At 35.3% G+C, this 60,032-nt stretch overlaps 1 protein-coding gene, 1 long non-coding RNA gene, 1 other non-coding gene and 3 pseudogenes across 3 annotated transcripts; 4 read left to right on the top strand and 2 right to left on the bottom strand.

The window, feature by feature from the left end:
• Positions 1-5,376: 5,376 nt before the first annotated feature.
• LOC112769615 (anthocyanidin 3-O-glucosyltransferase 4-like) lies at positions 5,377-27,994 on the top strand (annotated as a pseudogene).
• LOC112773732 (small nucleolar RNA R71) lies at positions 17,337-17,444 on the bottom strand. The gene has a single exon (XR_003188267.1). It is a non-coding gene; the product is annotated as a small nucleolar RNA R71 (small nucleolar RNA).
• A 10,896-nt stretch (positions 27,995-38,890) lies between the features above and the next one.
• Positions 38,891-40,644, top strand: LOC112772080 (UDP-glycosyltransferase 73C6-like; annotated as a pseudogene).
• Positions 40,645-49,236: 8,592 nt separating this feature from the next.
• LOC112769613 (uncharacterized) lies at positions 49,237-51,440 on the bottom strand. Its single transcript, XM_025814108.3, has 4 exons — positions 51,417-51,440; positions 50,761-50,935; positions 50,560-50,665; positions 49,237-50,461 (listed from the first exon to the last, which is right to left on the bottom strand). The coding sequence occupies exons 1-4, from the start codon at positions 51,438-51,440 to the stop codon at positions 50,344-50,346; spliced, it is 423 nt and encodes a 140-aa protein (XP_025669893.1). The 3' UTR covers positions 49,237-50,343.
• A 191-nt stretch (positions 51,441-51,631) lies between these two features.
• LOC140173005 (UDP-glycosyltransferase 73C6-like) lies at positions 51,632-53,289 on the top strand (annotated as a pseudogene).
• A 2,340-nt stretch (positions 53,290-55,629) lies between these two features.
• LOC112769612 (uncharacterized) lies at positions 55,630-58,328 on the top strand. Its single transcript, XR_011876458.1, has 3 exons — positions 55,630-55,713; positions 57,631-57,935; positions 58,138-58,328. It is a non-coding gene; the product is annotated as an uncharacterized lncRNA (long non-coding RNA).
• The last annotated feature ends 1,704 nt before the right edge of the window (positions 58,329-60,032 follow it).

The raw sequence follows: 60,032 nt of genomic DNA, 5'->3' as shown, positions 1-60,032 counted from the left end.
TAATAAAGCTAATGTAATTTTTGAATTATTGCATTTTGATATATGGGGACCGTTTCGACAAAATTCAATCCATAATCATAAATATTTTTTAACTATTGTTGATGATTTCAGCCGTTTCACTTGGGTAGTTTTATTGCAATCAAAAAGCGAAATACAAAATCATGTCAAGAATTTTATTGCATTGGTTGAAACGCAATTTAACTTCAAAGTTAAGTATATACGTTCCGACAATGGACCGGAATTTCTCTTACATAATTTCTTTTTTTCAAAGGGCATAATTCATCAACGTAGTTGTGTTGAAACACCCGAACAAAATGGGAGAGTGGAACGTAAGCACCAACATATTTTAAATGTGGCCCGTGCTCTCATGTTTCAATCTAATTTACCTCTATCATTTTGGTCATATGCTATCAATAATAATTTTAAAACTTCTTTTGAAATTTTATTTAATAAATCTCCTAATTATAATGATATAAAGGTTTTTGGTTGCTTATGCTATGTATCAACTCTCATGACTAATCGTTCTAAATTTGATCCAAGGGCAAAGAAAGCTGTTTTTCTTGGTTTTAAAAATGGGATTAAAGGGTACGTTGTTTATATTTTAGAAAATAAAAGGTTTGAAATGTCCAGAAACGTTGTTTTCTATGAAATGGTAATACCTTTTGCCACTAGTACTAAATCTGTTTTAAACATACCAAACCCCACACATGTCCGAAACAAAACAATTCCATGAAACACCAACCGAACAACCCATTTCCCTTCCCATTAGGCCTGAACTATTACCTATTGACCCACCCATACTTCATCATCAATCTAATACACCTCAGTTCATCTCTTCTCCTCCTTCACAATCCTTAACCTCGTCTCCTGCTTCCCAATCAGACATAATCTCTCCTACACCGTCTTCAACCATTTATCCTACCATCCGTCACAGTCTCCGTCAAAGACATTCCCCAAATCGTCTCGCTGACTATATTTGCGGCTCTTCTCTCACTACTCCAACTCCATCATCTTCAACTTGTAAGTATCCTTTTTCTTCTGTTCTGTCTCTGACCTCTCTTTCCCCTTCTTATCAAAAATTCATTTTATCCTTGCACTCTGAAATTGAGCCAAAGTCTTTTCAAGACGCCAATAAATATTATCATTGGTGCAGTGCTATGAAAGATGAACTTGTTGCTCTGGATTTGAACCAAACTTGGTCTGTTGTGGATTGTCCTCCTGGTGTAAAACCCATTGGCTGTAGATAGCTGTATCGGATCAAGCGTCGCCCTGATGGTTCTATGGAACGCTATAAGGCTCGTCTTGTAGCAAAAGGATTCACACAAACAGAAGGGGTGGATTTCTTGGAGACTTTTTCTCCGGTAGTAAAACCAGTTACAATCCGACTTGTATTAGCTCTGGCTTCCATGAAGAGGTGGCCTATCCATCAACTAGATGTTAACAATACTTTTTTGCATGGAGATTTATCTGAAGATGTATACATGACCTTGCCTCCTGGAATCAGTTCTAGTCACCCAAATCAGTGTTGTAAACTGCTGAAATCACTGTATGGTTTGCGCCAATCAAGCCGTATGTGGTATGAAAAATTATCCAAACTTTTAATTTCTTGTGGGTACCAGCAGACTCTATCTGATTACAGTCTTTTTGTCAAATTTATTAGTGCTGAAGTTTCTGTCTTATTGGTGTATGTTGATGATATTGTTCTCATTGGCAATTCTATTTCTGAGATGGCTACCATTAAATCTATTTTAAATCAGCATTTCAAAATCAAAGATTTGGGTACTCTTAAATATTTTTTGGGTATTGAAGTTGCTCATTCTGCTCAAGGAATTTCTTTGTCTCAAAGAAAGTATTGTGTTGATTTATTGGAAGATTCTGACTTGTTGGGTGCTAAACCAGCATCTATTCCCATGACAGTTCTACAACGTTACATCAGGACAATAGCCCTTTGCTTCCCGATCCTTTAATTTATCGTCGTCTTGTTGGCCGCCTCCTCTACCTTACTACTACCCGGCCTGACATTACATACGCAACACAGCAGCTTAGCCAATTCATGCCTTCTCCTACTGAATCCCATTTTCGTGCAGCAAATCGGGTTTTGAGATACTTGAAGTCTAATCCAAGCAGAGGTCTTTTCTTTTCCCGTGACTCTTCTGTTCATATATGTGGATTCAGTGATTCTGACTGGGCGGGTTGTCCGGATACTCGTCGTTCTTTAATTGGTTATTGTTTCTTTTTGGGAAAGTCTTTGATCTCTTGGAAAACAAAGAAGCAATCCACTGTTGCCAGGTCTTCAACAGAAGCAGAATATAGGGCTCTTGCAAACACCACCTGTGAGCTCCAATGGTTGATCAATATGCTGCATTTTCTTCAAATTTCAACTGATCGCACTCCTATTCTTTTTTGTGATAATCAGAGCGCTCTACACATTGCAGCAAATCCTGTTTTTCATGAGCGACTTGGAAGTTGATTGTCATGTGGTCCGTCAAAAGGCTCAAGCCGGAATGATGAAACTTCTTCCTGTCTCTTCTTCAAAACAATTGGCTAACATCTTTACTAAGCCATTGTTCCCTCATCTCTTTCATCTTAATCTCTCAAAACTAGGAGTTCTTGATATTTTTCATCCTCCAGCTTGTGGGGGCGTATTAGAACAATAATAAATAGTTGTGTTAGAGTAATAATAAGTAGTTGAGAGTTAGTAGTTGGTAGCTAAATATTTATGAGGTTAGTTTGAAAAATGCTTATAAATAGCATGACTCTTTATAATGTAAACAACAATTTTAATACATATCTTTTATTTTCTTATCTTTATTTTCTTGTTAGCCTGATTCCTTGATCCGGACACTGTTTTAAAATATCGTCCTCCTAACGGGTCATTGAAAAATGGGAGTTGAGGCAGTGAATGAAGATTAAAGCATTGTTCTAAGTTCAAATATGCTAGCCTGGAAAGCCTCCCAATCGTATAAGGTAAACTAGTGAAGCTGTTTCCCTGTAAATTTAGTCTTTCTAACCCCTTTAATTCCCCAATATCATCAGGAACCTTTGATAGATTGCAAAAGCCAAGATCCAGAAATGATAAAGCTTCCAGAACCTGTGAAGGGATAGACTTGCCAAGAGTTGTGTAACGTCTGCTAATAACAAGCCGAAGTTCTGAAAGGTTTGAGGAGCCTTGAAAATCTAGAGTATGAAGAGATGTCATACAAGCGATGCCATTAGGTCCCCCCTTAAGATTTATATTATCTCTCAAACTCAAAGATCTAAGTTTTTCAAGGGCCCAAATAGAGTTATGCATATGAACCAAACTTGTACATTGTTCAAGATCAAGATATTCTAGATTTAAGAGCCCCAAAAAATCTGGTGTACTTTCCAATTTTGTGCAGCCTGAGAGGTGTAGAACTATCAGAGAGCTTAACTTGCATTTATTATCACCAAATTTGAGTCTAACCAAACTACTACAGTCCCTCAAATTCAAGTAACAAGTCTTGTAAGAAATCCAATTGAAGGGTGGATCTGCTGTAGTTTTGTACATCCTGAAAGATCTAATCTCTTGAGATTTTTGCAACATTCAAAATTTGGCATTTCCGTAAGCTCTTTCGAGTTGCTCAAATCAATTCTTGTCAGGTAGACCAAATTCTATAAAACAGAATTCAGCGATCTGTAAGTGAATTTGTTATACTAGAACTTTAAAAAAATCTCGACAGAAAGTCAGTTTTCTACCAAAACTTTATTTCTGATATACGAAAGAAAATAAAAAGAAAGAAAATAAGAAAAAAAATGAGAAGAAAGAAAATAGAAAAAAAAGTAAAAGGATAAATATGTAATTTCATTCATGTTTGCTACATTTCTCTTCATTTTCATCTCATCTTTGGGATAAAAATATTTTAGTGGATCTCATATTATTTTTTTTCTTTCCACCCTATTTTCTCTTCTCATCCAAACAACAAAAAATTTACTTTTTCATTCATTTTTTCTCCTCCCATTTTCTTTCTCTGCAAATTCCCTCTATCCAAGCAATGTGTAAGGAAAAACATTTCGACCATTATTATGCAATAAGGCATTAGCTTAAATCATATTAAAGAAATGAATTAAGATATCCTAAAATGAGGAAGTTGCACTTTATTATTTTACCAATTTTCTATCTAAATTCTAAAGAAATTGTACATAACTTTAGTGTGTGCTTAGAAAAATTGTATTGCTTATAATATAAAGTCATTAGTCCTCAAATTCATACATTTAAAAATATTAATAATTTTAAATATATAAAATAAAAAATAAGAGAAATTATTTTAGAAATTAATTTGATTGACTTTCATCAATTTTTGGGACTAAAAAATCACTTGCAAGTTGCAATAATAACATAAAGTGACATAACTAACAAATTATATTGTGACATGGGACACTAAATTGGCATGTAGACAAATCATATTTTAACATGTGGCACAATTTTATATTCTTGATTCTGTTTAGTGGTAAATTAAAACAAACTATGAAAATCTAATTTATTCTCATTTTTTTTATTCAAAAAATTTGAAACGAAAAATATAATAATAAAAAATATAAGTATGAAAAATTAACAAGAATAATAAAAAAATAAAAAATAAGTCATGTCCCTTGTTAATGTTTCTGGACACAATGTTTCTGTTTATGTCTCTTCTGTCAAACATAATTTTGTGTTTTTATGTCCCTATCTTAATGTTTTATCTCTATAAATAAACGCAATCTATGTTCCCATTAATGGCACAAGTTTGGTAAAGGTCTGTAGAAGAAGATGGATCTTCTCATAGAAACTATTGAACATTGTCTTTTAAGATGTCAATGTACAAGAGCTGTTAGGTTTGATCTCTTAAAGAATTTATTATTAAAACTCAATTCAAGGAATGATTGACTTCATTCAAGGAATGATTGACTTGGACAAAGTGTGAGAGGAGGTTTTGATTTCGATGGCAGCAAATATTATTTGGAAAATTTGGAAATCTACAAATGAATTTGTTTATACAAGCGCACAATTTTTTATCCACAAAATACAATTATCAAATCAAACATACTTTAAAAAGGTAGCTGAAGTTTTAATTCAAAGAATAAATAATATGCCTCTTAATATGCTGCACCTAAGTTTAAAACTTTTAAAACTTGGCGAAGACCAAGTAATAAATAGGAACCGAAGTGTTGAGTGTGAGTGAGTTTGTCTAAAATTGAAGGCTATCCAATCTATTTGACAAAAATAAATAAAAATAAAAAAAATAAAAACATACTTTAAAGAGAAGGAATAAAGAATCCAAACAATTCAATATCAAGATCAAAATTAAAGAAGAGAGGCATATACCATTTGGAGGCCTCCAATGCAGAATATGGTGTGTACAAGATCTATTCTATTACATGGAGCTGACGTAACATGCTTTTGAGAGTGTTTTTCGATTTATTTCTTTTAATTTTGTAAAGCAAAGACACTTATGGAATAATCATGAATTTGTTCCAAGAATTGGAGCCTGAGTATCAAAGAATGTACAAGAGGGTTAGAAAGGATAAAGCGTGGTGCATCGGTCCGGTGTCACTAAGCAACAAGGATCAGTTGGACAAGGCTCAAAGAGGCAACAAGGTTTCAACTGAAGGGTGGATGTATCAAAAATGGCTTGATTCTCAAAAGTCTAAGAGTGTAATTTATGTATGCCTTGGAAGTTTATGTAATCTAACTGCAATTCAGTTGATTGAGATTGGTTTAGCCTTAAAAGAATCAAAGAGACCTTTCATTTGGGTCATAAGGGAAGGGAGTTAATTAAAAAGGCTAAAAAAGTGGATTAAGGAAGATGGGTTAGAAGAAAGAATCAAAGATCAGAGCCTTATAATTCGAGGTTGGGCTCCTCAGCTACTAATACTATCACATCCTTCAATTGGAGGGTTCTTAACACACTGTGGCTGGAACTCTAACTTAAAAGCTATCTGCGCTGGTGTGCCAATGCTAACGTGGCCGTTATTTGCAGACCAGTTTCTGAATGAAAACTAGTTGTCAAAGTACTAAAAGTTAGAGTGATGGTTGGTGTGAGAAGTCCTATGGTGTGGGGAAAGGAAGAGGAGATTGGTATATTGGTTAAGAAAGAAGATATTAAATAGGACCAGAAAAGTTAATGGATGAGAATAATGGTGAATGTGAAGAGAGAAGAAAAAGAGTAAGAGAGTTAGCAGAAATGGCAAAAATATCTGTAGCACAAGGTAGATCTTCTCATAGTAACTTGACTATGTTCATCGAAGATATTTTGCATAAAAGCATGGGAAGTAAATGATAATCTAATTGTCAAAAACTAATGGCACAAAATCATGATTATTTTGTTCCATAGTACTATTATATGGAGTAAAAATCAATGGTGAAGTGTTAGGTAAACAATGATTATCTTGAATAATATGAACAATCACCAATCAAATAAAAATACACTACACCCTAATTTAATGCTACTAATTAAATTTACTCTTTTAACCCTATTAATTCACATTGTTTACACATTGTTTAAAAATATTGTTGGTTACCTATACTTTTCCAAATCAATATGGAGGCTCCAATAAGAATTTTATGTTTTTTTTTTGTAAAGCATGTCATCAATTAGTATTGGTATTAGCAAATTTATGTAAGAAAATTTTTTTCCTCCATTTTATTAAGTGTTTTTTTTTCATTTTTATTTTTGCTGTAAATTATGTGTCATTTTCTATTTTTAAAAAGTCATTAATTAAATTTTACTTATTATGCCTTTTATTATTAAATAAAAGAAGAAAGTTATAAGATTATTGAATTAATAAAGAGAAAAAATAGTAGTAAGAATATATTTTTTTTATGGCTTATATTTCTAATAAAATTTAATAATTATCTTAATACTTGTACAAATAATCCTATATAGTCAAATTGCAATTACAAATAGGGGTGGCAACATGCATTTCACCTACGGGTATCTAATCCGAACTAATCCGGTCATGTAGGGTTGCGAACCCGATCCGCAGCAACTCAATCCACAACGGGTAGAGTAGGGTGCGGGTAGGATTCTTGTGAGTCGGGTAGGGTGCAGACTTATTTGCGACCAACCCGCATCCTATATATGTGATGTTATATATTTATATAAAAATATGTTTTAAGTAGATGTTGAACCAAAGATCTCTCAAAAAATGCAAAAGATCCTTAACTACTAAGAGAAGATCATTAATTTATAATTTAATACATTTTTTTTTACATAAAAGTCAGTTCTATTTTAAATTACCATCAAGTTATATAATAATGTTGCATTTTTTCTAACCCGCATGTAGAGTTGGGTACCTGTGGATTAAGAACAGGTAGGATTAGAATTGGGTATTCTCAACCCACAGGTAAAATAGAATTGAGTTTATATAAAAATCGCAACCTAGGAATAGAGTTAGAGTAAAATCCAAACTCTATCCTACCCTACTCTATCCATTGCCACTCCTCATTACAAAGGCATCCATAGAACACGATCACCAAACAAACATACTTCAAAGAGAGGGAGTTGCCGTATGGGGGCCTCCACCGCGATGCTGTGTTTGAGTTAGATTGTTGCAACTAGTGGAAGCATGCCGAACAGGCCAATTGATTTGGGCAGTTCAGCCTATTTTGGATTATATGAAGCATCTCCAAGATAGAATAGAATGACAAATTCAGTTTGCCAATTGCATCTGAAACAGTGCCTTCCATTGACTTGAGGATGGTTAAGGGAGAAGATAAATAGCTTGCATGCTTTCATTTGGGTGCCTTGTCTTTGATGAATAGAGAGGGCTTTGATCTTCTCTTTCTCTGGTTTGGTTATATCTATAGCCATGAACAAAAGAAAGGGAAAATAAAATTATGGAGGAGTACCCTCCAATTTGAATATAAACAAATTATATGAACCATATAAATGATGTAAGGGCATCTTGGCCAGTTTCACTACCTTTTCTTTATTGTTTTAAGGTAGTTTCATGCATTTTCTTAGTAAATAAGCAAGTTTTGGGTGGATATTCACTTACATCTTGATTTAGGCAAATATTGTGAATTTTACATGATTTCATGAGAATTATGCATGGATTGAATGACAATTGGGATAATGCATGATCTCATAACTTGGACTAAAGCTTTGATGCACTTTATTTGCTTGATTTCAGGACAAAGGAAGCAAGGAAGAGCCACGTTAGTAGCCGCGTTAGTCTAACTAACGTGACCACTAACGTGGAATGGGAGATAGCTTGCAACGTTAATAAGAAAAGTAATCGCCAATAACGTCCTCGAAGCCATCATAGCCCACGTTAGTTGCTACGTTAACTACACTAACGTGGTAGTTAACGTGGAAGAAAAGGGAGCTCTAGCGTTAGTGGTAAAAGTGAATACCACTAACGCTCCAAAGTGGCAATTGTCCACGTTAAGAGTCACGTTAACTCAGTTAACGTGAACTCTAACGTGGAAGAAGAAGATGAAACCAACGTTAGTGACATGCACCTTTGTCACTAACGTTGGACTAAGCCCATATTGGCCACGTTAAGAGCCACGTTAACTCAGTTAACGTGGACTCTAACGTGGAGGAGCAAGGAATAGCCAATGTTAGTGACACTCACCTTTGTCACTAACGTTGGACTAAGCCAATATGAGCCACATTAGTTGCCACGTTAACTCAGTTAACGTGGAAGCTAACGTGGAGGAAAAGAATGATGAGCCAACGTTAGTGACACTCACCTTTGTCACTAACGTTGGAGATGGCAACCAATACCACGTTAGTGGCCACGTTAACGCAATTAACATGAACTCTAACGTGGGAAAGGGGCGTTTTGGAGCGTTAGTGACAAAGGTAAGTGTCACTAACGCTCTCGAGGCTAAGGCATGCTCATGTTAAGAGCCACGCTAGTTATACTAACGTGAACTCTAACGTGAGAAAGGGGGGACTCTCAACATTATTGAAAAAGGTGAACCCCAATAACATGTGTGAAGGACCAAGAGGCAACGTTAGTGGTCACGTTGGTGCCACTAACGTTGAAGTTAACGTGGACCATCCTTGGGTTAGGAACGTTAGTGAAAAAGGTGATTGTCACTAACGTTCTCGAACCCACATTTTCACTTAACGTTAACGCCACTAACGTCCTAAGCTAAAGTCCATGCCTACTTCACACTCTCTCTGCAAGTAAAGCTAAGCCCACTGAAGATGATAACTACTTCAACTCAAGATCCAAAAGCCCATATCCAAGACTTGAAGAGCCAACTAGAATATCAAAAGAGTAGTATATATAGGGGTAGTTTTGAATTAGAGAGGAGCTTTTTGGCATTAGGAGAACTACACTCTGTATAATTTTACTTTCTCTGCAACTTCTAGTCTTAATTCCAAAATGTATTCTCCATCTCTGCTTTCCATTCCCAGAGCTATGAACAACTAAACCCCTTTCATTGGGTTAAGGAGCTCTGTCGTAATTTGATGGATCAATAATAGTTTTCATTATTTTTCTTCTTTCTTTTCTCTTGATTTTACTAGAAAGCTTTCAATCTTCATCCAATTGAATAGTTGTCTTGGAAAAGAAGCTATTCATACTTGGATCTCTTCAGAACCTTGGAAGAAGAATGAAGAGATCATGCTAAAAATGCTTTCTCATGTTGGACCAAATTGGGGTTTGGATGGGTATAGTGACATATAATCCTACCAACACTTTGATTTGGGAATACATGTGGTATAATCAGTGACCATACTTCATCTCTTCTCATGAGCAATTAGACCAAGGAATTGGCTATTGATCAAGATTTGAGAGATTGAATTACCAAGGAATTGGAATTCAATCACTTAAGATTGCCAAGGAGATCAATGAATGCATTGATTGAGGAAGAGATGAGAATGAACTTGATCTGGAGAATGCAACATCTCCTAAGCCCAATGAATTCCCCATTTCTGATCTTACCCATTCACTTTAATTCTTGCTAATTACTTTGATGTCCATCTTCCCCATTCCCCATTTAAGATTCTGCAATTTACTTTCCGCCATTTACATTCAGCTCTTTATTTCTAGCATTTATATTTCTGCTATTTACTTTCCCGCCATTTAATTTCCTAAAATTCTCAAATCAATTTCTGCTTAGCTCAACTAGAACATTCCTCTAATTAAAGTTGCTTGATCAATCAATCCCTGTGGGATTCGACCTCACTCTATTGTGAGTTTTTACTTGACGACAATTCGGTGTATTTGCCGAGGGAAAATTGTTGAGAGACAAGTTTCCGTGCATCAATAAATCATTAGATTTGGATCCTCTAAATTTTGAATTTCACTTTAGAGAGTAAAGTTTGATCTCTCACCATTTATATAAATATGAAAGAGAAATCATTCAAGGGTAGAAAAATCACACTTTACTCTCTAAAGTAAAATTCAAACTTTAGAAGATCCAAATCCAAATCAATTATTGTGTATTAGCACACATTTTATGTATACATGTTTTATTAATAAAAAATACTATATGTATATTAAAAATTAACTAATAAATTAATTATTATGTATTTATATATATTTATATATTGATTCACATAGTTTTTTCAATTAAATAATCAGTTACTAAAATAATCAAACTTATCATAATAGAATAATTAAATTTGTAATAGACCAATGGGTTTAGCTAATATGCAATTGTTAAGATTATTATTAATAGAATTAATAAATAAACAAAAAAATGCACTGAAAATGTAAACTTCATATTTTTACTACACAAATTTTCTTACTTGGTAATATTAACATGGATATTTAGTACACATATTAACTAAATCTAAACTAATAATCAAACATATTTACAGAATATTTTTGATAAAATGTCAAATAGATATTTCTATATGTTTATTACTGGTAGCATGATTGTTTATTAATAGAATAATCAATCATCAAAATAATCAAAAAAATTTTTACCGAATAATCAAATTTTCTAATAGAATAATCAAACTTTTATTAACACTAAAAAAATGTCATTGCTGTATTTTTGTATTTTTATTATATTTTGATAATAGATGTGAATTTGATTTTTAAATATATTATTTATAAATTTTGATTATAAATGTAATTATGATGACATTCATTTTTCTATGCAAATGGTTGATTAGTCATGTACCCATGTTCATAAGATGATAGTTTGAATATGATGAGTTTGAAAAATTTGAAATTATTGTGATGATCAAATATTGTTAAAAATATTAATTACAAAAATTATTAATTTGATTTTTGATTCCAATTATTTGTTTAATGGATTTGTGAGTGTGCAGAAAAACTAAAACAAACTTTTCAGTTGGGCTAAAAGGAAATTAAAGCCCAAAGTGATAAGAAAATATTAAGCTTTTGTGTAAAAATAATTCCAAGCAAAGTGGCTGAATTATTTTAATACATAATCATATGTTAATTGGGTCAGAAAACCAATGTGCAACCCAAAACAAATTGTTGAGGGACCAAAAATCTCTTGGTCCGAAATTGAAAGGAGAAGGAATGGAAAGAGAAGTGGTTCGGTTACCTACTCCCCATTATGGAATGGAATTCAAAATTCAATTGGATCAATGGCTTGCATTGAGTATTGAAACAAAAGATTCAATTTGACTAATTACTTCCCTTGGTAACCGAAGTCCACATTTCAATTTCATTTAATTTCACATTAAATGCTTCATTTCTTCTCTCTCTTCTCTCTCTTTGTTGTTTCATTTGTCACATCCATCAGAAAAGAAGATGGAAGTAAGAAGTTATCAGAAGAAAAAGTAGAGAACACAGTGAAGCTATGAAGAAGCAAAAGGCTAGGATGAAGAAAGCCAGTAAAGAAAAAAGGAGATCCAAAGCATGGCGTGGCTGAGATCTTTGCCATTGAAGGCAAGATTTCAAGAAGAAGCTTCAAGATCTCCATGCAAAAAATGTAAAGGATCAGTCTCGGTCAGAGAGAAAGATCTCTGTGGCTAAAGCTCTGTTCCATTTTTGTTCATCCAAGAGAGAAGGTAGCTATTGGAGCTACGAAGAGGAAGAAGCAAATTTGGAAATGTCAGAGCTGTCAAGGATCAGAGAATCATCAAGGGTTGAAATTCATTCTTGGGGCCAAAGTCAAGATGGAAGGCTTAGATTGAAGAAGTTTGATGAGAAGGGTTGAGAGAGGTACATGCATGTTGATTTTTGGCTTTGGTTTCCCTCTCTCTCTTCTCTGTCCGAACCGGCTATATTTTGGAGAAAAAGATGGTGGCTTGGTTGAACCAGTTTCAACCTTAGAAACTTCTCCTTCTATAATAAAGGTGAACGGCCAAGGGTTGAGATCAAGGAGAGAAAGCACAGAGTTCTCATAGCTACCCTAAGCTAACAGAGTTCTTCTCCTTCAATGAGTTTTATTTTGTTTTCTTTTCTTTAGTTTTGTCTGTCTGAGTCTCATGGTAAAAGGCAAACATAGTGAGGTTTGTAAGAAAAAATCAGTGAGAAGAAAAAGGCAGAGAGTGCAAAATTAAAGAAAAAGCCATAGATGTGTTAGAGGTCCTTTGTACATCTGTGTTGTGTTTCATGATCCTGTGGGGATTCCCTTACAAGTTGGGTTAGCACTTTGCGGTTGAAAGCTTGGTAGTTGTCCAAGTCAAGTTTAGTTTTGGGGATAGATTCTGGACTTGTCCCAGATAGGAATGGGTAGTTCCTACGGAAGAATTGGTGTATGTAATCTGTTGTTTATAGTGAAATTCCGTCACTGTTGTGATGGAGACTGGATGTAGGCTGCATTGCACTTAGCAGCTGAACCAGGATACTTCTGGGTGTGATTCTCTCTTTCCCTTCTAATCTATTTCTGTTTCTGTTGCGTAGGAGACAAAATTGAAAAATATCTCCTAACCGGTTACGAGACAAAAAGAAAATGTCTCTTGACTTGTTATGAGACAAAAAGCAGAAATATCTCCTGAAGCTATCTTAAAAGGCATAAAGTAATATTAAAAAAGGGGCTAAGATTCAACCCCCGTTTCTCTTAGCCACTGATTACCATCAATTGGTATTAGAGCTTGGTCTCAAAGAGATCAAGCTTTGCAGCTTGGAGAAAAGATCTTGATGGCGGATAACAGTGGCTCAAATCTGGTGGCCTATACTCTGACAGAAGTGCAGTCAAGCAACAGACCTCCATTCTTTAATGGAAAGAAATACAGTTACTAGAAAGAAAGAATGAAGATATTTGTTGAATCAGTAACGCCATTGTAAATCAACAAGAAAAGGAGGGAGGTAGTGACAAATCTGCTTCCTCTATTGCTGCATTTACTGAATTTATTGATGGAAATGCACTCATTGGTTTAGGAGACCATTTACCTGGACAAATAGAAGAAGGGGTCAAGAGCTTATCAAAGAACGTATTAACAGGGGGCTGGCGAAAGAAGAGTGGCTGAATTCTTATCCTTCGGCAACAATTCATAGACTCTCTAAGAATGGCTCTGATTATGTCCCCTCTTTTTAGACACTAATCCAGTTAGGAGAACTCTAAAAGGAGGTTTAAATTTCAAGAGAGATGGTGTAGTTGATGAGCGGATAATTTATACGCTTTTTGGCATTGTTTTTAGTATGTTTTTGGTATGTTTTAGTTAATTTTTATTATATTTTTATTAGTTTTTATTTAAAATTCACTTTTCTGGACTTTACTATGAGTTTGTGTGTTTTTCTGTGATTTCAGGTATTTTCTGGCTGAAATTGAGGGACCTGAGCAAAAATCTGATTTAGAGGCTGAAAAAGGATTGCAGATGCTATTGGATTCTGACCTTTCTGCACTTGAAGTGGATTTTTTGGAGCTATAGAAGCCCAATTGGCGCGCTCTCAATTGTGTTGGAAAGTAGATATTCTGGGCTTTCCAGCGATATATAATAATCCATACTTTGCCCAAGATTTGATGGCCCAAACAGGCGTTCCAAGTCAGCTCAAGAATTCAGGCGTTTAACGCCGGAACTGGCACAAAAGCTGGAGTTAAACACCCAAACTGGCACAAAAGCTGGCGTTTAACTCCAAGAAAAGTCTCTACACGAAAATGCTTCAATGCTCAGCCCAAGCACACACCAAGTGGGCCCGGAAGTAGATTTTTACGTCATTTACTCATTTCTGTAAACCCTAGGCTACTAGTTCTCTATAAATAGGACCATTTGCTATTGTATTTTCATCTTGGGATCTTGAATCTTTGAGTAGTCTTATGCTATCTTAGATCACGTTTTAGGGGCTGGCCTCTCGGCCATGCCTAAACCCTGTTCTTGTGTATTTTCAACGGTGGAGTTTCTACACACCATAGATTAAGGTGTGGAGCTCTGCTGTACCTCGAGTATCAATGCAATTACTATTGTTCTTCTATTCAATTCAGCTTATTCTTGTTCTAAGCTATTACTTGTTCTTCAACTTGGTGAATGTGATGATCCGTGACACTCATCATCATTCTCACCTATGAACGTGTGCCTGACAACCACCTCCATTCTACCTTCAATTGAGTGTGTATCTCTTGGATTCCTTAATCAGAATCTTCGTGGTATAAGCTAGAATCCATTGGCGGCCATTCTTGAGAATCCAGAAATTCTAAACCTTGTCTGTGGTATTCCGAGTAGGATTCAGGGATTGAATGACTGTGACGAGCTTCAAACTCGCGAGTGTGGGGCGTGTGACAGACACAAAAGGATCAATGGATCCTATTCCGACATGATCGAAAACCGACAGCTGATTAGCCGTGCTGTGATAGAGCGCATTGAACATTTTTACTGAGAGGATGGGAGGTAGCCATTGACAACGGTAAAACCCAACATACAGCTTGCCATGGAAAGGAGTAAGAAGGATTGGATGAAGACAGTAGGAAAGCAGAGAGACAGAAGGGACAAAGCACCTCCATACGCTTATCTAAAATTCTCACCAATGAATTACATAAGTATCTCTATCTTTATTTTATGTTTTATTCATATTAATTCTCCATAACCATTTGAATCTTCCTGACTGAGATCTACAAGATGACCATAGCTTGCTTCATACCAACAATCTCCGTGGGATCGACCCTTACTCGCGTAATGTTTATTACTTGGACGACCCAGTGCACTTGCTGGTTAGTTGTGCGAAGTTGTGATAAAGAGTTGAGATTACAATTGTGCGTACCATGTTGATGGCGCCATTGATGATCACAATTTCGTGCACCAAGTTTTTGGCACCGTTGCCGGGGATAAATGAACAATAATTTCACATTTGTTTCCAGCAACAACAGTGCCAAGTTTGGTCCGGTAACAACACCAAGTTTTTGGCGCCGTTGCCGGGGATTGTTCGAGTTTGGACAACTGATGGTTCATCTTGTTGCTTAAATTAGGTAATTTTATTTTATTTTGTTCTTCAGAGTTCTTAAGAATGAATTCTAGAGTTTCAGATGATGTTTTCATCATCACCAAAGCTGATTGATTCTCATCAATATAGCTGTTGAATGTAATGTCCTGCTGAAACTTGGCTAGCCATGTCTAATCTTTTTAGACTGAAGCTTTAGACTAACATTGCATGATTCGTGGAAATTCTCATTAAGAATTTTGATATCCTTAATTTCCTTTTCCATATAATTTTCGAAAAATCCAAAAAAATTTTATAAAATCATAAAAACCAAAAATAATTTTATGTTTCTTGTTTGAGTCTTGTGTCTAATTTTAACTTTGGTGTCAATTGCATGTCTTTATTCTTATAATTTTCGAAAATTACATGCAGTATGTTCTTCATTGATCTTCAAGGTGTTCTTGATGATTTCCTTGCTTTGATCTTTAAATTCTCTTGTTTTGTGTGTTTTGTTGTTTCTCATATGCATTCTCAATTTGTTAGTGTCAGTAGTATACAAACTTCTAAGTTTGGTGTCTTGCATGCATTGATTTAATCTTAGTTTTCATGATTAGTTGCATTTTGATTGTTTCTCACCATTAAAAATTCAAAAAAATATTTTTGTTTTGTGTCTTTTCAAGTTAATAATACAGAGAATTGAAGATTTAGAACATACAGCAGAGGAATCACACAGAAAAAGCTGGGCGTTCAAAACGCCAAGTGAAGAAGGAAAACTGGCGTTTAAACGCCAGCCAGGGTACCTGGCTGGGCGTTTAACGCCCAAAAAGGTAGTGTTTTGGGCGTTAAACGCCAGAATGGATACCATTCTGGGCGTTTAACGCCAGGATGGCACAAGAGGGAAGATTTTGTTTTTAATTCAAATTTTTTTCAAGTTTTCATAATTTTTCAAAATCAAATCTTTTTCAAATCATATCTTTTCAAAATCAATTTCTTTCCCTTTTCAAAAATACTTGCTAACAATTAATGATTTGATTCAAAAATTTCAAGTATGTTGCCTTTTCTGTTAAGAAAGGTTTAATGTCTGAATCATATCTTTTAAATTTCTTGTTAGCCAAGTCATTAATTTTAAAAATCAAATCCTTTTAAATTGTTTTCAATCATAACTTTTCAATCATATCTTCTTAATCACATCTTTTTCAAAATAGTTTTCAATCATATCTTTTTTATTTCTAATTTCAAAATCTTTTTCAAAATCACTTTATTTCTTTCTCAACTTTAATTTTCGAAAATCATCAATCAAGTTTTCAAAATTTCTTTTAATTATTTCAAAATCTTTTACTTTATTTTCGAAAATTCTTCCCCTCTTCTCACATCCTTCTATTTAAGGACTAACACTCCTCCACTATCAATAATTCGAACTCTATCCCTCTTGATAAGTTTGAATTCTTCTCTTTCTACCTCCTCCTTCTATTCTTCTTTTCCTCTGACACCTCAAAGAATCTCTATACTGTGACATAGAGGATTTCATACTTTCTTGTTTTCTTCTCTTTCATATGAACAGGAGCAAAGAAAAAAGCATTATTGTTGAGGCTGATCCTGAACCCGAAAGGACCTTGAAGCGAAAGCTGAGAGAAGCAAAAGCACAACTCTCTGGAGAGGACCTAACAGAAATCTTCAAGCTAGAAGAAGACATGGCAGCCGAAAACAACAACAATGCCAACAATGCAAGGAAGGTGCTTGGTGACTTTACTGCACCTACTCCCGACTTCTATGGGAGAAGCATCTCTATCCTTGCCATTGGAGCAAACAACTTTGAGCTTAAGTCTCAATTAGTTTCTCTGATGCAACAGAATTGCAAGTTTCATGGACTTCCATTGGAAGATCCTCATCAGTTCTTAGCTGAATTCTTGCAGATCTGTGACACTGTCAAGACCAATGGGGTTGACCCTGAGGTCTACAGACTTATGCTCTTTCCCTTTGCTGTAAGAGACAGAGTTAGAACATGGTTGGATTCACAACCTAAAGAAAGCCTGAACTCTTGGGAAAAGCTAGTCAATGCCTTCTTGGCAAAATTCTTTCCACCTCAAAAATTGAGCAAGCTTAGAGTGGAAGTCCAAACCTTCAGACAGAAGGAAGGTGAATCCCTCTATGAAGCTTGGGAAAGATACAAGAAATTGATCAGAAGGTGTCCTTCTGACATGCTTTCTGAATGGAGCATCATAAGAATCTTCTATGATGGTCTGTCTGAACTGTCCAAGATGTCACTGGACAGCTCTGCTGGAGGATCTCTTCATCTGAAGAAGACACCTACAGAAGCTCAGGAACTCATTGAAATGGTTGCAAATAACCAATTCATGTACACTTCTGAAAGGAATCCTGTGAATAATGGGAAAAATCAGAAGAAAGGAGTTCTTGAGATTGATACTCTGAATGCCATACTGGCTCAGAACAAAATATTGACTCAGCAAGTCAATATGATTTCTCAAAGTCTGTCTGGAATGCAAGCTGCACCAGGCAGTACTAAGGACGCTTCATCTGAAGAAGAAGCTTATGATCCTGAGAACCCATCAATGGAAGAGGTGAATTACATGGGAGAACCCTATGGAAACACCTATAATCCTTCATGGAGAAATCATTCAAATCTCTCATGGAAGGACCAACAGAGGCCTCAACAAGGCTTCAACAACAATAATGGTGGAAGAAACAGGTTTAGCAATGGCAAGCCTTTTCCATCATCTTCTCAGCAGTAGATAGAGAATTCTAAGCAGAGCCACTCTGACTTAGCAACCATAGTCTCTGATCTAATTAAAATCACTCAAAGTTTCATGACTGAAACAAGGTCCTCCATTAGAAATTTGGAGGCACAAGTGGGTCAGCTGAGCAAGAAAATCACTGAACTCCCTCCTAGTACTCTTCCAAGCAATACAGAAGAGAATCCAAAAGGAGAGTGAAAGGCCATCAACATGGCCGAATTTGGAGAGGAGGAAGAGGCAGTGATCGCCACCGAGGAAGACCTCAATGGACGTCCACTGGCCTCCAATGAGTTCCCTAATGAGGAACCATGGGAATCTGAGGCTCATAATGAGACCATAGAGATTCCATTGGATTTACTTCTGCCATTCATGAGCTCTGATGAGTATTCCTCCTCTGAAGAGGATGAAGATGTCACTGAAGAGCAAGTTGCTAAGTACCTTGGAGCAATCATGAAGCTAAATGCCAAGTTATTTGGTAATGAGACTTGGGAGGATGAACCCCCTTTGCTCACCAAAGAACTGGATGACTTGACTAAGCAGAGATTACCTCAAAAGAGACAGGATCCTGGGAAGTTCTCAATACCTTGTGCCATAGGCACCATGACCTTTTTCAAAGGCTCTGTGTGACCTAGGATCAAGTATAAACCTCATGCTTCTCTCTTTAATGGAGAAGCTAGGAATCTTTGAGGTACAAGATGCAAGAATCTCACTGGAGATGGCAGACAATTCAAGAAAACAGGCTTATGGACTTGTAGAGGATGTCTTGGTAAAGGTTGAAGACCACTACATCCCTGCTGATTTCATAGTCCTAGAGACTGGGAAGTGTATGGATGAATCTATCATCCTTGGCAGACCCTTCCTTGCCACAGCAAAAGCTGTGATTGATGTTGACAGAGGAGAATTGGTCCTTCAAGTGAATGAGGACTCCCTTGTGTTTAAGGCTCAAGGATATCTCCCTGTAACCATGGAGAGGAAGCATGAAGAGCTTCTCTCAAAACAGAGTCAAACAGAGCCCCCACAGTCAAACTCTAAGTTTGGTGTTGGGAGGTTCCAACATTGCTCTAAGTATCTGTGAGGCTCCATGAGAGCCCACTGTCAAGCTATTGACATTAAAGAAGCGCTTGTTGGGAGGCAACCCAATGTTTTATTTATCTATTTTCCATTATTATTTTATGTTTTTTGTAGGTTGATGATCATGTAAAGTCACAAAAACAACTGAAAAAGCAAAAATAGAATGAAAAACAGAAAGAAAAACAGCACACCCTAGAGGAAAATCTTGCTGGCGTTTAAACGCCAGTTAGGGCAGCAGAATGGGCGTTTAACGCCCAGTCTGGCACCATTCTGGGCGTTTAACGCCAGAAATGGGCACCAGACTGGCGTTTAACGCCAGGAATGGGCAAGAAGCTGGCGTTAAACGCCAGAAATGGGTAGCAGCCTGGCGTTTAACACCAGGATTGGCAGAAAAGGGCGTTTTTGCATGCCACTTGGTGCAGGGATGAGATATCCTTGACACCTCAGGATCTGTGGACCCCACAGGATCCCCACCTACCCCACCTCTCTCTCTCTTCTTCACCTATTCACCAATCACCCTCAATACCTCTTCCCCAAAAACCCCTCACCTATCAAATTCCACCATTCTCTTCACCACTCACATCCATCCTTCATAAAACCCAACCTACCTCACCATCCAAATTCAAACCACTTTCCCTCCCAAACCCACCCATAATGGCCGAACCATACCCCCCTCTCCCCTCCTATATAAACCCATCTTCACTCCTTCATTTTCACACAATCTAAACACTACTTCTCCCCCTTGGCCGAATCACTCCCACTCCTCCATCTCCATTTTCTTCTTCTTCTACTCTCTTCTTTCTTCTTTTGCTTGAGGACGAGCAAACCTTCTAAGTTTGGTGTGGTAAAAGCGTTCCTTTTTGTCTTTTCATAACCATTTATGGCACCTAAGGTCGGAGAAACCTCTAGAAAGAAGAAAGGGAAGGCAAAAGCTTCCACCTCCGAGTCATGGGAGATGGAGAGATTCATCTCAAGGGTGCATCAAGACCACTTCTATGAAGTTGTGGCCAAGAAGAAGGTGATCCCCGAGGTCCCTTTCAAACTCAAAAAGGGTCAACTTTGATCAAAGGTTGGACCAAGTCCTCATGGATATCTGTGTGGAAGGAGCTCAATGCAAATGAGAGATCCCACTCATGGACATGAGCATGAGGAAATTCCTCATCATGAAATCCCTGAGATGCCTCAAGGGATGCATTTTCCTCCACAAAATTATTGGGAGCAAATTAACACCTCCCTAGGAAAATTAAGTTCCAACATGGGACAACTAAGGGTGGAGCACCAAGAACATTTCATCCTCCTCCATGAAATTAGAGAAGACCAAAGAGTCATGAGAGAGGAGCAACAAAGGCAAAGAAGAGACATTGAGGAGCTCAAGCACTCCATAAGATCTTCAAGAGGAAGAACAAGCCGCCATCACTAAGGTGGACCCGTTCTTTAATCTCCTTGTTCTTTATTTTTCTGTTTTTCGAATTTTTATGCTTATGTTTATCTATGTTTGTGTCTTATTACATGATCATTAGTGTCTTAGTGTCTATGCCTTAAAGTTATGAATGTCCTGTGAATCCATCACCTTTCTTAAATGAAAAATGTTCTCAATTGAAAAAGAAAAAGAAGTGCATGAATTTCGAATTTTATAACAGATTAATTATTTTGATGTGGTGGCAATACTTTTGTTTTCTGAATGTATGCTTGAACAGTGCATATGTATTTTGAATTTTTTGTTCATAAATGTTAAAATTGTTGGCTCTTGAAAGAATGATGGAAAAGGAGAAATGCTACTGAGGATCTGAAAAATCATAAAAATGATTCTTGAAGCAAGAAAAAGCAGTGAATTCAAAAAAAAAAAAAAGAGAAGCAGAAAAAGCCAATAGCCCTTTAAACCAAAAGGCAAGGGTAATAAAAAGGATCCAAGGCTTTGAGCATCAGTGGATAGGAGGGCCCACAGGAAGAAAATCCTGGCCTAAGCGGTTAAACCAAGCTGTCCCTAACCATGTGCTTGTGGCGTGAAGGTGTCAAGTGAAAACTTGAGACTGAGCGGTTAAAGTCGTGATCCAAAGCAAAAAGAGTGTGCTTAAGAACCCTGGACACCTCTAATTGAGGACTCTAGTAAAGCTGAGTCACAATCTGAAAAGGTTCACCCAGTTATGTGTCTGTGGCATGTATGTATCCGGTGGTAATACTGGAAAACAGAGTGCTTTGGGCCACGGCCAAGACTCATAAAGTAACTGTGTTCAAGAATTAACATACTATACTAGGAGAATCAATAACACTATATGGATTCTGAGTTCCTATAGAAGCCAATCATTCTGAACTTCAAAGGATAAAGTGAGATGCCAAAACTGTTCAGAGGCAAAAAGCTAAAAGCCCCGCTCATCTAATTAATACTGATCTTCATAGATGTTTTTGGAATTCATTGTATATTCTATTCTTTTTATCCTATTTGATTTTCAGTTGCTTGGGGACAAGCAACAATTTAAGTTTGGTGTTGTGATGAGCGGATAATTTATACGCTTTTTGGCATTGTTTTTAGTATGTTTTTGGTATGTTTTAGTTAATTTTTATTATATTTTTATTAGTTTTTATTTAAAATTCACTTTTCTGGAATTTACTATGAGTTTGTGTGTTTTTCTGTGATTTTAGGTATTTTCTGGCTGAAATTGAGGGACCTGAGCAAAAATCTGATTCAGAGGCTGAAAAAGGACTGCAGATGCTGTTGGATTCTGACCTCCCTGCACTTGAAGTGGATTTTTTGGAGCTATAGAAGCCCAATTGACACGCTCTCAATTTCGTTGGAAAGTAGACATCCTGGGATTTCTAGCAATATATAATAGTCCATACTTTGCTTGAGATTTGATGACCCAAACAGGCGTTCCAAGTCAGCTCAAGAATTCTGGCGTTTAACGCCGGAACTGGCACAAAAGCTGGAGTTAAACGCCCAAACTGGCACAAAAGCTGACATTTAACTCCAAGAAAAGTCTCTACACAAAAATGCTTCAATGCTCAGCCCAAGAACACACCAAGTGGGCCCGGAAGTAGATTTTTACGTCATTTACTCATTTCTGTAAACCCTAGGCTACTAGTTCTCTATAAATAGGACCTTTTGCTATTGTATTTTCATCTTGGGATCTTGAATCTTTGAGTAGTCTTATGCTATCTTAGATCACGTTTTAGGGGCTGGCCTCTCGGCCATGCCTAAACCCTGTTCTTGTGTATTTTCAACGGTGGAGTTTCTACACACCATAGATTAAGTGTGGAGCTCTGCTGTACCTCGAGTATCAATGCAATTACTATTGTTCTTCTATTCAATTCAGCTTATTCTTGTTCTAAGATATCACTTGTTCTTCAACTTGATGAATGTGATGATCCGTGACACTCATCATCATTCTCACCTATGAACATGTGCCTGACAACCACCTCCGTTCTACATTCGATTGAGTGTGTATCTTTTGGATTCCTTAATCAGAATCTTCGTGGTATAAGCTAGAATCCATTGGCGGCCATTCTTGAGAATCCGGAAAGTCTAAACCTTGTCTGTGGTATTCCGAGTAGGATTCAGGGATTGAATGACTGTGACGAGTTTCAAACTCGTGAGTGTGGGGCGTGTGACAGACGCAAAAGGATCAATGGATCTTATTCCGACATGATCGAGAACCGACAGCTGATTAGCCGTTCTGTGATAGAGCGCGTTGAAAATTTTCACTGAGAGGATGGAAGGTAGCCATTGACAACGGTGAAACCCAACATACAGCTTGCCATGGAAAGGAGTAAGAAGGATTGGATGAAGACAGTAGGAAAGCAGAGAGACAGAAGGGACAAAGCACCTCCATACGCTTATCTGAAATTCTCACCAATGAATTACATAAGTATCTCTATATTTATTTTATGTTTTATTCATATTAATTCTCCATAACCATTTGAATCTTCTTGACTGAGATCTACAAGATGACCATAGCTTGCTTCATACCAACAATCTCCGTGGGATCGACCCTTACTCGCGTAAGGTTTATTACTTGGACGACCCAGTGCACTTGCTGGTTAATTGTGCGAAATTGTGATAAAGAGTTGAGATTACAATTGTGCGTACCATGTTGATGGCGCCATTGATGATCACAATTTTGTGCACCAGTAGTCAAGTGGATGTTAAAGACATTAGTACAAAGGCTTGGAGGACGAAAGTGGAGGGTTTGGCTATGTTTATTTTGGCACAAAAACTAAAAATTTGTAGGCATAAACTAGTGCAGTGGCAGTAACAATGCAAGTCAAACTCAAGAAAAGAAATTGAAGATCTTTTAAGAGAAATTGAAGTGCTGCGGGAGGCAGGAGTCAATGGCGGGGAAGTGATTGATGAGCTAGAGAGGAAAGTCGAGTCGGCTTACGATAAAGAAGAAAGTTATTAGAGAGAAAAATCTTGTATTAAGTGGCTACAAGCAGGTGACAGAAATACTAAGTTCTTTCATCGAAGTGTCCAATCTAAAAACCGGAATAATAAAATATGGAGACTAGAAAGGACTAATGGTGGAGTAACTACAACTCTTGAAGGGATTGCTTCAGTGGCTAAAGAGTATTTCAAGAAGATTTTGCTTCGAACACTACTGATCCGAATCAGGTGTTTGAAGATTTTGTGCCTAAAGTGACGAACTCTCTGAATAGAAGATTATTAAGGCAAGTGTCGAGGGAGGAAATTATAAGGGAAACCTTTAGCGTTCACCCACAAAGTGCACCAGGAGAAGACGGACTTACAGAAAAAAAATTTCAATTCTATTCGAATATTGTGGGAGAAGATGTCACTCAGGCAGTTAGGAGTTTTTTTTATAAGTGGAAGAATTCTCAAGAGTTTCAACCACACCCATATTTACTTGATTCCAAAAGTCCCAAATGCCAGTAATATGACTCAGGTGAGACCTATCAGCCTTTCTTTAGTTGTTTACAAGATTATTTCTAAAGTCTTAGTTCATCGGCTACAAGGTATTATGAACAAATTAATCATCCCTAATTAGAGTGCTTTTTTAAGAGGAAGGTTAATTTCTAATAATATCCTAATAGCCCATCAATGCATGCATTACTTAAAAAACAAGAAGAAAGGCTTGGAGATTGAGATGGCTATTAAATTGGATATGAGTAAGGCATATGATAGAGTTGAATGGCATTTCTTGTGGTTTATGATGGATAAGTTGGGCTTTCATTCTAGTTGGATTGACTGGGTTCGCGAGGTGGTGACTACAGTTTCTTACTCTGTTGTTGTGGAAGGTCAACCCTTTGGCTTTTTTAAGCCAAATAGAGGCATCCAACAAGGTGACTCTCTATCTCCATATCTATTCTTATTTTGTGCAGAATGATTATCCTTTTTGCTACACAAGACAGAGCAAAACAGTCTCATTCAAGGTATTTAGATCAATCGAAGTAGCCCTACTATTAATCATCTTTTATTCGCTGATGACTCTATTCTTTTTTGCAAGGCTAACCCCCAATCTTGTGATCATATTTTAGAACTTCTAGAGACTTATGATGAGTTTAGCGGTCAAAAAGTTAATTTAGATAAATCAGCTATTTTTTTAGTAATAATACTTCTACGGATATCCGAATCTCTCTTGCTAACCAGCTACACATTAGGCACATAGGAGCTCAAGAAAAGTATCTAGGAGTACCTTCTGTTGTCCAACGCTCTAAAAAGGCTACTTTTGGGCTGATTAAAGAGAAAGTTAGGAAGAAAGTGCAAGGGTGGAAAAGACGCCTTTTGTCATCAGCTGGAAGGCATGTACTTATCAAGGCAGTGGGAGAAGCAGTGCTTATTTATTCTTTATGTTGCGTCAAGCTCCCAAATACTCTTATTAAAGCGATTCACAGTATTTTAGCTTAGTTTTGGTGCGGTCAGAGGGGTTCAGAATGAAAAATAGCTTGGGTCAGCTGGGATACTATGACGAGAGCTAAGAAAGAAGGTGGTTTGGGGTTTAAAGATTTAAGAGTTCAGAACCTAGCTCTATTGGCAAAACAATGCTGGAGAATAGTCAAACAACCTCAATCTTTACTATCCAAAATACTCAGAGGAAAATATTTTAGATACAGTACTGTAATGCAAACTAAGATCGGAATTTTACCTTCTTGGGGGTGGCAGAGTATTCTTGAGGGTCGAAAAGTAATAGAGAAGGGTCTCCGCTGAAAAGTTGGAATCGGTGATAACATCAAAATTTTTGGAGATCCTTGCGTTTCTCCTCCATATCCATACTATGTTTTCCCTTCTGATGCTAATTTTTACCAACTCAGCCTCTATTTCGGGTTTGTGATTTGATGCTACCTGGCAAAATATGGAACCAAAATCTAATTGAACATAATTTCTCAGAAGCGATGAGCTGAAGAATTTTTGCAACCAATATTGGTGATGGAGAAGATGAGATCATGTGGTCTTTTAATAAGAATGGGAAATATGATGTGTCTTCAGGATACCAAATAGCTTACCTTTTTCAGCATTTACCCATAAACCTATGCCTTGAAATAATGAGGAATAAGGAATTATGGTGTGACCTATGGAAGATGGGTCTTCCCCCTAAAATTCATTTCTTTTTATGGAGATCCCTTCATAGCTCAATTTCGGTAATGCAAGCCCTCCACCATCGTATAAATTCTACCCATCCTATGTGCCAGCGCTGCAACAGAAAAGAAGATTCCATAAATCATTGCTTTTTTTTATGCCCAACTTCAATTCCTTTTCTTTCTTTTTTTGGTCTTATACATTACACAACACACACCCCTCTCACACACACTACTACTACTAAAATAAGTTCTATATTCCTCATGGAAGATTCGAACTTAGATGCAGCTCCCAGTGAGGTAGGTGATGCTGCCATTGATCCAAGGCCTTAGCTGCAATAATTCCTTTTCTAAATTAAGTCTTTGTTACTCTTTTGAGTTTATTTGGAAGAACTCCAATTTTAAATGTAATAGCCCAATAGTTGGGCTTTTTTGTAATTCTATTCCTAATGAATGAAATTCTGTCTTTTGAAAAAAAAAAGCTAATATTTTTCTTTTCTTAGTAGAAACAATGGAATAATCAAAATCAGGTCACGAAAATCACCATAGAGCACTCAATCCCCAACAAATAAGACCATTAAACATTTACTCTAATTTAACTTAACAATGTGTATTTATTAAAAAAAAAGGTAATGCAACTACATGGTAGTATCAAAACCAATAATATGATCCCAGAATAAGTACAAAATTTTGATTAAAAAAACCCAAATTACATGATGTTAAGATTATCTAACTTGAAGTCCTTTAATTTAATTATTCACATTTCTTCTTTATCAAAATGCAACATTTGTACTACATAGTCATTTTATATAAAAATGTTTCAAGCAATTCAAATGGACATTCAGTAACAAAAAACATTTCACCAAGTTAATATATTCTAAGATGAGGAAAATCTGTATGACTTTATGCTTGGCGACATTTCACCAAGTGGTTAAGAGACTAACAGAGAAATGAATATACATAGAAACAAATTGAAACGTAGAAATAATTTCTGAGGAAGACACATGATGTATATAGGTTGTGTGCTAACAGACGTACTGAAGCGCCAAAATACTTAAAAATCAGTGGTAGATTAGTGATGTGAGACACACAGAAAAATAAATAAAATAAAATAGAATAAAAATTTATACAACGATATATAACTGGCTGATGTAGACACTGACATTACCAAGAAAGGAATGCAGTTTATAAATAACAAGTCCAAGTGAAATGATTCCGTACACTAAATCATATCCAGAGAAATAATAATGGCTTCCCAAACACCTCAGCTCCACTTCGTTATCTTCCCATTCATGGCACAAGGCCACATGATTCCCATAATGGACTTAGCAAAGTTATTGCTTTAGCGCAATAATGTTATCATCACGGTAGTCACAACCCTGCAAAACGCAGCAAGATTCGACTGGGTTCTTTCCTTAGCTCATAAGAATGATGCGTTTCATGCTTTTTCCACTCTTTGTAAAAAAATTCAAAATGAAAAAGATTTGAAAATTGCTCACTTGAGAAGTGATCATGGAAAGGAGTTTGAAAATCAAGATTTTGAAAAATTTTGTGATGAATTTGTTATTACTCATAACTTTTCATGTCCTAAAACTCCTCAACAAAATGGGGTAGTTGAAAGAAGGAATAGAAGCCTTCAAGAAATGACTAGGGCAATGCTTTGTGAAAATGATGTACCAAAATTTTTATGGGCTGAAGTTGTAAACACAGCTTGCTATATTCTTAATAGAACCATCATTAGAAAAGGTTTAAAGAAAACTCCATATGAGCTTTGGAAAGGAACCCCACCTAATCTTAAGTACTTTCACATTTTTGGATGCAAATGTTTTGTGCTTAATAATAAAGAAAATCTTGGAAAGTTTGATCCAAAATCTTATGAAGGAATGTTTGTTGGATACTCCACCATTAGCAAAGCTTTTAGGGTTTATCTTAAAGAACATAGAACAATAGAGGAATCCATACATGTGTCTTTTTGTGACTCTAACTCTATTCCAAGTGTTGTGTTAGATGATGATGCAGGTTATGAAACTGATGTGAACCAAGAAGCCAGTCAAGAAAATCCCAAGTCTGTCCTAACCGTTAAATTTGTCTTCCCAGAAACGTCTCGTCAGAATGAAGGAGACATTTCTGTTTTGTCTCCTGAACAAGCTAGAGAATTCAGAACAGAGTTGTCTACTGAAACTCGTCAAGGCAGAACCTTTCCTCAAAGGCCACGAGAATGGAAGTTTTTGAAGGGTTACCCTCATGAATTCATCATTGGTGATCCTTTCCAAGGCATAACCACTAGATCCTCAAGAAAGAAGCAAGTGGAACCAAGCAATGTTGCCTTCTTGTTCCAATTGGAGCCTCTCAATGTGAGGCAAACTCTTGAAGACCCCTCATGGGTTAAAGTCATGGAAGAATAGCTAGCACAATTTGAAAAGAATGAAGTTTGGACACTTGTACCAAATCCATATGGTAAAAAGGTAATCGATACAAAATGGATTTTCAAAAATAAATTAGGTGAGGATGGTAGTGTTGTTCGTAACAAGGCTAGATTAGTGACCCAAGGTTATGATCAAGAGAAAGGAATTGATTTTGATGAGTCATTTGCTTCGGTAGCAAGAATGGAAGCAATTAGGTTGCTTCTTGCCTATGCTGCCCATAAGGGTTTTAAAATATTTCAAATGGATGTCAAATGTACTTTTCTTAATAGTTTTATAGATAGGGAAGTATTTGTGGCTCAACCCCCCGGTTTTGAAAGCAAAGAGTTTCCAAATCATGTTTTTAAACTCTCTAAGGCCCTTTATGGCCTTAGGCAAGCTCCAAGAGCTTGGTATGAAAGGCTTAGTGCCTTCTTGTTGGAAAATAATTTTCAAAGGGGTATTACCGATACTACTTTGTTTATAAAAGAATCTAATGATGATATCTTAATTGTTCAAGTTTATGTGGATGACATTGTGTTTGGTTCGGCTAATGAAGCCTTGTGTGAAGAGTTTGGAAAACTTATAACTAGTGAGTTTGAAATGAGTTTAATGGGAGAATTAACCTTCTTTCTTGGTCTTCAAATCAAACAAACTCCTAGTGGTATTTTTATTCACCAAGGTAAATATGCCAAAGAGTTAATCAAGAAATTTGGTCTTGAAAATTCTAAACCAATGGGAACTCCTATGCATCCAAACACTAAACTTGATAAGGATGAAAATGGGAAAGATGTGGATGAAACAAAGTATAGAGGAATGATAGGATCCCTCATGTATCTTACATCCTCTAGGCCGGATATTGTTCAAAGTGTGGGTGTATGCTCAAGGTTTCAATCTCACCCTAAAGAATCCCATCTTTCGGTCGTTAAAAGAATCATTAGATACATTAAGGGCACATGTGATCTTGGCTTGTGGTATCCAAAATCTAATGAATTTTCTGCAGTAGGTTTTCGGGATGCAGATTATGCGGGTGACCGAGTTGATAGAAGAAGCACTTCCGGAATGTGTTGCTTTCTTAGAAGCTCACCCAACATGTGGTCAAGCAAGAAGCAAGCCACTGTTGCACTATCCACATCTGAAGATGAATATATATCCACCGCTGCTTGTTGCTCACAATTAATTTGGTTAAAAATTCAATTAGAAGATTACAAATTGAAAATCAATAGTATACCCCTGTTTTGTGATAACATGAGTGCAATAAACATTTCAAAAAATCCTGTTCTGCACTCTAGAACTAAGCACATTAAAGTGAGATATCACTTTATTAGGGAACATGTGCAAAAGGAAACTATTGATATCCAATTTGTAAAATCTGAAGAGCAACTTACTGACATTTTCACCAAACCACTGTGTGAAGATAGATTTTGTTCATTAAGGAACAGTTTGGGGATGATGGATTTGAGTTTTGTTGAAAAAATGTGATTTTCATGCCTCTGTTTGTTTTTGTCTCGTAGGCAGCAAGGAGAAAAATCTGGGCATATGATGAACAAGCTATTAAACAGGGGGAGACTGAACTTTGGTGCCTTGAACTCAAGCCCAACCAACCTCCTTTAAGCCCATTCCATGATACTGGCTCATTAATTAATTTTTTGGCATCATGTTCTTTTAATAAATTATATTTTAAAAAAAATACTTTTTTTTAAGAAGGTTATCACATCATATCTTTAAAAGGGAGAATTCTTGTCAAATCAAATCTTTTTTCCTTATTCTCTCCCACATTTCAAGGAAAGGATGTTTCAATTATTTTTTGAATTTCAATTTTCCTTATTAAAAACTATTTCCATTAAATGCTCATTACTTTAAATATTATTCTCTCCACTAAGCATTTAATGTGGTCTAACTTCTCATCGCCTTCCACTCTCTTCGACCTCTCTTCATCTTCTCACTCTCCATTTCACCTCTTTCATCATGAGAAAGAAGTTAGCCACACGAAGAAGCATCCGAATCCCGATTGTTAAAAATCCTCCATCTTCCACAACTCCTCAATCCCACACTCACATTCATATTCACCCCAACTCATCGTCTTCACCCTCCTCTCACTCAACAGCATCCATGGCCCGTAAGACTATCCATGCAAGAGTGACATCAAGGCAGGAAGCTGGTTCATCCAAGAAGAATACCAAGGGACAGGAGCAAGTCCCTGAAGAGGAAGAAGAAGAATCACCACTTCCATCTCCACAACCTTCACCACCACAATGTTCCACACCTCATCCCTCTAGCCAGTCTTAAAGGACAAAGAAGCCAGTCCTTCACAACACCAGAGAACCCTCTAACTTGGACTCATTGGACTTAAAAAACAAGTATGGTAAAAGTCACTCCCATTTTGATCCTGCCCGTTTCATGTCTTGCGCTGCTTTTGAGTTCCACTCACAGGTTCTGGTAAATCGTCATCTTTGTGCTTCCTATATAGTAATCTGGAAAATCTTTGTGAAAAAGGAATTGATTTTACTACTTTTTTTGATGATCTCAAATGGGCTCCTCTTTTCAAAATTTGAAAACCTGTTTACTTGAATTTGGTTCGTGAGTTTTATGCTAATATGATGTATCATGATGGTGCATTGCATTCATATGTCAAAAAGGTTCATCTCACCTTGAATCGTGATACTATAAGTGCTGCCCTGGGGTACCAAGATGAAGGAGCCAGGGCTTACATGTCTGGAAAATGGGACTCCCATGTTGGGGTTTCCCTTCAAGTATCCCTAACTCGGGTCTGTGAAAACTTCTCTACTCTTGACAGAACAACTCTGATCCACAAGGCTCTCGAACCTGTGCGAACCTTACTTCATTGTATCATCAATCATATTCTTATGCCTCAAAGTGGTTCTTTTCAGCGAGTAACCATTTGTGATACCCTTGTCTTATTCGCTATTCTCACTTCTGCATCCATTTCATTTGCATATCTTATGGTAAGACACATGTGGGACTATATCCGCAGTGATAAGAAAGCAAATCTGCCATATGGAATATTTCTGACTTGCATCTTTGAGTACTTTAATGTGGATTTGAGCAATGAACCAGTTGAGAACAGGGTTTCCACCATTAAAGGAGGCGGTGTTCCTGATTCTATGCAAGGTAAAAAAGGCAAAAGTTCAATGGCATCAATGCTCTCTGATAGCAAAAGTGACAGCCATCCTCCTGAATCTTCTAAGCTTTCTAAATCTATCAAAGATGTTCTAAATGAGTTCTCCAACATGTCTAGTATGATGGTCAGGACCTACAAAGAGGCTCGGAAATAAGCCTATGAAAATGAGAAGGCCTGGACCAAATGCCATGAAAGGGTTAATCTGTTGATTAAGAGCTTGGAGAAGGACTTGGCTCATTCTGATGGAGAAGACAATCACCTTGACTCTGATATAAATCTTTCTGAAGCCTGAATGATTTGCTCTCTGCTGCCTATGATCTTGAACAATTTTTCTTTTATTGTCTTTTTGGATTTAGTTTCTCTTGAACTATTTGATGTTGGGATGACTGTACTCAGTAACTTTAAATACTCTGTTTGGGTTTTAATATCAAATATTTTGCATGACACTGCTGTTTTTATCTGTTTTGCAGGTCCCCTCCTTGATGACAAAAGGGGGAGGAATTAAAAAGGGGTGGAATTGTATTGTGGAAAATAGAATTGGGACTACCAATCCAATTCTTGTGCTTTATTTTTTTTAGCCTTTTGATTCTTGTTTCATGCCAATTTTTTTTATGCTCTGTTATAGTGGCTGAACATTATGTTGCTGGCTATATGTTTTTTTATTTATTGCTTTGATTGGCAAGAAATATTTTTTGTTGGCAGGGATTATCTGCTTTGAATATATTGCTATATGTAGTATGATAAGTCTTGATCATTTGTTGGACATGTACTCTGAATGTACTCTGTCATACTATGTTTCACAAGAAAATTTTTTGTGAGCAGCATGTTGTCTGAAGGATAACAAAATTGAGTCTTGATTTTTTTTATCCATTTGCTCAAAAATCAAGCTTTTTAACATGTCTTTTGTTTAAAAAGTTCCATGCTTTGAATATATGAATTTTCTATGGAACTGCTTGAGCATATTTACAGGTAGTGCTTTCATTAGATACATGCACACATTAAGGGAGAGCAAATTGATCAATTGAAAGGGGGAGGATTTGGTCAAATCATCAAAGGAAGTTTTCTAAATCCTAATCCTTTTTCAATTTATTTTTTTAATAATGTTTGTCATCAAGGGGGAGATTGATGAGTTTGGAAAACTTGAAATTATTGTGATGATCAAACATTGTTCAAAATATTAATTACAAAAATTGTTAATTTGATTTTTGATTCCAATTGTTTGTTTAATGGGTTTGTGAGTGTGCAGGAAAAATAAAACAAACTTTTCAGTTGGGCTAAAAGGAAATTAAAGCCCAAAGTGATAAGAAAATATTTAGCCTTTGTGCAAAAAAAATTCCAAGCAAAGTGGCTGAATTATTTTAATACATAATCATATGTTAATTGGGCCAGGAAACCAATGTGCAGCCCAAAACAAATTGTTGACGGACCAACAATCTCTTGGTCCGAAATTGAAAGGAGAAGGAACGGAAAGAGAAGTGGTTCGGTTACCTACTCCCCATTATGGAATGGAATTCAAACTTCAATTGGATCAATGGCTTGCATTGGGTACTGAAACAAAAGATTCAATTTGATTAATTGCTTCCCTTGGTAACCGAAGTCCACATTCCAATTTCATTTAATTTCACATAAATGCTTCGTTTCTTCTCTCTCTTCACTCTCTTTGTTGTTTTGTTTGTCACATCCATCAGAAAAGAAGATGGAAGTAAGAAGAAGTTATCAGAAGAAAAAAGTAGAGAACACAGTGAAGCTATGAAGAAGCAAAAGGCTAGGATGAAGAAAGCCAGTAAAGAAAAAAGGAGATCCAAAGCATGGCATAGTTGAGATCTTTGCCATTGAAGGCAAGATTTCAAGAAGAAGCTCCAAGATCTCCATGCCAAAAATGTAAAGGATCGGTCTCGGTCAGAGAGAAAGATCTCTGTGGCTAAAGCTTTGTTCCATTTTTGTTCATCCAAGAGAGAAGGTAGCTATTGGAGCTACGAAGAGGAAGAAGCAAATTTGGAAAGGTTGGAGCTGTCAAGGATTAGAGAATCATCAACGGTTGAAATTCATTCTTGGGGCCAAAGTCAAGATGGAAGGCTCAGATTGAAGAAGTTTGATGAGAAGGGTTGAGAGAGGTACATGCATGTTGATTTTTGGCTTTGGTTTCCCTCTCTCTTCTCTGCCCGAACCGGCTATGTGTTGGAGAAGAAGATGGTGACTTGGTTGAACCGGTTTCAACCTTGGAAGCTTCCCCTTCTATAATAAGGGTGAACGGCCAAGGGTTGAGATCAAGGAGAGAAAGCACAGAGTTCTCATAGCTACCCTAAGCTAACAGAGTTCTTCTCCTTCAATAAGTTTTATTTTGTTTTCTTTTCTTTAGTTTTGTCTGTCTGAGTCTCATGGTAAAAGGAAAACAGAGAGAGGTTTGTAAGAAAAACCCAGTGAGAGGAAAAAGGCAGAGAGTGCAAAATTGAAGAAAAAGCCATAGATGTCTTAAAGGTCCTTTGTACATCTGTGTTGTGTTTCATGATCCTGTGGAGATTTCATTGCAAGTTGGGTTAGCACTTTGCGGTTGAAAGCTTGGTAGTTGTCCAAGTCAAGTTCAGTTTTGGGGATAGATTCTGGACTTATCCCAGATAGGAATGAGTAGTTCCTAGGGAAGAATTGGTGTATGTAATCTGTTGATTATAGTGAAATTCCATCACTGTTTTGATGGAGACTAGATGTAGGCTACATTACACTTAGCAGCTAAACCAAGATACTTCTGGGTGTGATTCTCTTTTTTCCTTCTACTCCATTTCTGTTTCTATTTCTATTGCGTAGGAGACAAAATTGAAAAATATCTCCTAACCGGTTACAAGACAAAAAGAAAATGTCTCTCGACTTGTTATGAGACAAAAAGCAGAAATATCTCCTGAAGCTATCTTAAAAGGCAGAAAGTAATATTAAAAAAAAAGGGGCTGAGATTCAACCCCCCTTCTCTTAGCCACTGACTACCATAAGAATATATAAAATTCTATGTGCACACAAAAAATCAATCATTATGTATTTTTGTATAAATATATATGTTGTTAAATTTATTTTTAGTGTATATTTTGTATATTAATATGTATTTTATATATGTGGTTGATTTGATGGTTGATGTGTATATCGAGAATGGATCCTCTCAATTTTTTTTTAACAATTGAGGGAGTAAAGTGTGATCTCACACCATTAATTTTATAAGTGGGACCAAGCATAAATATGAGAGAGAGAGAGTAATGAAGGGTTAGAAATTACACTTTACACTCTCAATTTTTTTTAACAATTGAGAGGATCCATTTCCGTGTATATCTAATATTTGTTAAATATAAGTAGATGATTAATGGCTAAAACTAGATGAACATAGAGTTCTTTATTTTTATTTTTATTTTTTTAAGAAAATAAGGGGTGAGTTTAATCTTTATCTGTGGCTAATGTAAGAGGGTTTTTAGGGTTTTTTTGTGTGTATGTAAATGATTGGAATCTAAGAATTCACTTGTTTATAAATATGTTTTCATGTTTATGTTATAATTTAAAAATAACATATTGTAATGATAATTAATGCAGGATTAGTTAAGATAGTAAACTTTTTAGTCTCATAATCAAAGATATTTAGTTCAAATCTTAGGAAGAAAAATGAATAAAAGATTAAAATTTAAAAGGACAAAACTAATCTTGGTGTGCACTTAAGTAGCTTAGAACAAACTAGGCTGGTACAATTCAATGAGCTTTTTTCTATAATCAATCAGATGCAAGAGGAGGTAGTGGTGATAGGTGATTTTAACGCCATTGTAAATCAACAAGAAAAGGAGAGAGGAAGTGACAAATCTGCTTCCTTTATTGCCGCGTTTACTGAATTTATTGATGGAAATGCACTCGTTGATTTGGGAGACCATTTACCTGGACAAATAGAAGAAGGGGTCAAGAGCTTATCAAAGAACGTATTAACAGGGGGCTGGCGAAAGAAGAGTGGCTTAATTCTTATCCTTCGGCAACAATTCATAGACTCTCTGAGAATGACTCTGATCATGCCCCCTCTTTTTAGATACTAATCCAGTTATGGAGAAGTCTAAAAGGAGGTTTAAATTTCAAGAGAGATGGTGTAGTCAAGTGGATGTTAAAGACATTAGTACAAAGGCTTGGAAGACGAAAGTGGAGGGTTTGGCTATGTTTATTTTGGCACAAAACCTAAAAATTTGTAGGCATAAACTAGTGCAGTGGCAGCAACAATGCAAGTCAAACTCAAGAAAAGAAATTGAAGATCTTTTGAGAGAAATTGAAGTGCTGCGGGAAGCAGAAGTCAATGGCGGGGAAGTGATTGATGAGCTAGAGAGGAAAGTCGAGTCGGCTTACGATAAAGAAGAAAATTATTGGAGAGAAAAATCTTGTATTAAGTGGCTACAAGCAGGTGACAGAAATACTAAGTTCTTTCATCGAAGTGTCCAATCTAAAAACCAGAATAATAAAATATGGAGACTAGAGAGGACTGATGGTGGAGTAACTACAACTCATGAAGGGATTGCTTCAGTGGCTGAAGAGTATTTCAAGAAGATTCTGCTTCGGACACTACTGATCCGAATCAGATGTTTGAAGATTTTGTGCCTAAAGTGAGGAACTCTATGAATAGAAGCTTATTAAGGTCAGTGTCGAGGGAGGAAATTAAGAGGGCAACCTTTAGCGTTCACCCACAAAGTGCACCAGGAGAAGACGGATTTACGGATAAAAATTTTCAATTCTACTAGAATATTGTGGGAGAAGATGTCACTCAGGCAGTTAGGAGTTTTTTTTTATAAGTGGAAGAATTCTCAAGAGTTTCAACCACACCCATATTTGCTTGATTCCAAAAGTTCCAAATGCTAGTAATATGACTCAGGTGAGACCTATCAGCCTTTCTTCAGTTGTTTACAAGATTATTTCTAAAGTCTTAGTTCATCGGCTACAAGGTATTATGAACAAATTAATCAGCCCTAATTAGAGTGCTTTTTTAAGAGGAAGGTTAATTTCTGATAATATCCTAATAGCCCATGAATGCATGCATTACTTAAAAAACAAGAAGAAAGGCTTGGAGACTGAGATGGCTATTAAATTAGATATGAGTAAGGCATATGATAGAGTTGAATGGCATTTCTTGTGGTTTATGATGGATAAGTTGGGCTTTCATTCTAGTTGGATTGACTGGGTTCGCGAGGTGGTGACTACAGTTTCTTACTCTGTTGTTGTGGAAGGTCAACCCTTTGGCTTTTTTAAGCCAAATAGAGGCATCCGACAAGGTGACTCTCTATCTCCATATCTATTCCTATTTTGTGCAGAATGATTATCCTTTTTGCTACACAAGACAGAGCAAAACAGTCTCATTCAAGGTATTCAGATCAGTCGAAGTAGCCCTACTATTAATCATCTTTTATTCGCTGATGACTCTATTCTTTTTTGCAAGGCTAACCCTCAATCTTGTGATCATATTTTGGAACTTTTAGAGACTTATGAGGAGTTTAGCAGTCAAAAAGTTAATTTAGATAAATCAGCTTTTTTTTTCAGTAATAATACTCCTGCGGATATCCGAATCTCTCTTACTAACCAGCTGCATATTAGGCACATAGGAGCTCAAGAAAAGTATCTAGGACTACCTTCTGTTGTCCAACGCTCTAAAAAGGCTACTTTTGGGCTGATTAAAGAGAAAGTTAGGAAGAAAGTGCAAGGGTGGAAAAGACGTCTTTTGTCATCAGCTAGAAGGCATGTACTTATCAAGGCAGTGGGAGAAGCAGTGCTTATTTATACTTTATGTTGCGTCAAGCTCCCAGATACTCTTATTAAAGTGATTCACAGTATTTTAGCTCAGTTTTGGTGGGGTCAGAGGGGTTCAGAATGAAAAATAGCTTAGGTCAGCTGGGATACTATGACGAGAGCTAAGAAAGAAGGTGGTTTGGGGTTTAAAGATTTAAGAGTTCAGAACCTAGCTCTATTGGCAAAACAATGCTGGAGAATAGTCAAACAACCTCAATCTTTACTATCCAAAATACTCAAGAGGAAAATATTTTAGATACAGTAATGTAATGCAAACTAAGATCGGAATTTTACCTTCTTGGGGGTGGTAGAGTATTCTTGAGGGTCGAAAAGAAATAGAGAAGGGTCTCCGCTGAAAAGTTGAAATCGGTGATAACATCAAAATTTTTGGAGATCCTTGGGTTTCTCCTCCATATCCATATTATGTTTTCTCTTCTGATGCTAATTTTGTACCAACTCAGCCTCTATTTCGGGTTTGTGATTTGATGCTACCTGGCAAAATATGGAACCAAAATCTAATTGAACATAATTTCTCAGAATCGATGAGCCAAAGAATTTTTGCAACCAATATTGGTGATGGAGAAGATGAGATCATGTGGTCTTTTAATAAGAATAGGAAATATGATGTGTCTTCAGGATACCAAATAGCTTACCTTTTTCACCATTTACCCATAGACCTATGCTCTGAAATAATGAGGAATAAGGAATTATGGTGTGACCTATGGAAGGTGGGTCTTCCCCCTAAAATTCATTTCTTTTTATGGAGATCCCTTCATAGCTCAATTCCGGTAATGCAAGCCCTCCACCATCGTATAAATTCTACCCATCCTATGTGCCAGCGCTGCAACAGAGAAGAAGATTCCATAAATCATTGCTTTTTTTGATGCCCAACTTCAATTCCTTTTCTTTTCTTTTTTTTGGTCTTATACATTACACAACACACACCCCACTCACACACACTACTACTACTAAGATAAGTTCTATATTCCTCATGGAGGATTCAAACTTGGATGCAGCTCCCAGTGAGGTAGGTGATGCTGCCATTGATCCAAGGCCTTGGCTGCAGTAATTCCTTTTCTAAATTAAGTCTTTATTATTCTTTTGAGTTTATTTTGAAGAACCTTAATTTTAATTGTAATAGCCCAATAGTTAAAAAAGCTAATATTTTTCTATTCCTAATGAATGAAATTCTGTCTTTTGAAAAAAAAAAGCTAATATTTTTCTTTTCTTAGTAGAAACAATGGAATAATCAAAATCAGGTCACGAAAATCACCATAGAGCACTCAATCTCCAACAAATAAGACCACGAAACATTTACTCTAATTTAACTTAACAATGTGTATTTATTTAAAAAAAAGGTAATGCAACTACATGGTAGTATCAAAACCAATAATATGATCCCATAATAAGTACAAAATTTTGATTAAAAAAACCCAAATTACATGATGTTAAGATTATCTAACTTGAAGTCCTTTAATTTAATTATTCACATTTCTTCTTTATCAAAATGCAACATTTGTACTACATAGTCATTTTATATAAAAATGTTTCAAGCAATTCAAATGGACATTCAGTAACAAAAAACATTTCACCAAGTTAATATATTCTAAGATGAGGAAAATCTGTATGACTTTATGCTTGGCGACATTTCACCAAGTGGTTAAGAGAAGAACAGAAAAATGAATATACATAGAAACAAATTGAAATGTAGAAATAATTTCTGAGGAAGACACATGATGTATATAGGTTGTGTGCTAACAGACGTACAGAAGTGCCAAAACACTTAAAAATCAGTGGTAAATTAGTGATGCGAGACACACAGAAAAATAAATAAAATAAAATAGAATAAAAATTTATACAATGATATATAACTGGCTGATGTAGACACTGACATCACCAAGAAAGGAATGCAGTTTATAAATAACAAGTCCAAGTGAAATTATTCAGTGCACTAAATCATATCCAGAGAAACAATAATGGCTTCCCAAACACCTTAGCTCCACTTCGTTATCTTCCCATTCATGGCACAAGGCCACATGATTCCCATAATGGACTTAGCAAAGTTATTGCTTTAGCGCAATAATGTTATCGTCACAGTAGTCACAACCCTGCAAAACGCAGCAAGATTCACATCAACCTTTGCTCGTTTAATCGATTCCAGTTACCAAATTCGACTAATTCAGCTTCAGTTTTCATATAAAGAGGCAGGTTTGCCAGAAGGGTGTGAGAATCTTGACATGCTTGATTCACTTGGCAATGCCTTGAGTTTATTCACTGCACCAAGTGTTCTAAGGGAACCTGTGGAAAAACTCTTTGAAGAGTTGTCGCCCCTACCAAGCTGCATAGTCTCCGATATGTGTCTCCCGTACACAATCCACATTGCTAATAAATTCAATGTTCCAAGGATTTCTTTTGTCGGAGTGAGTTGCTTCTATCTAGTCTGTCAGGATGCTATGCGCATCAGTAATGTGAGGGAGAGCATAAAGGATGAATTAGAGTACTTCATTATACCAAATCTACCAGACAAGATTGAAGTCACCAAAGCGCAGGTACTAAGTCTAGCGGATGAGAACTGGAACAAGTTTTATCAAGAGATATACGCAGCCGAAGTAGACACTTATGGAATAATCATGAATTCCTTCCAAAAGTAGGAGCCTGAGTATGCAAGCATATACAAGAAGCATAGAAAGGATAAAGTGTGGTGCATCAGTCCGGTGTCATTAAGCAACAAGGATTACTTGGACAAGGCTCAAAGAGGCAACAAGGTTTCAACTGAAGAGTGGATACACCAAAAATGGCTTGATTCTCAAAAGCCTAAGAGTGTAATTTATGTATTTCTTGGAAGTTTATGTAATCTAACAGCAACTCAGTTGATTGAGATTGATTTAGCCTTAGAAGAATAAAAAAGACCTTTCATTTAGGTCATAAGAAAAGGAAGTCAATTAGAAGCGCTAGAAAAGTGGATTAAGGAAGATGGATTTGAAGAAAGAATCAAAGATGAGAGCCTTATAATTCGAGGTTGGGCTCCTCAGTTGCTAATACTATCACATCCTTCAATTGGAGGGTTCTTGACACACTGTGGCTGGAACTCTAACTTAGAAGCTGACATGGCCCTTATTTGGCGACCAGTTTGTGAATGAAAAACTAGTTGTCAAAGTACTAAAAGTTGGAGTGATGGTTGGTGCAAAAAGTCCTATGGAGTGGGGTGTTAGTGTTGCAAGTGTGAGGAGTGTTGAAGTTAGTCCCACATCAAAGAAAGCAAGGAAGAGTGAGGAGTTTATAAGATGAGAGACCCATTAACTTGATACCTTAAGGTTTTGAGTTAGATGTGGTGTCTTCTCATCTTATGTTCTCTCACTTGATTCCTCCCTGAAATTTCTCCGGTTGTCGAGAGTTCCCCATGGTTGGCCCAACAAAGTGGTATCAGAGCCGATGGTTTAATCGGTCTAGTTTTAAGGAGTATTCAAGGTGAAGCATCGAAAGTCTTCTCGACAAAGGTGGTCCGGACGGCGTGTCCCGCGGTGTTTTGCGGCGGTGTGATGGACGAATACTCGTGGTGGTGGAGGAGCTAGAGGGGAGTTGATACTTGATGTGGAGGCTCACACTTGAGGGGGAGATTGTTAGTGTTGCAAGTGTGAGGAGTGTTGAAGTTAGTCCCACATCAAAGAAAGAAAGGAAGAGTGAGGAGTTTATAAGATGAGAGACCCATTAACTTGACACCTTAAGGTTTTGAGTTGGATGTGGTGTCTTCTCATCTTATGTTCTCTCACTTGATTCCTCCCCGAAATCTCTCCGGTTGTCGAGAGTTCCCCACGGTTGGCCCAACATGGGGGAAGGAAGAGGAGATTGGTGTATTGATTAGGAATGATGGTATTAAAAAAGGAATAGAAAAGTTAATGGATGAGAATAATGGTGAATGTGAAGAGAGAAGAGAAAGGGTAAGAAAGTTAGCGAAAATGGCTAAAATATCTGTAGCAGAAGGTGGATCTTCTCATAGTAACTTGACTATGTTTATCCAAGATATTTTGCTTAAAAGCTTGGGGGGGTATATGATAATCTAGTTGACAAATACCCAAGGTGGATCTTCTCATAGTAACTTGACTATGTTTATCCAAGATATTTTGCTTAAAAGCTTGGGGGGTATATGATAATCTAGTTGACAAAAACTAATGGCACAATATCTGTTTGCATATGTATGATTATTCAACACTGTCTATTAAGATGTCAATGTACATATCTCCTAGTGAGCAGAATGTTTGATCTCTAAACAATTGGTTATTAAAACTTAATTCAACAGATGAGGGACTTGGGCAGATTTTAGTGGCAGCAAATATTATTTGGGAAATTTGGAAATCTAGAAATGAATCTGTTTACAACAGTTTCTAATCCACAGAACAAAATCATCAAAGCAAACATACTTTAAAGAGAACGAATAAAATAATCCAAGCAATTCAAGATCAAGATCAAAATCAAAGAAAAGAGGGATTTACCGTTTGGAGGCCTTCACCGTAGATTGTTTGAAGTTGGTGTTTGGGCAGGTAGAATGACAAATTCAGTTGCCCAATTGCATCTGAAACAGTGCCTTCCATTGACTTGAGGTCGAGCATGGTTAAGGGAGAAGATAAATTGCTTCATTGCTTGCATGCTTTCATTTGTGTAAGTGGAAAGATGCTTTCGTTTTTCTCACCTCTCTCTAGTATTTGATGTTTTGTTATAAATGAGACCTCTCATATAATCTTAACTCAATTTCACTCAAAGCAAACACTATCCTATATTCAAGTGGATGATTTGCTGAAGATCAACACAAAACTCAGACCAAATAACATGATCAGAGTTACTCTTGGCATCATATCTTGCCATCTAATTCACAACTCTAATTGCTTCCCAGAACACCCACTCAACGAACAAGAGCTCAAGAATTGCCAAAATAAGAGCTCGAAAAGAATGCAAATCAATATCATCATGAAGAACAAGTCTTACTGCAGCAACTGAGTTCACCTCCACAACCACAATTATACTTCAGGTTTACAGTAAGATCCACATCTATTAAAATTTCTCAGAGCTCTGCCGAAATTGCTGAAATAAAAGTTAAGTTTGTACTAAAACCAGCTAGAAACATTCTATTCATGTATCTAATAATCCCTCTACAAGCTACTTTTTTTATTATGCAGAATCCAACCGTCTGTGTTTAGTTTAACAAAAAGAGATTCTAGGGGTGGCATTTTGCCTCTCAACTAGGGGTGTCTGCAGATCGGATCGGATTGGATATGGCCGAAAATTTGATCCGATCCGCACAATTTTCATCGGATCGGATCGGATATAATATCCGCACTTTTTAGTGCCGGATCCGATCCAATCCGATCCACACATTTGCGGATCGGATATCAGATATATCCGCATTATTAAACCTTCTCTTTTTAATCATATTTCTATGTAAAAAAATTCGATAAAAATATTTCTTTCGTACTTTTAAACTTATTTATTCCTAAAATATTCTTAATCAAACTCTCTCTAAATAAAAAAAATAAAATAATACAATATATGAATAATAATTACTAATTAAAACATACAAACAAGTAAATATATTACCAAACATATATATATTTATTTATTTTTTAATTATTATAGTGCGGATCCGCGGATGTAGAGCAGATATCCGCGATCCGATCCGCAAAGGGTGCGGATTGGATCCGATCAATTTGCGGATCGGATCGTATCCGCAATTTTTGGATCAGATGCGGATATTTACCGCGGATCTGCGGATACGATTTGATCCATGGACACCCTTACTCTCAACATAATTGCCAATTACCTTCCTAACTCGACTCACTTCAGCCTGAGCATGCTAAAAGTTCTTTGCTAGATAGACAGCAAGAGGAGCAGCATTCTCGTCCTTAATAATATCATCAACATAAAAAACAAATTTATTTTGTCATACCGTAAAGACTTCATCGTAGTAACAAATAAAAAAGGGGCCAAGATTGTCTTTATTGGTAGGGAGATTTAGTAGATAAATTCTCGAAAAACCAAGCCAAAAGAGGAGAGTTAGAAAAACCTATATAATCAAACAAAAATGCTATTTGTACACCAAAATCAGCCATAAATATTTTTGTGTATAAATACATGTATAGTTTAATTTATTTTCAATATGTATTTATATTCATATACTGATGACTGATTTTGGTGACTGATTTTAGTGTATATATAGCATAACTCATAATGAAAACCATTAATATGATCTCAGATTAAGTAATGCAACTACATGGCAATATCAAAACCATTAATATGATCTCAGATAAAGTACAAAATTTTAATTAAAAAAACCTAAATTACATTATGTTAAGATTATCTAACTTAGAATTCTTAATTATTCAAAATTCTTCTTTATGAAAATGAAACATTTATACTATATAGTCATTTTATATAAAAATAATTCAAACAATTCAAATGAACAATCAGTAATAAAAAACATTTAGCTAAGTTAATATATTCTAGGATGAAGATAACATCTGTATGACTTTATGTTTGGCGGCATTTCACCAAGTGGTTAAGGTCACGGACAGAGAAACAAATTGAAACGGACAAATAATTTGTGAGGAAGACACATTATCTATATAGGTTATATGCCAACAGCCGCACAGAAATGAACAATTACTACAACAAAGTAGTAACGGATTTTTTATTTTAATAAATAAATTAATTATAATAATTACTGAAATAAATATTTTAAAAAATAATTATCGAAATAAATATTCATCTTTTATCTTATTTACAACGAGATAATTTTGTATACTGTAAACGAGATACGTGTATTTGTAAAAAAAAATTTTGAAAATAATAATAAATATTAATAATATCAATAATCTAAATTTTTAGCATGCAATTAGTACATAAAAAGTTTGGTAGAAGATTAAAATAGATATGTTTAATCAATTAGTACTCAAAAAGAGTACATAAAAAATTTTAGATTAAATTATGATCCAATTGGATTGATTTAAATTTGAAAAATAAAAAATTAGTACGTGTTCAAGTTCCATGAGCAATAAATATGGTAATTGTGTCTACTCCTAAAAATGGAAAGATTGGAAGCGTGAAGTTGATGCACAATAAATAAAATAAAAAAAAGAATAGGAGGATGTGAAATAACCGTTTGCCCATTGTTAGGAGAGGTTGATGGTGGGAGATAACGTGGAAATAACCGTTTCAATTATCTTCTATTTTTTATGGGGATAGTGGGAGAGTGGGAGATAACCTTTTCAAATTTAAATCGATCCAATTGGATTATAATTTAATCTAAAATTTTTTATGTACTCTTTTTGAATACTAATTGATCAAATATATCCATTTTAATCTCTTTTACCAATTTTTTATGTACTAACTGCATGCTAAAAGTTTGGATTATTGATATTATTAATATTTTTTATTATTTTCAGAAAAAATATTTTTTTTTTTACAAATACACGTATGACATAACTTATCTCATTTATACCGTAAACTAGATATACACGTGTCACGTCCACCTCTCTTATTTCGTTAACGAGATACACGCAAAATTATCTCAAGAGAGGAGTATTTATTTCGGTAATTATTTTTTAAAATATTTATTTCAGTAATTATTATAATTTAATTTATTTATTAAAATAAAAAATCCCAATAGTAACTAATTTTTAACTTTCCAAATACTTAAAAATCATTGATAGATTAAGTGCATTTGTTTTTAAGAACAAGACAAGATAAAACACTGAGAATAATATAGAAAAATAGAAATACAAAATTGTGTATTTTTATATTCTATTTGTTAATAAATTGGAATAAATTATAAAAATCGGCCATAGATTTGTTACTCCCACATTTTTGTAGGATTATAATTAACTATCATAAAAATAATTACAAAATGTACCTTGTTTTTTTATTTTTGAAAAATTTACTAATTAGACTTTGACTTCTCAAATTATTGGTTTTTAACTTTGTCCCCTTTCTCTTTCATTTTCAGATTCAAAGGCATTTAGAGAAAAAAGGTCTACTAAAGTTTTCCTCTCTTTATCAATTTCTACTAGGATTTTCAATCCCCGTCTCTCTCTCCCTCTTCCCCTACTCCAAATCTCAATATCTTCCTCTTCCCCTCGCTGTCGCAACCTGCGCCCGCCGCCGCGCAAGAAGACGCCGCCGCCGCCGCCGCGCAAGACGCTGCATCAACACTTGATAAAATCTTGGTGTTTCCCTGTCTCCTTACTTTTGCAGCCTTCACCAATTAAATCTTGGTGGGTAAGTTGCTATTATCGTTGTGATTTTATTGTCGTTGTGATTTTATTGCTATGTTGAAAAGATTGTAACGTTTCAGAAGTCAGCTGGTTAGATTCTCTTGGATTCTCCCTCTCTTTATTTCTTTTACCTATTCGCTTTTCCACTCTTTTCTTTTGCCTTGGGCTTTAACTCGGTGGATGAGGGAATGGTACTTTGGAATAGATGAATACTTTGGTTGTTCTTTTTTGTAGGTCATTGGAAAATGATGGAAGATTGTTCATTAATATTAGCAAATTTTTTATGCTTCTGCAAATTTATTTTATTTTTAGCTTTTTTGTGTATTCTACTGTAAATTTCTTCCTTTCTCTTTTGTTGGGTACGAGAAACTGAGAGAGATGAACATCAACCAGATTGAAGCCTTTTTTTCCTTTCCTAACTCTGCCCTCACTCTCCCCGTCCCTTAGAGTTCTTGGAAAACCCTAACTCTGCCCTCCCTTTTCTCTTTGATTTCAAATACAGGGGCATTCAGAGAAGAGAAGTAGCTAGGGTTTTTATCCAACTTCAATCCCTGCCATTCTCATCCTCTTCCTCTGCTGCAAATTTCCGCAATCTAGTTCCGCCACCGCAACCTGCTTCTGCCGCCGCCGCCCCCTGCTTCTGTATGTTCTCCAATTTCCAGGTTAATTAGTTGATTAATTTCCAGGTTCTTTGTGATTTAAGACCAAGAGAATTATACTAAGAGAAATCAGCTACTAAGAATAAGGATTAGGATAGTTAGAAGCTCAATCATATGATATATAAACTGAAATTATGAAGCTGTATTGGTTGAGTTTGATATATTAGTTTGATTTGTGCTTGATTATGTTGTGGCAAATGTTTAATTGATCTTCTGAATATGTGATTTTATATTGTGATGATTGAATGCTAATCAAACACTTGGGGCTGAGATTAAATGATGAAAAGTGATAAGAGAACCAAGGATATGAAAGATTAAGCTTAAGGATAGTTGAGAATCAATAAATAGTAATGTAGTTACTTTGTATGGAGAATGTGAAATTGAGTTGGAAACAGAAAAGAAATTGATAGAAATAAGGAAGAGAGTGGAGAGTAGAGAGTAGAGTAGAGTAGAGTAAAAGAAGCCAGAGATGGTGTGCTATATATAACAGTTGGGAGAAGGAATTAACAGTTAAAGATCATTGCACACAACACACCGAAAGTTTGAGAATTGAGATTGCTTGTCTCAAGTGCACCCAAAAATCCAAAGCAAATGGCCCCACCAACCACTTCATTAGCACCGTTCACACCTATAAAGTTTTAGTTTTCTAGTTCTGTTCATATATATATAAGTCCATATATTCATATAGTTTCTTTTTGGCGGTTCAAATTATTGATGAACCCAATTAAGATGAATTAACATGAACTTTGGCTAAGAAATTGATTGTGACTATGCCTCTAAGCATTAAAGTTTATCAGCTGCATTTTCTTTATCAATGCATTTTATTTACTAAGAATATTAAGCATTTCTATTTCAGTTTTTTCAATGAATTGAAATAATGCCAAATGCCATCATCTGTAAAACACTAAATCATTTCATGTCTTGTGAGAATTCAATGATCTACCAATTTTGTTTTTTGCCTTTGTTTTGTGGACAAACGGATTCCATTAATGAAATATATGGATATTGGATAATGACATTATAAAAAACAGGGTATGAATGAGATAACATATTGTTTCAGGTTCTTCTTAGAGGCCCTAAGAATGCCCGAGAGGCTGTCAAGCACTTTGGACCAGCACCTGGTGTGCCCCATAGTCACACCAAGCCCTACGTTCGTTCAAAAGGATGGAAATTTGAGCGTGCTAGAGGAAGAAGGAATAGCAAAGGCTTCAGAGTTTGAGTTCTGGAGCTCAAAGATGGAGGATTTTCCTTTTTATCATGTGACCGTTCTGTATTGTTTTCCTTCTTTTTGTGTCGTAAAAACAGTTCATTTTAGTTCAGTTTTCCTTCCCTCAAAGGGGAAAAAGGATTAGAACTCCTCAACAATTTTGGTTTATCACTACTGTTCTAATGAACTCTATGAAAGGATTAATGAGTAGAAATTCTTCATTTGTTCATGATCGTTAACTTTGCTTGTCTAATTGATTATTTTTTAACTTGTTTTGAACATGAATTGTATTTTAACGTAAAAATACGTCTATTTGCCGCACTTAAAAGCTATTCAGTTTTCTGAATTACTTAGAACAGAAGGCATAATAAATACATAATTGCCAAAAGAACCGCAGCTAGAAATCATTACAGATCCAGGTCATGTGGGAATGACTCAATGCTCGAACTTTTTTGGTTTTATAATAATTTATTTTGGTGTAAATATAATATAATATTTGTAAAATTTAATTTTCAAGTGTAAGATTTTATAAGTTTGTTATATATAATTTATAAAATAAGGGGGGAAAAGCTCTCTTGTTTTTTTTGTTAATTATGAAAAAATTTTGAGTACTTTTAATTAGGATTTTATATCATTTTTTTAATAGAATTCTTACACTACTCTTAATTTTATAATTAGGTTATCAAAAAAGAAGGAGAAGCCATAAACTCATTACAACTTATCACTAAGACAATAATCAAATAAAGATAATTGGATAATGAGATCAAGGCATCATTACAGTACTAAGAACAAGCAAATAACAGAATGCCTCGTTGATTTTATAATTCCAAGAGATATTCCAGATCTTGATTCCTTCGTTTGTTTTGGTAAAAATAATAATCTGTTGGCCAGATTTTTTCTTGGAGATACCAGATTGCTAATTCATATCACAAGACAATGTTAAACCCATATATTTGAATAAAGATTTTTTTTTTCTTATATACAAGTCAATTGGAAATTTGATATTTGTACTTGTTTGAATTAAAAATCACTATAAAGATCATTTTTTTCTTGATATTTAATAAAAAGATAAATTAAAACTCCTAATTATAGACTGATAATTTACAAATAACAAAATAATTTGTTAAGATTAGCTCTGTTAATAACTAAAAATTCTATCTGAAATAGCATTTTTCTCATTGATTATATATGCATATATTTTCCATGAGCAGTTGAGCACCTAAATTTGGTTCCATTGAAACAATTTAAATCATAGTCCATTTAAACAAGAATAAGATATTCAATTAAGAAACTTTGCTTGGCTAGCTTAAAGGGGTTTGGCATGATCTTCAGCCATCATAAACTCATTTATTGATGGCCAAGTTAACCCTTATATTGACCACCTTCAAGCACCAACACTACTGAATGTTTCTAATGTTTGTGAAATCAAATTTAGTTTCAATTTAAATTTAAATGTCTCAAAAGTGATACAAAATAGCTTACTGAAAACAAATTATTGCTTTATAACTATACTGTGTCGAAACTATGATTTTAATCATTAAGGAAACTATATGGTATTAAAGAAATCCTCACAAAAGATATGGTAGAAAACTGGTAAATAAAACAATGTTGCCTTCATCTATATTATTTGTATGACCTTCATCATATGACCCTCAAAATGATGAAGTGGTTTCATGAAGGAGGAGAAAATCATGATGATCATAGAAAAACTAACATGGCTTTATATCTACAGAAAGTGATCATATAAATTAGTAGACTTCCACATTCCATTGCTCTGCCTTCTTCAATTGCCTCTTGTATTCAGTCCAATCAATGCCTACAACACAAAGAGCATGAAGACATTTGGGAATAAGGAATTATCTTTTTAGATATTTTTAATAGTTTCTTTGAAAGACAAAGTACTAAGCTATGTTTCATTTATTTTTACATTAATTTATCCTTCTATATATTACAATTCTATATTACTAATTTCCTTTACTTTATCGGTTAATATAAATTATTCATAACCTATATATTTCTGTAAATAACGATGAAACCAGTCACATGACCCAGGAGACTTCGGTTTTGAACATTATGGTAGCCTTATGTATTGGAATTATTATTTGTGCAACAATGAAAAACTTATATTTAGCTTCTTCTAATGAGTAAAGGAAAATACATGTCAAAATATCAACAACAGTACATAACAAGGAGAAGAAAACAAATAAGAAGATTTCTTTATCAAACTTGCATGAGATAACCTTAAAAACACCGAAATCTTATCTCACTAGGTAAGAACTGTATAAATTAAATTACATAAAACAATGGTACATCAACATCAATGGAACCCAAGCACCATGATCTAGCCCCCTCCTTCTGTCTTCTTCCACCGCGCTGAAGCCGGATTTTTGAAGTAGATCTCTTACCTTCCTTGCAAGTTGCGGAGCTCCTGGTGCTGAATACTTAATTTATATGCCAACAGAAGATTAAGATCAATTCATGGCCAACCAAGAACTATGGCCAAAAATTGTTTTATTTTGTAGTATCTTTCAAAAGGAGCCAAAAACATAACATGGTTAAGATTAAGAACTAAGATTCCCCATCACAATAAGATACCAAATTTTCAATCATTTCTGAAAAAAGAACAAATGAGTTTGGCTGGTTATATAAGATAAAACAGAAAGTGAAAAAATACATACTCCATTAACCTTCATAGTTTGTCTATCAACATCTGCAAAGAAGCTTGAAAGGGAAGGGAAGAATGGGTCCAAAGCGTGGTCAGAAGGTGGTGATCAAATCCACCAGGAAAGTTGTGCAAGAAAGTGTTCAAGTTTCGATTGTGGGCAGCAGCAGCAAAAGAACAAGAAGGAACAACAAAGATATTCAGAGAGGTAACGAGGTTGTGGGAGAAGAAAATGTGAGGATTATTCCAGTTCAAGAAGTGACTCCTCAACCCAAAGAAAATGAAATTAGTAACTCTGCTCATCAAGAAACCTCCACGTTATACACACTACCAATGAAAAATGCAACTTTACATCATAAGTACTATAAAATTTGAAAACAAGTGAAGGAAATCCAATCACTCAAAATCAAAACCGATATTTCCTTTATTTATTTCAGAAACATGGCCCTCAAAAAATTGCCATCAACTGTTCCATTGTTGCACTTAACAAGTTGACATAAATACAGGTAATCACATCAAGAAGCAAAAGGACGGAGAAGGACATCAACTTAAACTTAAGGTACCTGGAAATCTCCAGAAAATAAAAACTTGTGAAGATTCTGTAATTTTGGCTATATGTAACCCCTTTTTAATGTCTAAACTATAGTATGGAATAAGCACGAATTACTTCAACAACTGGTGCTTGACACATTGGACACTTCCTTCCACTTCGGTGCAAATCATTAGCACAGTTAGAACATGTGCACATGTGCCCACATCTGCAAGGAAAAAACAAAAAAACAAAATGCTTGTTAAGAGATTAAACTCAAGAGCGAAATTGGCTGCTGATGTATCAAAATGATACTGAATAGTTTACCTGTACAAGAGAGAATCAATATTGCTTTCGCAGCAAATGCAGCAAACCCCTTTCCTCACGCATTCCCATTTGGATTTATCATCTGGTGAATCATGGTCACGTGTTCCTGTGATTAAATCAATTCAACTTGGTCTTAGAGCTAATGAATTAATGAATGATACGGGTAGAAAGACAAAATTTACGGCTAGAAAAAATGTATACCTGATGAACCAGTTGAGCGATTTAGGGCCGCAGAAACCTCTTGTCTTATTGAGCGTGGGAGGCGTGGGGAGGCGTGGCGCGTCGGCAGAAACAGGTCGCGAAAATTTGCAGCAAAGGAAGGGGATGAGAATGGCAGGGATTGCAGTTGGATGAAAACTCTAACTGCTTCTCTTCTCTAAAAGCCCCTGAATCTGAAATAAAAAAGAAAGGGGATGGTAGAGTTAGGGTTTTCCAAGAACTCTAAGGAGAGGAGAGAGTGAGGGCAGAGTTAGGGAAGGAAAAAAAAGGCTTCAACCTGGTTGATGCTCTCCAAGAATCAGTAATCTCTCTCAGTTTCTCATACCAAAAAAAGAGAAAGGAAAAAAGTTAAAAACTAATAATTTGAGGGGTAAAAATATAATTAATAAATTTTTTTTAAAAAAAAGGGTACATTTTGTAATTATTTTGATGTAGGTTAATCATACTCCTACAAAAATGTGGGAGCAAGGAATCCATGGCCATAAAAATCTAATTTATTTTCATTCAAAAAATTTAAGAAGAAAAATATAATAATAAAAAATATAATTATGAAAAATTAACAAAAATAAAAAAAAAGTTGGGTCTCCGTGTTCTTCCTGTAAAGAGACACAAAATACACTAATTCAGTGGCTCTGTACACAATGTCTTTGTCTATATCTCATCTGTAAAACACGATTTTGTGTGTCTGTATCCTGTCTCTATAAACAAATGCAGTTGATACGAGACACCCACAAAAATAAATAAATAAATAAAAATAAAAATTAGACAATGATATATAGTTGCCTGATGTATGCACTGACATCACCAAGAAAGGAATGCGGTTTATAGATAGCAAATTACCATATCCAAAAAAGAATAATGGCTTCCCAAACACCACAGCTCCATTTCGTTATCTTCCCATTCATGGCACAAGGCCCCATGATTCCAATGATGGACATAGCAAAGTTATTGCTTCAGCGCAACAATGTTATTGTCACAATAATCACAACCACACAAAACACAGCAAGATTCACATCAACCTTCTCTTGTTTCATCGATTCCAGTTACCAAATTCGACTAATTCAGCTTCAGTTTCCATATCAAGAGGCAGGTTTGCCAGAAGGGTGTGAGAATCTTGACATGCTTCATTCACTTGGCAATGCCTTGAGTTTATTCAAGAGGAGTGCTAGGGGGCCAGCAACTTTTGTGAATTGTAGCCATCAAATAACCATCAATGATGATTTTAATGGTGTGAGATTTCATCCAATGGCTCACTTTTCTTTGCTGGTTACATGATGGCCAGAATTTAATAAAGTTACTGGCCCCTAGACTTTTCCTTTATTCAATGCACTAAGCCTTCTAAGGGAACTTGTAGAAACAATCTTTGAAGAGTTGTCACCCCCACCAAGCTGCATAGTCTCTGATATGAGTCTACCATACACAATCCACATCGCTAAGAAGTTTAACATTCCAAAGATTTCTTTTGTTGGAGTGAGTTGCTATTGTCTCATGTGTTACGAAGCTTTGCACACCAGTAATATGAGGGAGAGCATAAAGGATGAAACAGAGTACTTTGTTATTCCGGGTTTACCTGATGAAATTGAAGTCACCAAAGCGCAGGTACCAGGATCAGCAGATGATAGTTGGAACAAGTTTTATCAAGAGATTCATGCGGCCGAAGCAGACACTTATGGAATAATCATGAAGTCGTTCCAAGAATTGGAGCCTGAGTATGAAAGAATGTACAAGAAGGTTAGAAAGGATAAAGTGTGGTGCGTCAGTCCGGTGTCACTAACCAACAAGGATCACTTGGACAAGGCTCAAAGAGGCAACAAGGTTTCAATTGAAGAGTGGATGCACCAAAAATGGCTTGATTCTCAAAAGCTTAATAGTGTAATTTATGTATGCCTTGAAAGTTTACGTAATCTAACTGCAACTCAGTTGATTGAGATTGGTTTAGCCTTAGAAGAATCAAAAAGACCTTTCATTTAGGTCATAAGGGGAGGGAGACAATTAGAAAGGCTAGAAAAGTGGATTAAGGAAGATGGGTTTGAAGAAAGAATCAAAGATCAGAGTCTTATAATTCGAGGTTGGGCTCCTTAACTACTAATACTATCACATCCTTCTATTGGAGGGTTCTTGACACACTGTGTCTGGAACTCTAACTTAGAAGCTATCTACGTCGGTGTGCCGATGCTGTTGTGGTCGTTGTTCGCAGACCAATTTCTGAATGAAAAATTGGTTGTCAAAGTACTCAAAGTTGGAGTGAAAGTTGGTGCAGAGAGTTCAATGGTGTGGGGGAAGGAAGAGGAGATTGGTGTATTGGTTAAGAAAGAAGATATTAAAATAGAAATAGAGAAGTTAATGGATGAGAATGATGCTGATTTTGAAGAGAGAAGAAATAGGGTAAGACAGTTAGCTGAAATGGCTAAAAGATCTGTAGAAGAAGGTGGATCTTCTAATAGCAACACTACAACAAATATGGCCTTTAGCAACGCCAAATTTTGCAATGCCTTAAAATCATTCTCTTAGATAGGTTTAGACAATGGTTTTTTAAAGTGTTACTGTTGAATTCAATTTTTCATCAATTTCTAGCAACAAATTAAAACCATTCTGTTTGACTATTTTAAAGAACGGTTTTATAACCGTTACCATGATTTGGCTTTAAGCAACGGTTTTTTATTGTTGTTTAAAGAATTGCACAAAAGAAACGCATTAAAACCGTTGCCGAAATGCTACACTTTAAAACCGTTCCATTAGATGGTCTTAGACAACGGTTTTTATAGTGTTGCTGTTGAAGTTTATTTTTTCATTATGCTATAGTAACAAAATAAAACCGTTCTCTTTGACTATTTTAAAGAACGGTTTTACAACCATTACAACAATTATTTATGAAACAACGATTTTCTAATATTATTTAAATAATTATACAAATTAAACAATACTAATAAAAATAATTTCAGATAATTATATAAATTGAAACTATTTTTTCTATAAATATTGAATTTATAAAATACTCAAAAACTACTGTTATAAATAAATAACAAATATTATTTTAAAAAAATAAAATTGAAATAAATTTATTATAAATATTATATATTAGTATAAATATATAAAAAATATTATATTTTGAACACATAAAGCTAAAATAAATTTATAATAAATATTATATATTTTTATTATAAATATATAATAAATATTAATATAAAGAAATAAAATTAAAATAATTTTAAAATAAATATTATATATCTATTATTGATTATTAATTTTTTCCTAATTAATAAAGGAATACAGCAAAACGAAACTAAGGAAGCCTTCATCTTCTCTTCGAAACCAAAGAGCAAAGAACGCTCTTCCTCCCTCCATCGTACCGAACCCTAACCCACGCCATCAGAATCAGAGACGTCATCGCACCGCAGCTCTCCATGAAGCCATAAATCGCACCATCATCGCAAGTCACCAGGAAGCCTCAAATCGCAACTCACCATCGTCGCACCATCATCGTCGCTGCGTTCTTCCCGAATCGTCGCTGCCTCCTTCTTCCCGGCGTTGCTGAGTCTCTCCTCTCCGCGGCGTCGCTGCTTCTCCCCTCTCCGAGGCTTCACTGCTTCTCCACGGTGTCCTTGCTTCTCCCCTGTTCTGCTTCTGCTTCGCTGCTTCTACCTTGCTGCTTCTGCTTCACTGTCTTGGCTGATTGTGGATTGTGCTTTGCTGCTGCTGCTTCGCTGCATTGGCCGTTTGTGGGTTGTCATCTGTGGTAAGTGGTCTTCTTCTCTGATTTTCTGTTGCTTAGTTAGGGCTTGATTGGTTGTTGGGTATTTTTGTTGGCTGTGAAAAGTGGTGATGTTTGTGAACATGAGCAAGATGAGGGTTGAATGTTGACTGAGTTTCTGTTCTAGTTTGAATTTGGACTGCGTACTTGTGAAATGAACCTGGGGCTTAGGTTAGTCTGTTATTTAAGGTAGCAAAACTTTTATTATCTGCGAGTAGTGTGTTCGGTGGCATTATGGTTCTGTTTCTCTGCTTTCTGTGAGGTGTTCTATGGTGGATTCCCAATAACTCTTTATTGAGGATTATAGAGTAATTTCTATATCGCTGTTTCTCAATTGTTTATTTTTTATTTTATTTATCTGCTTTGTTTATTTTAGCCTTGTTGTATAATGTTATTATTTCAGTGAGTTGTGGACTGCTTTTCATATTGGTTGGTTTCATCTGGGATAACAGAGGAATTTCATGCTTATTCCAACTATTTGACTTAGAGATCAGCATAAATTCTACTCTTCTTCCTACATGCCTCAATTAATCAGGAGAAATATTTATTATTTTAAATATTTGATGGAATAGATAATTTTTTTTCATTTGAATTAGTTTAATGAGAATAAAATTTATCATTTTCTTCTTTGAACTACCCTGATCATTGCTTGCTAGTTGCTACTTCCTACCTATAAGTGCACTACCATGCATGCCAGTTGCCACTCTTGTACGAAAAGTTACAAAACTCCTTTCTTTTTTATTTTGGTCATGGGTTCTGTTCTACAACTTCATCAGAACTAAACTTTATATAAAAGACCTTCAATTGACAGACTTAAATATACTTTATTATAAGTCCTTTAGTTTAAAAGTGGGCCAAATTATATTAACAAAATAATTTTTTGGACCTCAATTATAAAAGGCATTTAAGAAGAGTTTCAATTGAAATACTTTTTGGTACAGTGCTATTCTAATTTTGATTTGGTAATTTGTTATCTCAAAATGTTGTTCTCATTTTGTGTTCTTTTTAATATTGCTTTTGATTTTTGATAAGTATTTTAAGAATATTGACTAAAATTACTATTTTTATTCTTTGTTGCTGTTGTAGTTTGTCTCTTTAAAATCAAAAAAAGGGTTGTCATCTGTGGGTTGTCTCTTTGCTGCTGCTGCTTCACTGCATCGGCCGTTTGTGGGTTGTCATCTATGGTAAGTGTTCTTCTCTTATTTTCTGTTGCTTAGTTAGGGCTTTGGCTGTTGGGTATTTTTGTTGGATTTAAGAAGAAGAAAGGAAAGTGGTGATGTTTGTGCATTGTTCAAAAACTGTTTTGAGGCTTTATTTGGCTAATAAGATAGAAAGGGAAATTTGTATTTGGCTATTTGTGCATTGTTCAAATTTGTATTGTTCAAAAACTGTTTGTGCATTGTTCATTAATTTGAGTTCTAGTTAGCAAAACTCATCATTGTACTAATTGTTTTAGATTTTTTCTTGGGGATAGAGTGTAGTAGAAGAAACATATGATGATGCTGTCTATTTGAAGATGAACACGTTTTGTTAGTGCATTGTGTTCTGGATTTCTATGTTGCTAAACTTGATAATTCTATTGTTTGATTTTTTAGTTATATATCATTGAGAAACCTTCACTTGTTCTACAACAAGCTGAATATGATGATGATTCTGATCTTAAAGAGATTTCTCTTTTCAACATAGAATAATTTTTTTGACTTTTATTTTTGGTGTAATTGTTTATGAACAGGTGCATTTCTTATAGATTCTTGGTTCTTTTAATATGTGATCTGATTTTTTACTATTATGTTAATAGATTTTTGCAGGTTCTCAAATTTTTTTTCCTGTTTACATTTTCTTAGTTTAATTAGTTTGTTCAATTTTTGTTAAATTAGTCAATTTAGTTATGCATGCTTAGTGGATTATAGGTGGTTAGGAAGTCATATCTGATTTGTAGTGGATTTTGGTTGAACTTTTTGGTTGCTACTGATGCCTGGAATGAATGGTTTCAAATTGTATAGTGCGTGTTGTTTTATCCTTGTTAATGGCTGATTTCATGCCTTGTTTTAATTGAGCAATGATGATGATGGCCTTATTATGCTAATTTTTATATTGCTGCTGATTGCCATTTTCGCTTGCTGCCATTTAATTCATATAAATTGATCCTGATTAGTGCTGATTTGATTTTAGTGAGTTCATATGGGTTGATTTTGCTGTTTGTTTAAATTCAGAAACGTCCTATTTACTGCCAGAGTGCTCTCGAAATTTCTAAAAATTTGTGTGTTAATTGAATTCCAATTTGTCAATCGAATTTGGTAATTTGTTACTTTAGTTTTGTTTCGTGACCAAATTCAACTCAAAATGTTACTTTAATTTGTTCTTTTTTTTTCAATTAAATATCTTATAAATTAAATCAATAAGAGGGATGGTATATAATTAGTATCTTTGTATAGAGACAACAGTGAAGAAAATATCTCCTTCTTTCCCTTTCTCCTCTTGACTTCTTCTTCCATTTTTGCCCTCCCCTGTCTTCGCAACCAGAAAAAAAAAACACCACCGTTCCCCTGTTTCTGCGCTCATCCTCCACCGTGCGCCACCAGTAGCCACCTTTGGGTCGACACTGCTCTGCCTTCATTCTCCCTCCCCTTGCCATTTTCTGTTTCTGCTTCTGCAGGTTCTCAATTTTTTTTCCTGTTTACATTTTCTTAGTTTAATTAGTTTGTTCAGTTTTTGTTAAATTATTCAGTTTAGTTATGCATGCTTAGTGGATTATAGGTGGTTAAGAAGTTATATCTGATTTGTAGTGGATTTAGGTTGAACTTTTTGGTTGTTGCTGATGCCTGGTTTGAATGGTTTTCTGAGCTTTTTAATTGACAAATGATGGTTGTTGCAGTTTTGTTTCAAATTGTATAGTGTTATTTTATCCTTGTTAATAGCTGATTTCATGCCTTGTTTTGATTGAGCAATGATGATGATGGCCTTATTATGCTAATTTTTATATTGCTGCTGATTGCCATTTTTGCTTGCTGCCGTTTAATTCATATAAATTGATCATGATTAGTGCTGATTTGATTCTAGTGAGTTCATATGGGTTAATTTTGCTGTTTGTTTAAATTCAGAAATGTCCTATTTACTGCCAGAATGCTGCCGAAATTAGAAGGCAGGGAGAGTGCGATGTCACAGAAGAGTTACCACACCAACTTTGTTGAAGAAAATTGAAGAAATTGCCACCCTTAAGCAGCAATATGCAACTGAGAAAGCAACATTAGAGAACAAGGTTGATGTGATGCAAAAAGAAGTAGATGAAATAAAATCGCTTGTTAAGATGATGCTGCAACAAAAAAGCTCAGGAGTGGACCTTGACATGTTAGCTGCTCAATTAGGAAGCACTTTAGGCAATCCGAACAATAATGCGCATGAAGAGGTATTATTTGTTGTTAAAGTTTCTATATGTTATCATATCTTAAATAATGGTTGATTATGATGATGTTGATTCAATTGTTTTGTGTATCTAAATAGAAGAATGTTATGATATATATGTTTGTCCTCTCTCTCTCAAACATTTTTATTTAACATTATTAGTATTAAAGATGTGTAGTTTTATATTTGATTTTTTTTGTTTACAGGAAAACTATGTTGAAGGAGAAATCGAACTTGATTAAGGTCAAATTTTTAAAAACAAATGTTACAGGATAAAAGTCATGAACTTGTGGACATGATGACTATTTGCTACTTAGTTATTTCAACTCCCTTTTGTTATTATATTTTTTGCAAACTTAGATGATATTGTGGATCTTACAACAATTTTTATAAGTTAAATTTGATGGGAAATGTTGAATTATTTTTCTTTAGTGACTTGATTCAAATAGTTTAGATTATTTATTGACACTAAATAATTAAAAAAACTGAAATTAATTTTATTCACGAGAAAACTATTGTAAATAAAAAATGATATATTACAAAAAAATCGTTGTCAATAGTTACAAAAGACAATGGTGTTAAAACCGTTGTCAAAGATGACTACATAATAAAACCGTTGCCAAAACACGACTCCAATGGTAACGCTTTAAAACCGTTGTCTTAGATGACTATAAAATGGCAATGGTATTAAAACCGTTGCCAAAAAACGACATCAATGGTAACGCTTTAAAACCGTTGTCCTAGATGACTATAAACTGGCAATGGTTTTAAAATCGTTGCCGAAACCTGGCACCAACGGTAAACCGTTGCCTATTCAGTTACGGTATTAAACCGTTGGATCATTAATAGGAACGGTTCTAAACCGTTGCTTATCGAATAACGGATCAAAATCGTTGTTTAAAATTTTTTGTCAAAACCGTTGTCTATGCCACTAACTGTGGCAACGGTTTTTCTGTTACCGTTGCCTTAGGTAAAAAACCGTTGCCTTTGAGCATTGGTAACGGCCGCATATACCACAGGTAAAAAACCGTTGCAAAAGCATTGCCTAAAGTTTTGGGAACGATTTTTCAATCTACGGCAACGGTTTTTGACCATTGCGAAAAATCTTGTTTGTTGTAGTGCAACTTGACTATGTTTATCCAAGATATTTTGATTTTTGCATAATCAATTTGTCAAAAGCTAATGGCACAATATCTGTTTGCATGTGTATGATTATTTTTTTCTAGGCTCATTTTTTAATGAAAATTGTTGTTGTGATCATGTGATGTCCTTAATCATGAAAAAGTTGGGTGTTTTAATTTAATTCAATATGGAGGTGATTTTTTTTAATTATAAAAATTAAATATGAGGTTTATATTTGAAATTACTGAATTAGACAAAATTTAAATTAAAAATTGAGGATTAAATTTCTGGAGTGATGAATTCAAATTTGAGATCTGATTTGTGAGTAGCTAATTTTTTTATTTTTTCAATAAGACAAATCGGTGGATCAAATTTATAAATAAAAAATTTTTAATTCAAAATTAAAAAATGTGTAGCCATAAGGTACCGTTTGGTAAGGGATACTAAGACTGAGATTGAAAAACCGAAACTTAATATTGTGTTTGGTAGCCAGAGAGAACTAAAATTTTAGTCTCTGTCCTCAAAATTTCAGTCCCTTCAATACTTCTAGAAAGTGGAGACTCAGGAAATTAAAATTTTTGGGAATTGAGACTAAAACTTTAATAACATTTTATTTTTGAAATATCCTCATTCAAAATTTTATATTCCAAGTCTACCCTTCACCTCTAATCCCACTCCACCTCTCACCCCACCACCATACCTTTGCCACAATAAGAACAGTGTCTCATAAATCAGATTCAACAACAACAACAATAATCTCAAAACATCATACCAAATTCCACCACCAACAACAATAATAATACCAAAAACAACAACAATTAAAATCAAATTCAACAATCTCATAATACAATAGGATTTCAAAAGGAATAGAAAAAAGAATAATAGAGGCAATGCAAAACTAGAACTGAAGTGGCACGACAGACCAAACACGGCAGCACGATCTAAATAGAGGCGGCACGGCATAAAACTGGCACGGCGC

Source organism: Arachis hypogaea, chromosome 18 (genome assembly GCF_003086295.3).
Source record: "Arachis hypogaea cultivar Tifrunner chromosome 18, arahy.Tifrunner.gnm2.J5K5, whole genome shotgun sequence".
Taxonomy (NCBI): domain Eukaryota; kingdom Viridiplantae; phylum Streptophyta; class Magnoliopsida; order Fabales; family Fabaceae; genus Arachis; species Arachis hypogaea.
This window is presented reverse-complemented; position numbering and strand designations above follow the sequence as displayed.

What these genes read in the sequence shown, in the direction of transcription:
- LOC112769613 (XM_025814108.3), bottom strand. Translation starts at nt 51,440, where the DNA reads ATGAGATATAGACAAAGACATTGT. An exon ending in TCGCTCAACTGGTTCATCAG is followed by an intron (nt 50,666 to 50,760) that starts GTATACATTTTT and finishes ATTTAATCACAG; the next exon opens with GAACACGTGACCATGATTCA. An exon ending in ATTGATTCTCTCTTGTACAG is followed by an intron (nt 50,462 to 50,559) that starts GTAAACTATTCA and finishes TTTTCCTTGCAG; the next exon opens with ATGTGGGCACATGTGCACAT.